The 72089-nt window shown below is 42.3% G+C and overlaps 3 protein-coding genes across 3 annotated transcripts in view; 1 reads left to right on the top strand and 2 right to left on the bottom strand.

Moving 5' to 3' along the window:
• The window catches only part of SLC7A14 (solute carrier family 7 member 14), a 55808-nt gene extending 44629 nt beyond the window's left edge, over window positions 1-11179 (top strand). The window contains exon 7 of the mRNA XM_046659803.1: window positions 10857-11179. Within this exon, the coding sequence (XP_046515759.1) occupies window positions 10857-11179 (323 nt within the window). The remainder of the gene's footprint in view (window positions 1-10856) is intronic.
• A 28337-nt stretch (window positions 11180-39516) lies between these two features.
• Window positions 39517-54088, bottom strand: CLDN11 (claudin 11). Its single transcript, XM_046659103.1, has 3 exons — window positions 53656-54088; window positions 49996-50160; window positions 39517-40774 (listed from the first exon to the last, which is right to left on the bottom strand). The coding sequence occupies exons 1-3, from the start codon at window positions 53882-53884 to the stop codon at window positions 40542-40544; spliced, it is 627 nt and encodes a 208-aa protein (XP_046515059.1). The 5' UTR covers window positions 53885-54088; the 3' UTR covers window positions 39517-40541.
• A 16321-nt stretch (window positions 54089-70409) lies between these two features.
• The window catches only part of SKIL (SKI like proto-oncogene), a 25649-nt gene continuing 23969 nt past the window's right edge, over window positions 70410-72089 (bottom strand). The window contains exon 7 of the mRNA XM_046658964.1: window positions 70410-72089. This exon is cut by the window's right edge and continues 2723 nt beyond it. The gene's annotated coding sequence lies outside the window, so the exon portion shown is untranslated.

Below are 72089 nucleotides of genomic sequence, written 5' to 3' on the forward strand. Positions count from 1 at the left end.
AGGGTTGTTTAAGTGAAGACTAATTTTAAAGTTTCTGAGTCACTATTCTTATGTTCCCTAAGCTACTTGGTAACCCTGGGGTCTCTAATTAAAAATACTGAGCCAAGGATCCTTAGGTGCCTTAAGGAGTAGAAAAGTAATGGAATGAGTAACCCCTGCCTTAAGAAGAGGGAAGACAAACACACAAGAAACAACCAGCCTGGGCATGGCAGTAGAGACTCATCGGTCAGTAGCCCATCTACTCCTTGAGGTCAAGGACATGGGTGTTCAACAGGGTGTCCTCTGTGCCGAGAACACAGCACATGCTTAAGAAACACTTCTCAATGATTATAAAGCACTCTTCAGACGAGAAAAAAGAAACTTCCAGTCAGAATAGCCAGAAAGGACTTTGAGGAGGTAGAATCTGAACTGGGCCTATAAGACTTGCATAGAGGGAAGTGGAGTAAAACAGTACTCAAAGGAAAGGGCATATGTCTTCTGGCAGATTCCTCACCTCTGAAGGCCATCCTATGCCTTTCCGTAAGCATTTGTCCCCATTTTCCACTGCTCGAAGCCTCATCCCTTGTTAGACTTTAGGGGGATTTCTTGAGAGGACCCCACTGACTCGTCCAGGTTTTAACCATTTATGTGATTTATTCACAATCTCTCTTCTCTGTTTAAACATTTTTCCACTGGAATATGTAGTTAACCAATGGAAAGATTCTACTATGGGTGAAAATGACTGAAGGGAGTAGAAATATTTCAGTCACGTGTTTTTAAATGAATGAAGGTATTGACACAAAGCCACATGGATGTATTCATTCATTCCCACACTATTAAAGCTGGAAGGGGTCTTCAGTATCTAGTACAATGTCACCCATAGTGTGGTGACCTGGACGATGGTAATATTTGGGCTGATTTTTAGAGAGTTTATGAATGAACTTTTCAAAATATTATATAGTTATTATACATTTTCAAATATACTAGAAAAAATGTACATCCATGAATCTGGTGGCTATTTTTAAACGTAAAAAGTGAGTCAAATCAAAGAAAAAAACAGTAGAACCAGTACAGGTGCCATATGATTCATAGTAATAATGAACACTCATATAGCACTTATCACCTATCAGCCATTGTTCCGAGCGCTTTACTTACATGGATTTATTTAATCCTCACAGTGGTCTCCATTTGACAGATGAGGCACTTGACTGATGTCACATAGCTAGAATACAGCAGAGCCAAAATTAGAATTCAGGTAGTATGGGTCCAGAGTCCATGATCCTAGCCACTATATGAAAATGTGCTATATAAATAACTAGAGTTTGAGAAACACTGAGCTGGTCCACCACCTCTCCACTTCTCCCTCTCTCAGTTTTACAGATGAATAAACTGAACCTCCAAGAGGCTAAATATCATGCTCAAGGTCAATAGGAATAATAGGAAATTATCCATAGAGATGTTACTATAATCTAGTATCTCCATCCTCAGATCTGGGGCTCCTACCTCCCCAGCAAGGTGCCTCTGAGCACACCTTCTTATTTGATCAGATGTTTCATGTGTAGTTTGCACTGTTAATACATAACGTCAGGACTGGCTTCACGGGCATGCAACCTGTGCGGTCACACAGGGCTCTGCAGTTGGTTTAATGCTCTGATGCTGCCTTCTTGAATTCTTAATTTTTTTTTCTTTGTTGAGGAAAATTCACTCTGAGCTAAGATCTGTGCCAATCCTCCTCTATTTTGTATGTGGGTTGCTGCCACAGTATGGCTGACGAGTGGTGTAGGTCCACACCCAGGATCTGAACTTGGAAACCCAGGCTGCCGAAGCAGAGCATGCAAACTTAACCAGCCGGCCATGGGGCCGGCCTCTTGAATTCTTAATTTTTTAACAAGAGGCTCCAGCGTTTCATTTTGCACTGGGGCCCACACATTACGCAGCCAGTCCTGTATAACATCTATGGTTTCTGGAGCACCAGAGGCATTTTGCAAAAGTGGTGAGGTGGCAGCTGCCTTGCCTTTGGAGTCAAACAGCCCCAGATTCAAATCACAGCTCTGCCACCTCCTTGTCTTGTGACTGTGGGAAGTTCACTTAAGTCCTCTGGGCCTCAGTTTACTCATCTGTAAAAATGTAGAGAATTCTCCCAGCCTTGATCTGGTTACTGTTTGGAGCTTAAATAAGAAAATATTGGGGAAAGCAGTGAGAACCGTTTCTTTCCTGCCTTTTTGTTAAAAAGATAAAATGATTCATTGTCCCCCAGACCAGCTATCACATGCCCAAAGCACAATGTGAACCTGTTCTGACTCAGGCTGCCCTCCCAGTTCTCAGGCAGAAGAAAACTCCCAGGGAGGCTTCTGTAATCTTGCTGATAGCCCAGCCTCCTCCAGAAACTGCCCCTCCTGGATATGGGAGGAGGCCACCCTGCAGCAGGCCAGACAGAGGGCACAGGAGCCCGCACTTCAACAAGCTCCCAGCGGCTGGCTGCTAACTGTTTTCTTATCACGATCTTTGAAGGCTGGGACATGAGTAAGGGTCACCTAGAACAAAAATTCTCAGCGCTGACTACACATCAGGGTCACCTGATTGTTTCTGAAACATTCTATGCCCAGGATCCCCTGGCAGAGATTTTCTGATTCAATTGGTCTGGTATGGTCAAGCACGGGACATTTTCCAAAGCTTCCCCAGGTAATTTTATTTATTTTTTATTGAGGGAACATTGGTTTATAACATTACATAAATTTCAGGTGTACATCCTCATATTTCAATTCTATGAAGACTACATCATGTTCACCACCCAGTCTAGTTGCCGTCCTTCACCACACACATGTGTCCCTTTACCCTTTTCACTCTCTTCTCTCTCTTCTTCCCCTCTGGTAACCACCAATCTATTCTCTGTGCCTATGTGTTTGTTTGTTGTTGTTGTCTTAACTTCCACATGTAAGTGAGATCATATGGTATTTGGCTTTCTCTGTCTGACTTATTTCACTTAGCATAATGCCTTCAAGGTCCATCCATGTTGTTAAAAAGGCAAGATTTCATCTTTTTTACAGCTGAGTAGTATTCCATTGCATATATACACCACATCTTCTTCCTCCATTCATCCATTGATGGGCCTGAGGTTGTTTCCAAGTCTTGGCTATTGTGAATAATGCTGCAATGAACATAGGGGCACAAATATCTTTTTGAATTAGTGTTTTCATTGTCTTTGGGTAAATACCTAGAGATGGTATAGCTGGATCATATGGTAGTTCTATTATTAAGTTTTTGAGGAATCTTCATACTGTTTTCCACAGTGGCTGCACCAGTTTGCATTCCCACCAGTAGCGTACAAGGGTTCCCTTTTCTCCGTATCGTCTCCAAAACTTATTTCTTGTCTTTTTAACAATAGCCATTCTGATGCACTTAAGGCAATATGTCATTTTAGTTTTGATTTATGTTTCCCTAATAATTAGCGACGTTGACCTCTTTTCATGTGCTTGCTGGCCATCTGTGTATCTTCTTTGGAACAATGTCTGTTCAGATCCTCTGCTCCCCTAGGTAATTTTGATGAGCAGCAGGTTTACAAAGATTTGGAACTGTGGTTCTCAAAGTGTTGTCCCAGGCCAGCAGCAGCAATACCATATGGGAACTAGTTAGAAATGCCATTTGGGACCTCAACCCAAACCTACTGAATCAGAATCTCCAAGGGCAGTTTAGGTTTTAACAATCCTTCCACGTGATTCTGACGCATGCTCAAATTTGAGAGCTACTGATCTAGAGAGAATGAGAGGATATTAGCAAGCAGGGCAGATAACTTAATTACAATAACTTGGTGTTTTTCTAAAACAAATTTTTGCGTATGTAAAATTTATCCATCCCACAACCCCAAATTGCCTTATAAAATCTCTAATGATCTTATAGGATAAATATTCCACCTCTAAACTTCTGACCTTCCATGTCAGATGTGCCTTCTTAATCTTTCTATTCATAGTGTAAATTTTCCTGGGGAGAAGAGTTGCTATATTTTTTAATGGATCTTCTTATGAAATATCAGCTACTCTTTTAAAAAGAAGATTTACACGGTTAGGCTGAGTCATAACTTGATAATCTTCTTAACCACATTTTTTTACCCATCCTTCCCTAAATGAATCTTAATTACAGCATTTTTATATCAATGTTTTGCTAAGCTTTTGGCCTTCAGAAGACATGACTCCTGGAGTAAAATGAGGCACAAGTCCCAACAAGATTGCCCAGAACTTGTTTCTTTTCTTTCAGACAAGAGAAACAACACGATTAGCAAATGTTTAATAATCCCAACAAAATGAGCACAAATTAGGCTGCATTTTCCTTTTCTCTTAGCTGGTGCAGTCTTGTAACAGCACACCTCAAGGGGCTGGGCTGAGTCTCAGAGAATACGAGGTTAGCAGAGACGAGTGAGAACACTGTCCGATGGTATTTTCCAGGGCATCTTTCAGGTCTGCTGTTCCCTGTGGGCCTTTATCATAAGTTACGCATCTGGAGATCAGCCTGTGGGCCCCCTCACCCGGGAGGCTGCCAAGTTTTTATTTGGAATTTTTTCAGTCCCTCTGAGAAAACAAATTCTTGTCTATAGATTTAGAGAAAAGACAGTGATCTGGGCCATGGACCTCATAAATCCTGTACTAAGTAAACATAAATATTCCAAAGAGAGGACACACCTTACCGTCTGTGCCTGAGCTATCATCCAGGAAATCCTATTGGAAATTGATCCAAAGCAGCCATCGTGCTGAAGGGAGGAGGAGGGAAAGAAGGAGGCCATGAATCGGGACCTGAGAGGGCACCAAGGTAAACAAATTCCTGGTGGCACGTCCGCCAAATAAGTTTGAAATTCTCCTTATAGGCAGAGGAGAAAACAATAGGCACCTTCAACAGCAAAATCATGCTCAAAAGTGCAAGAAAAATCATAAAGGCCGGGATGAGGATAGTAACAGGGCCAGTGCGATTCCAAGGAGGAGGGAGCATGGAGGTGAATTCTGCAACAGTCAAGGCTGCCCGCTGGCAGGGGTGCTGTGCTGGACAGGGGGACGCATGGGGAGCAAGGGGCAGGGTGATCCCACGGTTCTGCACCCAGTGCCAGCTGAGATGTTGGCTCTCCTTTGAGATGAAAGAATTGAAGGGAGAGAGAACCGTGGCAGAGGTGGAAGGCCCTGGAGCAGGCGCGTGCAGGCACCTGGGACAGACTGAGAGCCATAAGAGTGGGCGTTGGGCTTCTTTCCCTCAACATTACATTTGCGAGATTCATCCACGCATTGCTTGTAGTTTTAGTAAGTTCACTCTCCCTGCTGTCCAGCCTTCCACTGTGGTAAGGCACTGCAATGTGTTTGTCCAGTCTAGTGTCCATGGCCACTTAGCTTGTTTCCAGGTTGGGGCTGTTATGCATAGACCTGCTGTGAACATTCTTGTACCTAATGGACATTCTTGTGTGATGGACACATGGACACATTTCCCTTGGGTTTCTCGTGAGTTAGAAGTGAAGTAGCCGGCTTGGATTACTGGATTTTTTAAGATTCTTTAACAAGATTGCATTCTGTCTCATGGCTATTATACACTTCAAATAAAATAAGGATCCCCATCTCCATTTTGCAGATGGGAAACTGAGGCATAAAGTAATGTGACTTTATGTTAGATCAGTTGCAGGGCCAGCGAGAGAATCTCCCCCCTCCATTCCGTCCTAAACCTGCTCTTCCCGGCCCCACGTATTAAACAAACCTTATTGTTATTACAGTCGACAAGGCTTGTGGTGGTATTTAAAAAACAATCAGCAAGAGTGGGAGTTGGTAGGGATTGCGGTGGGTGGGAGCACACCTTCTCATTACCATCCAGTCTGTGTTTCTGCATTGGCAAACATCTGTTTTGGAAAGTTGATCCCAGAGTAGTAAAAATACAAAAGCCTCTGGGCATAACAAAGTGCCACAGTTATCTGCACCGGGCAGGGCTTCCTGCTGGAAAGTGAGCCCCAGGGAGAGGCAGCTCCACCCAACCTCAGGTCAGGTGGCCCACCTCCCCTGGCCTGGAGCATGGAGCTGCCTGCAGAGGACAGGAAGCTCCTGGGGACTCTAGAGACCAGGGGCCTGCTCCTCAGCCCGAGCATGTGCCCACAGGGTCAGAAATCTGCTGTTATTGTCTACCCACACATCAGCCAGTCTCTTTTCAGAGTTGAGTTTTTGTTCTAGGTTTTCTCCCATTTGATGCAGAGATGGCCCCCACACACACTCCTTTCATTTGTAGGTTTAGGGTCATTTGCTTAATTTGCACAGGATGGATCAACACAAGTAGAGTGAGTAGGTGTCTCACCAGCTGGTGCTGAGGTGCCCCAGCATCTGAAGGCAGGCTTGCCATAAACCTTACCTGGGGGGACCTGGGAGGGATGGGAGTAGCCATTGGTTTAGACTCAACAGATGTGAGTTCCAGTGCCATTTCAATCACTGATTATTGCACAGTTCTTGACTTCCCTGGGATGATGGACAAGAAAGTGCATTTTTATAAAGGGGTTTATGGTCACAAAACGTTCTATTACATAAAGAAAGCCCATTCAACTGCTGACGGCATGATTCGTCATCTTGTCTTGTCCAAACCTCTCATAGGCACGTTCTCCACCAGGGAACTTCTGTCTGGAAAAGAAGTCAAAGCTCCCCTCTGAATATGTCCCTCTGCTGCAAACAGCCTTTCATAGGACTCATTGCCATTACCTTTGACCAGGGCTGGCATTCAGCCTGTGTACCCCAGCACAGCCATGTCTGTTGTTAAAATGCTGAAACACTTAGTGCCTGCTGCTAACTAGTCGCTGCCCTCAGCGCCCCCTCCCGCCACGATCCATCAGCTAAAAGATACTTCCAGCCCAGCAGGAGTGCATGTGGACCCTGCTGCAGCACAAATCTGATTCCCTTCTGATTTTTCACACCACACCTGCCTTTCATTTATTACAGATATAAGATGTGTAAGGAACAGAAGAGCTAAATATCCAAATAGAATAAATAATATTATTTATCAGTTAACCGCCTTTTTCTTGAGGCTCGGTTCCAAATGACTTCTGGCTCATAAGGTGAAGAGTTTTTCCTCACATGTATCATAATTCACGAAAACTTTAATACTGCTGGATATCAGATGATATTAAGGAATTATTATGAGTCTTTAGATGTGATAATGATACTACGTTTTTTAAAAGAGTCTATTTTAGAGATGCATGCTAAAATACAGATGAAACATAGGAATGGAAGGGATTTGTTTCAAAATAATCTACAGAGAAGAGGGCAGGGTGCTAGGTGTCAGAGGGAGCTGGTGATGAGTGTGTGGGCTTCTTTATACAATTCTCTCCATTTGGGGGAATGTTTGAAATTCTTCAAAATAAAAAGTTGGGCAAAATTGTTTTCAATCGGTCTATACTTGTAACTATCCCTGGTAGGTGGGAGAAATAACGAATGGAAGCAACCTGGATGAGAACATGGAGAGACCCAGGAGGATTCAGAGTCCGACCACTAACCTTGTTGCTGAGGACAATCCTTCATTTTGTCCTGTGTCCCAGTTCCCTGTCTGTGAAACGCACAAAATCATAACCTCCACACACATTTCCAACAGGCTAGGAGGAGCCTAAACCAGACAACATTCGTATCACATTTTGAGCTCCTCAGAAGAGATGTGCCACATGAACGATGCATCTTTATAGGACCTCAGGACCCAGAGGTGTTGTGTGAAGCTCAGTTGAGATGATTCAGGATTCCCAGAATCCCCACAGATTTTTCAGAAACTACCTCATACTCAGTTCTCTAAGCCAACTGAAAAAGGAGCAGAAACAAAACACCCGCGTCGACACAGCAGGCTTTTAGCAGCTCTGTTTACTCCTCTGACACAAAGCCCTTGTTTGTGTGGGACAGATGGTGGTACATGTTTCTCTCCTTTCTCTCTCCCTTCCTCCCTCCCTCACTTCACTCGTTCCCCTCTGTTTCTTTGTCCTCCTCCATTTTTCCTTTTCTCCAATCCTTCTCTGCCTCATACCACTTTTTCTGAATTGACTCCAGGGCCAGTGAGGAGGATAAAGGCAGACAGACGCCAAGAATGCCTTCGCCCAAGCCAACTGTTTATTCTAGTTATCCCGTCGGGCTGCATGCACACAGTCGCTTCTTCGTTCACAGCTCTCATATCTGAAATGTATTTTTGAAGACAGAGTGACACACCTTTGAAACTGTAGGGGGCTCAGAGCAAACATTAAAAGACCCATAAATATTTATGTGGCAGATTTCCATGGATTGCTTTCCCAAAGTAATCACAGTCGACACGTTGGCACGCGCGCACACACACACGTTTCTGCTGGGCCCAGCCACTCCCAAAGAACAAATGTAGACCTAACCTCTTACTGAATGTTTACTGCAATAAGCACAGTCTATAAAGCAGCAGGGGAAGGGGGGATGTGAAGGACTGGATATGCAACAGCCTTTTCCAGATCTGTATGGAATGCTGATTCTGCCCCTCTCAGACCCAGGCAAGTGACTTGCTCTTTTCCAGCCTCTGTTTCTTCTTCTGTAAAGTGAAAGTATTCAAATACATGGATGATCTAAAGACCTTTTTCCAGCTCTAAATATCTATGATTCTGCGAGCCATCACACGAAGACTCCTGGAGAATTTCCGTAAATATCAATCTACCTCACACCCCAATGCCTGGTGGGGGCAGGGGGAGTTCTGGCAGAATAGATGTCAAACCAGGGCTTGAACAACAACCTGTGTAGCGGCAGAGGAGAGACGTTACGGGCAAGGGGAAAGGAAAAACATGGTACTAAGTTCAGTAGGGAAATAACTTGCTTATAACTAGGGTCTGAGAAGGGGAGGGGAAAGGAAAGAACTGATATAACAGATACCAAGCAGGAGCAGGCGGCAAGATCTGGCACCTGCCTGGATGGCTAGGAGAAAAGACAGCACAAAAGCAAAATTGGGCAAAAGGAGGTTGTGCCTGCTGATCCTGCTTGGTCTTCTGAAACTTATTCTCAGGTCTCAAACATGCTTTAAACAGAGGTGGTCTCCAAGAAACAGCATACTGGCCCTTTTAGAAGTGGCCTTAATTGAATACCTTGTTCCACACAAGCATAACAACTATCCCCCACGGCCACCCCCGCCCCCAGACAAGAAAGAGTAAAGATCCGTGCTCAGAAAAATGAAGTCGCCATTTGAAAAGTAACAGCTACATCTGCAAACGATTAACTCTAGGATTTATTACCAATTAGGACATAAATCTCTGCTTACTTTGGCTCCTGGAAAGTTGATTTCACTGGGGATGGGGGGAGGGGGCAGGGAGAAAGTCATTGGAGACAAGGATGAGAAATCCAAACTTAAAAAGGCACACTTCAACTTCAAAAGGGAGCAGGATTTCTCAAGCCCCAGAGTGGAACGCAGGCTGGACCTTGCAGTTCTAAACAAACAGCCCAGCAGATGCCTACCTGGCAGGAAGCCAAAGGGAGTGTGCCCCTCAGAAGAGGGTGTCAGCGGCCTGGATGGAGGTGGCATAACTGAGTGGCCCCCAGTGGCCAGGCCCTAGCATGGCCGGAGTTGGCACTGGGGTACATGTGTCAGGCTCTCTACGTTCCTGATCTCAGGGGTTCCCAGCCTTGGCTGACCATTGGACTCACCTGTGAAGTTGCCTAGGTCACACTGCAGACCAGTTAAATCAGAATCTGCACGAGTGGGGCTTGGGTATTGGGATGGTTCCAAAACTCCCCAGGTGATCCTCAGGTGCAGGCAGGGTTGAGAACCACTGTTCGTCTCATTTCATCCTCCCAGCAACCCCATCTTATAAGTATAATAACTTTCACAATTTTACAGAACAGAAAACTGAGGCACAAAGAGGCTAAGTGCCTGGTCCAGGGTTACACAGCTAACAGGGATGGAGCCAGATTTGAACCCAGATCTCACGCTTTAATCATCATGGCCTATGGCCTCCCAAGACCATGGTTCTCAGCTTTCCAGGCCCTGAGCCTTCAAGGGCTCTTCAAGGTAGAAAACGGACTCTTAAACTATTTTTATGTATTATTTCAAAAATATTCTAATAGAAATGCAACATTAGCCCATATTAATGCTACATATTGACTAGGGAAGCAAGTTTCTTTCCTTTGCTTGCAATGACTTCAAAACAAGGAGGTTACACTGGGCATTTCATGCTCAATCAGGACTTCTCATTCATTCGTTCAACCAACATTAAGTGGCAGTTTTCTGCAGAGTGTAAAACAGAACCACCCTGTGCAGATAATCACACAATAGGTGTTCCAAGGGCCATAAGAGTGACATATACTAGACACTCTAGGAGCCCACAGGAGAAAGTGGACAACTGTGAGTGGCAGTGACATATTATGCTTTTGGTGAGTGAAAATTGGCCGGGTAAATCATAGGATAATAAGTGCATGCTGCTAAGTGGCAAAATTAAAGATGGAGTCTCTAAGTGGAGGCCTGAAATAGTAAAATGTTATGAGAAGGTTGGGGATACACTGTTGCTCATCACAAATATTTAACCCAGGGTAGAAAATGCAAATTCCTGGCTGGCACCTACATAAGGATAGTGAGCTGGCTGTCAACAGGCGAGGTAGGGACTGAGGTGACCCAGGAGCCCAAATCCTGTCTACCGAGGCAACTAGTTCTCACCTCCAGCCAAAAGTTACCATATAGGAATGTGGATGCAGTGTTGTCAGCCCTTCTGACTTTTTTAGGGGGAGCTGTAAATATGGGTTGCTTAATGCAAGATCTCCTAATTTGTAAATGGCATCTAATCGACCAAAGAAAACACACCCGCGGCCAGTTCTGCTTTCATTGTTGAGAGTGGTCTCTCCGCTAGCCCCATGGATCCCAAAGCAACTGCTTATTCCCCTGTGCCTTTCCCCCCACAGGTATGCTCATTTATTTCGGGTACGGCATCTGGAACAGCACCCTGGAAATCAGCGCCCGAGAAGAGGCCCTGCACCAGAGCACGTACCAGCGCTACGACATGGACGACCCCTTCTCGGTGGAGGAGGGCTTCTCCTACGCCACAGAGGGCGAGAGCCAGGAGAACTGGGGCGGGCCGGCCGAGGACAAAGGCTTCTATTACCAACAGATGTCAGATGGGAAGGCGAACACCCGGACAAGTAGCAAAGCGAAGAGCAAAAGCAAACACAAACAGAACTCAGAGGCCCTGATCGCAAACGATGAGTTAGATTACTCTCCAGAGTAGGAGGGAACACCCAAGAAATGTGTGGAATGGTGGGGATTTATTTTCAGTAACCTGGGGGCTAGAAGGTGAAAACATTTTTGGCTCTCATTTCAAAAATCCAGCCACCCCTAAAGTCAGTCCCCAGTCATACCTGTCATTTGCTACTTTTGCTCCTTGAGATAGTTCTGTCGAAGGGTTTAACCTGGGTCCCCTAACTGGTCCCCTTGTAAAAAAAAAAAAAAAAAAATGAAACAAGAGGCTATAAGAAATTCTATCTTAGGTGCAACCGTCAGAGCTGATGGCAGCAAATGTTCCCTAGGTCTTTGCTTCGCTGATTGAATCTTTTTGCTTCTTACTCACACCCAAGAAGCAAGGAGCAAACTTTTTGGACCACCCCAAGGCTGCAGGTGGGCATGGGCACAAGGCCCGCATTTCAGCCACCCGAGACCACAAGGGCAAGCTCTGTTCTCAGCATGCCCGGCTGAGAGCAGCTCCCAGAGCCCGGAGCGGGCAGGTGGGCCTTGGCATTTCCTTGGCAAGCAATGTCTTGTCCTGAATCCCACAACACAAATTCATGGAGAAGGTCCATGCTTGTTTTTATTAAAAAGGTTCTCAGAGTCTCCAAACTATAACTTTAGGATCCAGCAAAGGTCAGGGACGCTGAGTGAGACCATCTCCCTAAAGGCTTCAGATTCACCATAAAGCAGTCATGCAGATCCAATCATAAGTTAAGAAGCACCATCAAAGCTCTACTTAAAGGGCTAGAAAAAAATAACCATCTCATATGGTGAAGGCCAGAGGGCACTGGCAGCAATGAGCTCTCTGTCATTGCTTCTCTTATACCGGACTCTAAGCTCCTGCTGATACGATGAAAGAGGGCAAAGCTGGAGCATGACTTCACAGCACTAATATGTCTCGAAGAAGCAGGCTGTTTGTTTTACAATCAGATAAAAATCTTTATAAGGAGAAGTGACCCAGCCACTGAGATCACATTGCAAATTCTATTTCAGATTTCTGAAATTATGAATTCTGTAGTCTTTTGAGATACGCAACCGCCTGATTGGTGGGTGCTGCTCGGAAGACAAAAACGGTGACGCACAGCGACCTAGGTAATTGCATTCCATGAGATCATGTTTCACTTCTGAACCTTATTCCTCTGGAGCAGCTCAATTTTAGACACGTATTTTTCCTGTTATTTCCCAAAGCGGTTTCTCTGAAGACCAGAGAAAGATCTGAAGAGTAAGTTCTGAAGCTGAGCCTTAAGAGGGACTCTTAAAGGCATTTTCTCAGAAACAACCTAAATGAGATAATTTACAACAGGGAAAAACACATGGTCCTTAAATTCTGCTCTTGAGGTACAGGATTCCCATGGCTGCCCTAAGATGTGTACGCGTGTATGTGAAGGCACAATTGGGATCAAGCTAAAATCTTGGTGAGAATTTCCTGAAAGGGAGGGAAAATAGCAGATTCCACGCTCTCTCTCTCTCCTGGATCTAGCTTTATGCCAAAAGTTTTCCAGAATATATTGACTAACATTTAGGTCTACTCTATCTTAAAGGTTGAGGCTTGTGCCATCTTGGCATGCTTTAGGATTCTGGAGAGGAGCCAAAAGTCCATTTTTTTTCACTCAACTAACGCTGATCGAGAATGTACCAGGTGCTAAGTGATGGAAATGCAAAGAAGTATAACATCTGCCCTTGGGAAGTCACAGTCCCAGGAATGAGCAGCCTGAGAGATGTCAGTAAAACAAGCGACCCCAACGGGTCCTCACAGTTGATGCACAGGCTGTAACACAGTATAAAGAAAGATCCATCGAAACTAGTTTTTAAAAAAAAAATAAGCTTTCACATAAGTTGCATCTCATACCTATAGCCAATATATGCCATTAAATTCAAATAACTACTATTTTCTAGATCTCCTTTTTCATTCCTCTATATTAATTATTTAGAACTCTGGTTTCCTGAGGTCCTTTTGTCATTTTAACATAATGCCTGGCAATGCGTGCTTTCTCTCCCCTAAACTTAGCCGTAAAGATGCTGTGCCTGGTCTGTGAAATACATCTTTGGGGATTAATTGTACACGAATTACCCGTAACTCTTGTGAACACAAAGTTTTGAACCGGTTTTACGACTCAACAAATCTGCCTAGTGTGATATAATCTGTTAAGCTTGAGATACATCCAGATAGATGAGGCGGAGCTGCCTTCATTAAAAATGTTCAAAGAGAAATATGAATGCAAAATAACAAAACCTTAATGTGAATCAAAGAGCTTTCTTTTATCAGTGAGGTTTGGGTACTGAAGTTGACAATGGTTTGGCGGGAGATGTGCAATTTCTATAGCCTGAGAAGGGGCAACACGTGCTCTGGTAAACACCATTGGTATTGATTTCATGAAGATCCTATGAACCACTCATTGCAGGAGCCATTTCTCCCAAGTAATATCTCTATATTTTCTAAGCTTTGCTCTCTTTATTTCTTTAAAGTTAGTCATTTCCCCAGCAACCTTGGTTTAAAAAAAAATAATAAGTCAACATAATGAAAAAGTTTTTTTAAGGTAAATAGACATGTTTTCCCTCGTAATTCCCAGCCTCTGTGAAACAGTCACAGATTTCACAATGTAGTTTTCAAATACCATCAATCACTAGAATGATTATATTAATGTGTCCTAGAATTTTCTTAAGGCCACATTTGTGGGACCATGTTTAATGTAAGATCACCTTATAAATAATTACAGGAGAAGTTTAGCCCCCTTGAAAGGACCCAAGGAAGAGCTACATTTTGTTGACTTCTTCTCTAGAGCAAGAGCTCTTCCAGTGAGCTTTCATCATGTGGATTTATGGTTTGGAGCCAATTACTTGATTTTTTAAAATTGCATTCTGTTTATTGGTACTCTGCTTCATTTCAAAAAGATTTGAGGTGGCTATTAAAATACACATAATACCAGAAAAAATCAAGTGAGGAGCTTGGGGCAAATAGAAATAAAGGATAAGACAAAGCTAAAAGTGTGTCTGGTGCTCAAATGCAGAATCTTGACATGCATTGCTAAATTTGCCAATGAGGGGGCAACTTGAAAAATAATGGAATTGTTGGTAGTGACAGGAAGAAGTACTCCTGAATGATAAGAACATATCTTGCCCCATGAGGGCAGAGAATTGTGATAGCATAGATCATTGGAACCCACAGATGAGCTTCAGACCTAGATTTTACCAACTACCAGTGCCTGGCATATAGTAGATGTTCAATAAATATCTGATGATTGGATGAATGAGTGAATGGAAAATGAAATATCATTTATTCAACAATTTTTTGTGGAGGGTCTAAAGTGTGCTATGGCATAAGAAATAGGGGAAATAGGATATATAACAAGAACAATAGTGAAGGTAGCAGGTGAGATCAGGGAGTTACATGCGGCAGAGGTTCAAATACGGAAAAGGCCTCCTTCCATTGAAAGATGATAGAGAATGGAGCCTTTGTGCTTGTGGAAAGGATGGAATTCTGCCAGGTAGAAATGGGGGAAAGGCTTGTCAGGTGAAGGATCAGCATGAGTAAGGTAGAGGCTGTGGCTGACGCTGTCTCCTGACTAATAATTTGTACTGTGCCTCCTTTAAGGGAAAGCAAGAAGCTAGTTTGACAGGGGCTTATGATTTATATATAGAAAGTGAGAAAGAATGCTGAGAAGGCAGGTTAGGGCTCACTCAGAGATCGGCTTGAATGTCGAGCTGAGCCGGCTGGCTCTCCTGGGGTGGGGAGGACACAAGAAAATGATGAAAGTGTGATTCAGGAAAGGGTGGACTTCAAGAGACTGGGCAGTGGCTTCATCTGCCTACGCAAGGAGCTAACCAGTCACACACGCACTCCAAGTTGATTTAACATATTAAAAGGAAAAAATATCCCTACTTAGTGCAATGTATGATTCTGCCTTTGAGTCCCGTGTCTGATTTCATTATTAACCCAGGGGAAGTATAGTCATTTAACACGCGGACAGACAACACAAACAAAGATATTTGCAGCCACACTGAAATTTTCAACGAGTTTAAACAACCAAACCTAACAACTTTTTATATCTAACTAATCTAAACACGGAAACCTCAGCTCAAAATTTTACTCGGCTTGAGTTAAAGGACACATTGAACTAGTGCAAGGAATTAAATGACAGAATTAGGTTAAGAATCCATTTCTACTCCTTAGTAACAAACTAATAGCTAATCAAATGTCTACGGAATGGTCATGATGAGCCTGGTTAAGTAAACAGGAAAAAATGTTGAATTTAATGATCCATTTTTCTCTAGAACCCATGGGTCCATCAGGATATAAATCTAGCAACTATTGAGGGGAAAAAAAAAAAAACTCCTTTAAAGAAATGTCTTTCCCCTGTTCTCCTGAAAACGGTTGATAAACTTGACCTCCTTTACATTACATTTGTTGGAAGTCTACCTACCAAGGGGCTGCCTCCTCTCTGCATTCTAAATAGAAGCTACAGGAGTTTGAGAATCAGCCTAAAAGACTGGAGGAAATTGCTGTCCCCTCTCCCACCAGGTTTTACCGGAGACCTGAGACGTCAGTGGAAGTCTGCTGAGGGTCAGCCACAGGTTTACCTAATTTAGTATCTCAGATTAGAATGTCTTTTTGGGTGGAGAAGTCAGAAATCAGGAAATGTGTCTGAAGCCAGAACTGAGGTCAGCTCACTGAGTCCAGGCGGCCGTTAACAGTCCACTGGGATTTCAGCCTTGGGGCTAGTGAGCAGTCTAGGGATGGCCTTAATTTGTCACACTGGTGGGGAAGTGGGGAGCAAAGGAAACGCACACTCCACAGTTAGCACTCTAGGGCTGCATGGCAAGCCCCCATTTCCGTGCTATTTGGAACAAGACTAGTGAAGGAGGGTGTTTCTATCCAAAATTTTCACAAAGCCTTGGTTTCTCCTGTGTGCATGTCCCTCTCTGAGGCTGAGGAGCCATTTGTCTACAGGGCCCCTTTGGAGTCCCTAGGAGAGAGAGGCGCTGGCTGGTAACCAGTGGTGGCCTGGCTGTGAAAGAACCAATATTGGTAAACAATGCACAAGTGCAGAAAAAAGCATCCCCAACCCCGAGCTCCACCGCAAGCGGGAGCCAGGCCGCTGCTTCACCAAGGAGTTCTCATTGTAATTCTGAATCGGAACGGTGATGGGCAGCAAAAAGTCCCTTTTGTGTACAGAATTGTTAGTCCTGGGTCTACTTTCATTTTCTCTAAGACTTTAGAGGACAGGCTGTTGTAATTTTTCCCCTCCTCAGGAGCAACTTCCTTTCTAAAATGCCTTCCTCTTCTTGCTTCGGCTTGAATAACACACGTCTCATTCTGAAATACCTAAGCAGTTGCTTTTTGCCAAAACTACTTCTTTAAGAAAATGTCCCTTTTTTTCTTTTTTTAGTGCTTAAATCCCAAAAGGGATTGGTGGAAGTTTCGAAGCCCATCAAAAGTGAATAGATATTCTGTATTCTGCAGTATCAACTAAAAGAGTGTTGAGACTCAGTGAACAGTATTCCACATGCACGATCTACAGAATTCATATAGGACTATCACAAGGGCAGCTGCGGGCTTGACGTCTTCTGAAAGCAGGCAGCACTAACTTCCTGCTCTGTGAGAACATTTAGTGCATTTTGGCACAATAAGGAAAGAAAATGGCTTTTATTAAGACTAGCAAACAGGAGCAGCCTGGATGTTTTCACTAGTGCTTTGTCTCTGTGCTTTTTTTTTTTTTCTAGTACACTTTCTTGACATTCACGTTGGTGACACTGGCTAAAGGGGATTGTGGGTCATGTGAATTTCCCAGGAAGCGCAGACTTTGAAGGACTGCATTCATTCTGATGTGGGGATGAGGAGACGAGACTGGTCCTTACACGTCTCTTGGCAGTTACCAATACACTTGTCTCACTCACTCATGCTCCCAAAGGCAAGACTCTACACTGGGAATCATAAACCCTCACTCTCCAAAGCAAAGACACTGTTGATGATACCATGGCGCATAAATACCTCAACTGTCTGGGCTGATAGAAGGGGCTGCGGGTTTTTAAGAGAGCGGCTATTGTCCTCATGCCATGTAGTTACACCATCTAATGACGGGACTCCACATTCTAGCTTTTCTCACTGTGGTAAAGAAACGCTACTGTTTAATTCCTATCCAAAGTTATAACCATGGCTTGTAAATTTGACTAACTTGTTTCGTTCTCGTTTGGTCCTTGAGAAGTACAACTTGCTTTTGCGGATGGTAATTTCTGGTGTCGTTCTCTGCTTTTTTTTTTTTTTTTTTGGTATGAAATTGCTGTATTTGCTGAAGTTTGTCCGTTTTGTGGTTTTTAATTCCCATTGGTGCACTGTACAATGGGATGTTGTAGTATATTATGAAGAAGAAATAATGTGCAGATATGTTATGGAGTGTGTTTTATTTTAAAATGACTGTGGTGTTGAGAATATATTGATTTATCAAGATACTAAGGGAAAATTCTAAATTTACCAAAATGTGTATATTTTAATAAATGTATAAAGCTTTATTGTGTGCCTTTAAATTTAAAAATGGGTGTATAAAGAAAGTCAGAAACAAAAGTGTCTTACAATAAAATATCCATAGTAATGGAAAGCTTTTACACAGGAGACTACCACAGGAAAAAAAAAGAAAAAGAAGCTTGCCCGTATTTTGTTAACCTTAACCAGTACCTGAAGTCTCATACTTTCTTTCCATTCTAAAATGGAGAGGAACAAGTGAATCTTGCCTTAAATGTTTCAATTGTCCTTTGTAGAAAAGCCAGATAAATGAGCTCGTTATTTTGAAACTAATTGCATTATTGTGGAAAATTTGTTTTCAGAATAAAAATATTTTAAAAATTGCAGCTAACCGACTATTAAAATTTAAATTTGAAGAAAGTCAGTGCCATCCACCTTTTAAAACTCACTTTACTTCCAATAGGAGAACTAAAAGTTCCATTTTAGTGGACTCGTGGGAGAATGTGAAGCGATTCAGTCTCCCTCTCGCCATTTTCTTCTATCTGGGCCCCCGCTCACTACGCTGCCTCCTTAACTACTGCATTCCCAGTTCCAGTGCTCAGTGACAGCCACAGCCCGCTCCAACCTCAGCACTACCAAGCATTTGACTCACTGCCCCCATTCATTTTAAGGACAAACTGGAGGACCATTACATGCCTATGGTTCCTAACCCAATTACAATAGCATTAGTAGTGGTTTAATTTATTTTACTTTTCAATGGTACAGGAAGTGATACCTGGAGAAGAGGTAGAGTCGTGTAGCAGGGTCACATATTTCCCACACTACACAAGATGCAAAGAAACCGCCATGTCTTTATTTCCTGTAACTCATGGCCCTCCCTGGCAGAGGCCCACCTGCCTGGGTAGCAGGAAAGAAAAAAAAACTGTGAATGTACTAATTTACGGAATTCCAGTTGTCTCCCTTTTAGTCTCTTTTGAGATGATTGAGTCTCCTTGGGATAAAGGCTCAGTCTGTTGGACTTCCTCCCCTCTCCCTTGCTTCTCTCCCAAATGGCATCTGGTAACAGAGCCTGTATGATCTCATAAGGAGAGGGGACGTTGGGATGCAGGTGAGAACCAAGTGCTCTGGACCCTTAACGGATGCTGCTGCAGAATGGTTCCCTGGACGGCTCCCCGGACGAGTGACCACAAAGAAGGACTGGCCTGTCTAGCCATATGGCTTCATGATCACATTCACTTGCAAAACCCACAGGTCTGGCATTTAACTCCAGTTGTGAAGTTTCTGCACGTTGACGCATCTTCGTTTGCACTCCAGGCCTTTGCTGGTCCACTGAGCCTTCAGCACTTCCACATTAGAACCCACTGCATCCCTGCCCCTCGAGACCTGGGGAACCAAGAACATCACCCCGGGCTCAAGCATCCATCCACCTCCTTCACTAATGATACACTATCATTTCCGGGCTCTGCTCGCTGTGGCGCGTAGTCAGTGACGTTCTACAGCCTGCTCGTGAGAACGATTGTTAACTTTCCATGAGTTCTAGGTGTCAGTTGCTAAACACATCCACTATTAAAACTTGACTTCTATAACCTTACAACTAATTATATTGAAAACAAAGGTAATAAGTACTTGAAACTATTTTACTATATTTAACTGTTAGGTATGCTCTTGCGGTTATTTACAGCTATTCTGTCTGTGTGAGGGAAATACTATACGATGATGTGCTACTGCACGTCTCTCCCCAACTCTAAGCTCAGTGGGTTCACAGCGGTAGCTTGCAATCAGCCATGGTGGGAGTATTTACACCATGCAAACTGGCAAATGCTACAAACTCAGGGTTGGTTGGTGTTTTCCACAGAGCTGTCTAGTAAACATTTACCAGCACACCACTGCTTATATCCTTTCCAGCTCGGTATGCCACTACTCATCCAATGCTTCAGGCATTCTCACTCCTACCACAGCCCCACCCTTGGAAGGGGAAAAGCCTGGACAGGTATTTTTTCCCTCTCTGTCCTACCTCTGTTTCTCTTCCTCTCCCCACCATGCCGCAGGACAAGCTGGGGCTGGCTTTCCACTTTTCATTCACTTTGACAGAGATTCCCCCTACACGTTAGCCGCCTTCCTGGGGACAATAAGCCTCATAAATCAGTCTCACTGATGGAAGGATTACCCATTTGCGTATTTACAAATAGAAGAGTCACAGGGTTACTTGGAACTAGAGATTACCAGCACCAAAAATAATTGAGTCAATATTCCAAAATACAACCTCATTACATGGACCTTAAAATTCAGAGGTTGTTTAATAACAAGTGTTGCCAAAGACACAGAGAAATTGGAAAACTTGTGCACTGTTAGTGGTAATGCAAAATGGTGCCACCACTGTGGAAAACAGTATGGCAACTGCCCAAAAACTTAAAAATAGAATTACCATATGATCCAACAATTCCACTTCTGGGTACATATCCAAAAGAATTAGAAGGAGGGTCTCAAAGATATTTGTTCATGGCAGCATTATTCACAATGGCTAAAACATGGAAGCACCCAAGTGTCCATCAATGGATAAATGCATAAAGGAAATGTGGTATATACATACAATGGAATATTGTTCAGTCTTAAAAAGGAAGGAGGGGCTCGCCCCATGGCGTAGTGGTTAAAGTTCAGTGCGCTCTACTTCAGCAGCCCAGGTTCACGGGTTAGGATCCCAACACAGACTTACGCCACTCATCAGCCATGCTATGGCAGCAACTCACATATAAAGTGGAGGAAGATTGGCATGGATGTTAGCTCAGGGCTAATCTTCCTCAGTTAAAAAAAAAAATGGAAGGAAATTCTGATACATGCTACAATATGGATGAATTTTTAGGACATTTTGCTAAGTGAAATAAGCCCATCAAAAAAGACACATACTATATGACTTCACTTATATGAGATACCTAGAGTAGCCAAAATCATAGAGATAGTAAGAAGAACGTGGTTGCCAGAGGCTTGGGAAAGGGACAATGGGGGTTATTGTTTCACACATGTAGAGTTTCAGTTTTGTAAAATGAAAGAGTTCAGGAGAGGATGGTGCTAATGGTTGCACAACAATATAAGTGTGCTTAGTGCTACTGAACCATACACTTAAAAACAGTTAAGATGGTAAATTTTATATTGTGTATATTTTACCACAATTTTAAAAACTGAAAAAAAATTTTAAAGTTATTCAGAGCATCAAAGCTGCTTTACCAGCATCTTATCTTAGGCCATAACTCAAAATCACTTTAAAAATTAAATACTCTATTAGAAATTTAAGAGATCCCCATATTCTAAACATTAAATTGACAGCCCTTCTTCATTTTTTTTTGACTGGCAATCAGAGTCCTTCCTCTCCTTCGCCCACATGCGTCTCTTCCCCCACCTGAGGATGGGTTCTTTCTGATCTCCCGTTGGCCTCAATCAATTCAAAACAACTCTAAGCTATGAGCTCAGAGAGAAAACCACACAACCCCATTTCTATGACCTAGAAGTCTGAATTCTCTAAGCTTTTATTACATGTATGTGTAAGCCTCATGCTTACCCATCAGAGCCTTTTAGAGTGTTTTCAGGAAGGGATGAGCTCGCTATAAGTCAATTAACTGGATGAGTAAGTACTGTGGCCGGCTTTCCTTCAGGGAAGGGAAATACAAATGATGTGTGACTCTAATTAACTTCAAACACAGCAACAGGAATACAATTTGGAACAGAATCCAAAGAGGAAATAGTCCATCCAAATTCAATTCTGGTGGCTGGAAGACTATGATTGAATTTCCTTCCCAGTGGAGACACTCCTCACAGAGTGAGGTGAGGAGGGGGAAGGGGGTTTCCTAGCAATGGGATTTCCCTGATCTTTGAAGCTCTCTGTCCAAAGCAGCCCCTTTAAGGTACTGGCAACAAGTTCAGGGTGTGGATACAATGTCCTCGACTTTCTCCCCAGCCTTACCAATCCTGTGCAAGAAAGTGGACACTGGGTAAACCAACCACAGCCAACCGGGCATGAGAAGACGTGCTGTGAGCCTTGAGGACCAGCGGAGGAAGGGCACCTCTGCCCTATCTGCCCCCTGATGCCCAAAATGCCTCCACTGGAAACAAAGTCTGCCATTCCCAATAAGAAAGAGATCCTTAAGTGCCTTCACAGTTAACTCCTCCTGGAAGAAGGAACACATTGTTTTCACTCATCCACATGGAGATATGAATGACTGATAGCAGTTCCTTCTCAGAAAGCAGGTTTTTGCAAGTCACAAGAAAGGATTAGGAGGTCCCAGGATGCCTGAGAGGGGGTTGGGGGACTCCAGGAGGGGAAAGGGACACAAAGACACACTTGGCCCCATTCCCTTTACAACCTCACACAGAGTTGGAGGTAAATACAAAGAGGGCACAAGACACCATACACCTGACCTGAAGTGATGCCTCCAGGACTACTCTGAGGGGAGAGATGGCTGGTGGCCTGCAAAGAGGCTTGAACCGTAAGAGAGAAACCCATCTTCCCACTGGGGCTCTCCATAACTGGGTTTGTCAATGCAGGCAAGCCTCTTCCCCTGTTCCCTCACTTGCAAACAAGAAGTGGATCCACGATTCCTAACTTTCCGGATCACTGCCATGGGGGCGGTGAACACATCTCTCTTGCTTCCAGCTGCACCTCAGTGCCTAGTGTAGAGCCCGGGATGCAGGAGGCATTTAATGAATATTTGCTGAAGGAATGAATGAATAGAAGTTAAGTTCTCCTTTTCATTCAGAGGCCCTCCCCCTGCTTTTGCCAAAGTGGAGAGCCATTTCAATCACTCTACGTAAATATTCGACAGATTTCGGATCCTTTGATCACTTTTAGAATTGATCCTAGAAAAATAAATAATCAGAGATATGATCAGAGGTTTACGCCAAAGGATATATCTACAACTACAGGAAAAAAATAGCAGAAAAACTGAAATCAATGTCCCAAACTGGAGTTTGTTTACATACATGATAGTGTAACTGTGGAACTCAGAATGATACAGCGTCGAAAAGTATCTTTCCAAAGAATGTTTCCTGACAGGGGAATCTTCATTAATTATGTTGAATTTTAAAAGTAGGATGCAAAGTCGGGGCTGGCCCCATGGCCGAGTGGTTAAGTTCGCGCGCTCCGCTGCAGGCGGCCCAGTGTTTCGTTGGTTCGAATCCTGGGCGCGGACATGGCACTGCTCATCAAACCACGCTGAGGCAGCGTCCCACATACCACAACTAGAAGAACCCACAACGAAGAATATACAACTATGTACCGGGGGCTTTGGGGAGAAAAAGGAAAAAATAAAATCTTAAAAAAAAAAAAAAAAAGTAGGATGCAAAGATTATTAATAGCATGTCTTTAGTCTTGAAAATAAATGTATTCTATATACGTATAGAAAAAGATTTAGAAGGACATTATGTAATGTGTTAACCATTGCTGCCTCTGAGAAGTCTGATTTGGGGTGGTTTTGTATTTTCTTTTTTATACTTTTTTTTCCAAATGTGCTTCAAAATATATTTTACTTCTATAACCTAAAGTGTAATTAATTTTTACTTCCTATGACATAAGGGCTTTTTCAGATATTTGCTGTGGCCTAAATGGCCAACCGAGAAGGCATCCTGACACCTCTCCCCAAGTAACGACACAAGTAATAGACGTTTCCTCTCAAAGCCACACCACAGACAGATTTGTCTCTCTACATGGGCACAGATAAGTTTAGGATCCTTATACTCCTTCAGCAGAAGGAGTCCATTCTCAGGTAGAGTGTATTAGCTTGGACACTTGGCTCACATACGTATTGTTAAGTATTAAATACTAGTGTCAATTCATTCCGGACGTCAAGGATATTGAAAAGACATCACTATTTTAAAGGGTAAATACACATATTTGTGTATTTAGCCATTATTATTTTGCTTAATCCTTCTACCAAGTAAAATATGTGCCAAAATACCTTCGTGCTGCCTTGGGGATGTTGCCTGTCACACAGAATATGGTCAATAATTATCTGTTAAATTAGATCGAATAGCATTTCATCCACACCTGACAAAAATGTGATTTTCAAAACGTACATATTGTTCATGATTTATAACTGAAATACATCCTTCACGAAGGTCATTCCTCTGCTTCAAATCTCCAGTGGTTCCTGCTGCCAACAGGACGAAGCCCTTCATAGCCTGCATCCCGTCCGTCTCTCCAGTCTCGTGTCCAACCCTCCCCCAGTGTCCTATGTTCTGACCCCAGAAAGCTTTCAAAGTTTCTAGGCGCACTCTCTTATCCTCTTGTGTCTTCTTGAATATCCTTCACCCCCTTGTCCACTCAGCAAACTCCCCCTCGTCCAATTTCCTCTCAAATGTATCTCCTCTCTGAATTTCTGTAATTTACCCTCCCCCCTACCCTGTCCTCCACCAACCATATGTTCCCATAGCATTCCTTTTCAATGTATATAGCATTTTACATGGTGAACAGTTATTTGTTTATATATCTGTCTCCTGCTATAGATCAGAAGCTCCCCAAAAAGATAAAAAACAGAACACATTAGAACTTTTATTTTTGTAAAATATTTTAATATATTTTAATCTAAAAATTAAGAACAAAATTAAGCCTTATACTCAATATACTAATATTATTAGCAGTATATTGTATACTAATATTACTATATAATATAATACATTGAATATAATTAATATTAGTATATTATCGTAATATACTCATTATATCATGTGTTTAATCATATTATATATTATTATTAATTCTATGCATTAATTGTAACGTATTCAATATGTTGAATGTAAGGCTTAATTTGATTTGCGTTGTATTGTGGAGCTTATTACGGATTATACTGAGCCACATACTCATCAGACCCTCCCTTTGAGGGAGGGGTGGGCATCCGGGGCTTCAAGAGCTCCTGAGGGCAGGGGTCCTCTTCCGTGAGGAGGGGTGGACAGCAACCCCTTGCCACCCTCACTGTTTCATTCAAGTTATGATATTTTGTAGATTAAAAATACCCAGTTAAGTGGATTTATGGATTGCATTATCTTTCTTTACTAACCTAACACCGCAGAAAGAGCGAGTCATTTTTAGAGATTCCTGCAAGATACAGAGGCCAGATCAGGAGTTGCCAGAGCAGGGGCTGGGGAGCAGATGAAACAGGTGAAGGGAGTCAAAAGGCACAACCTTCCAGTTACAAAATAAACAAGTCATGGAGACATGACGTCCAGCATGGTGACTACAGCTAACAGTACTGTATTGCATATTTGAAAGTTACTAAGAGAGTAGACCTTTAAAGCTCTCATCACCAGAAAAAAAGCATTGTAATTATGGTGATGGATGTTAACTAAACTGATTGTGGCGATCATTGCACAATATATGCAAACATCAAATCCTTATGTTGTACACCTGAAACTAATATAATGTTGTATGTCAATTATATTTCAATAAAAAAATTATGCAAAGAAACTGTAAAATAGCCAATGCAGCAAAAACAGTGAAGCCGAAAGTACAAAAGTTTGCCACCTACCAAGAATTTAAAAACAAAATATACGTTGTTAATCCGTAACAATTCATGAAAAAGCAATTGAAATGAAATTGCTTTTGAAAGGAAGATAGCACAATGGAGAGATCATTTTGAAAAGAGCTACTTGGACATGTATGTGATTTTATTACTGAAAATAATATGCATCAACTATAAAAACGGTCCTACTGTACGTATAGAAAATTTAAAATTTTTAAATCTGATTAAGAAATCTTACAAATGAAAAGTTTCTATGGATTTTCTTTTTTTTTTTTTTGAGGAAGATTAGCTCTGAGCTAACTACTGCCGGTCCTCCTCTTTTTGCTGAGGAAGCCTGGCCCTGAGCTAACATCGTGCCCATCTTCCTCTACTTTATATGTGGGACACCTAACACAGCATGGCGTGCCAAGTGGTGCCATGTCCGCACCTAGGATCTGAACCGGCGAACCCCGGGCCACCTAGAAGCAGAACGTGCGAACTTTCGAATGTTTGTATCTTAGTATCAAATAAGGAAGTAGGTTCAAACCCATTGCTTTCATTAAAATATTATTAGTAATATAAAAAGAAGAAAAAGCGTTTGCATCATAAATAAATAATATGGAATTAAAATATTATTTCACTTTCCCCGTTCTTTATTATTTTTGCATACATTTTGTACTGCACATATACATTAATAGAGTTGCTCATCTATAGAGATCAGTAAGTAAATGTACATGTCGAGACAGGGGAGATAGTTCATAAAAGTTTGCAGAATGAAAATCTTTTTATAAGACTTAATAGCAGAAATACAAATAGCACCCCTGAGTCCTGGGCATAGCAGGTGAAGCAAGACACAAAAAGGGAAAATAACAATTCTTAGGTAGGTCATGGTCTGTTTATTTTGTATTAATCAAAGGGAAAGAAATCCTCTCTAAAAGTTTTGGTGCCCTAGAATTTAAACTAGACCACTGAGTAAAAGATAATAATATGGAATTGTATACCCAGCTAAGAAAATGTATTAGAAAAGAAATATACATTGAAGTTTAGTGGCACTTTCTGGCAAACTCTCAAGATCTAATCATTAAATAAAAATGAATTCACTTGACCCAACAAAGGAACATTCTAGTATCTTTCCTAAAAATCACTAATTTGAATTCATGAATATGATGACATTCCACTATGTGTCCTGAAAATGCCCAGCCAGTCAGTGAAAAGAACAGAGGAAAATCAGAGGCATTTTTATCACTTATCACGATATAGCAATGTAGGCTTTGAAAATGAGATTGAAACGTTTCGTATTCTTCTCACCAATTCTGCGGAGCTTTTGTTTCCATTTAACGGATTAGAAGCTGGATGCATTTGAAGTTAATTCACCTGTTGCTGCACCTGGATCTTCAGTCGCTGCACAACATTTCCCCAATCTTCTTCAGCAAAATTTGCATCTCAAAAGCTGCTCCTTCTCAGGTGCTGAGATCGGTTTATTGACCTATGAGATGAGGTGAGAAAACGTGGTGGCAACGAAATGAATTATTGATGGAACAGGGCAACCAGCTCACAGGAGACAATCTGAGGACAGATAAAAGGGAAAAGGACTTTCACCATGGGCGGTAAACATATGGAACTGGTTAACTCCAAGTGACAGTGCTAGCAGAAGCATAAATGGGCTCAAGGAGGGTTCAGATGTGTTTGTGGAGAACAACTCTCTAGAGGGTTATTAAATGGAGACTCCAGGCTTTGGAGCTGGACTGCAAGGAGAACACCATCCCACTCCTCTCCATGAGGAAGCGCTGCCGCGAGCCCAGCCCCACACAGAGCAAGGTTCCTTTATTCTTACCATGACATCGGAAATTCCAAATCCTGATACACGGAGAGAGTCTGTGACACCCCCCTAGGTCTTGGCACTGCCCCCACTCCTCCGGCCCCGAGGGAAAGTACATGACTGAGAAATCAGAACCCTGGCTCCCTCTTTTCCATCCTGAAGCCAAATATATTTTTTTAACAAAATCAATCAAATTGCAAGTAGCCCAGGAAGACCTAGAGTACCTCTTCTACTATTTTCCAGCTTTAGGCCCAGACTGGTTAACTTCAAAAGGGCTCTCTGAAAAATCACAACATTGTTTTCCTAAGGAGGCTTTATTGAATGACTGATACTCTGAAGATTTTCCCACCCAATGATGTCTTTGCTAAAAACAAAGTGTGCTCACTCTTTTTGGCATTTGTTTGCAAACTCAGCCCACAGTCTGAACACTGTCCATCCCCCCACCTTAACAACACTGGGAATTGCTAAGAAGTGGACCGCAGTGGAGTAGACCCAGTGAAAGGCACTCTCACACGACTACTTTTTACATACAGATTGTGATCTCTGTCGTTCATCTGGACGTCAAAGGCTACGTGAGAGGTTACTGCCTTCAGTAGCTAATTCCATTTGTTTCCTGAAAATCTATTTGTGGAGTGGTGGAGAATATGAGTCTACCCTTCCTCTTTCCAGAGATACAAATATTCAATAGCCCTTATACCACAGAGAAGCTTGAGTTCCCTTTATTTTCCAACTGACTACAGATAAAGGATCCCTTCCTAAGAATATTTGTCTTGAAGACTAACAGGCCCAGAATTTAACCCTAGTCCTAAACTAACATTCTTAATTGGGAGATTATTTATGTGAAAGAATTATGCTAATTTTGAAACTGTCCTTTCATTAAAAGGCTTTCCATAGTAACTCCTCTCATTTTCTTATGGAATAAACCCCACTTGAAGGTAGAGTGGTGGTTAATACTTTGGGTGATTAATCCTTTACAGTCAGACCTGCAAGGGTTATAATCTTGGCTGTGGAACCTTAGGCAATTTACTTAACCTCCCATGCATCTGTTTCCTCATCTGTAAAATGGGTATATGATAGCCTCTAACTCATGGAATTGTTGTAAGAATTAAATGGACAAATACGTGTATGGTGCACTCTATGTTACTATTTTAAATAAAATAAAATTATTAAAAAATAAAAAAAGGTATGTTTATCTTTAATAGCCTATGAGAAAGATACTTATTTTTGACATTTTCATTCTATCATATTTTGTTACACTTGATTTAGTTTGATTTCGTAAACTCCAAGTATGCTGCAGCAGGATGTGAACTGGCCTTAGCATTGGAACACATGAGCTCAAATCTTGACACTGATACTAATTCTGTGGCCTTGCCTCAGGACTTCATATCTCTGAGCCCTGGGTTCTGCACATGGAAAAAAGGGATGATGCTCATAGCTGAATGGACTGAATGTTTCTCTGCCCAACATTCACATGCTGAAACCATAGTCCTCCAACAGGACAGCATTTGGAGGCGGGGTTTTTGGAGGTATTTGGGTTTAGATGAGGTCATGAGGGTGGAGCCCCCATGATGGAATTTGTGTCTTTATAAGAAAAAGAAAAAGGACTAGAGCTCTCGCTCGCTCTCTCTTTCCACCATTTGAGGATAAAGCAAGAAGGCACCATCTGCAAACCAGGAAGGGAGCTCTCACCAGACACTAGAGCTGCCGGCACCTTTATCTTAGACCTCTCAGCCTCCAGAACTGTGAGAAATAAATGGTTATTATTTAAGCCACTCAGTCTAGGGTATTTACTTACAGCAGTTCAAACTGACTAAGACAGATACCCTCCTCACAGGATTGTTAGAAGATAAGACATAGGCTACAAGTTTCCCTCAAAATTCATTCTCTTTTTCATACAGGCACATAGCCAGCTAGAATAAAGCCCAGGGCTGGCAACACGGACATGTGACCTGTGTAGTCTCACAGCCCTCACAGCAGAAGGACCATGAACTTGGTTTAATTCTCTGCCATTTTGAAATTCTTAATAATTTTATCATTGAACTTGTGTTTTGTAAGGGAAGTCTAATGGGACAAGGGAGCACACGTGTGAACAGAGAAAATACATGCAATACCATTCTAATAAGAAACATGTCCACCATTTCTTGCCACCCTACTTGCATAAAGCGTTCACTATGCCCCATGAGCACGGAATTCTGGTAGACCCATGATGTGGGAGCTCATCAAGATTCAAAGCAAGCCCAAGGGTAAGTGTGGGTTACGTCTATGACTGAGTGCCATGGGCTGAACGTTTGTATCCCCCCAAAATCCATATGTTGAAATCCTAATCCCCACAAGTGATGGTATTAGGAGGTGGGCCCTTTGGGAGGTACTTAGGTCACGAGGGTGGAGCTCCAGGAATGAGATTCATGCTTTTGTAAAGGAGGACCACAGAGCTCCCTCAGCGCTTCCACCGTGAGAGGACACAGCAAGAGCGCGCCAGCTACGAACCAGGAAGAAGGCCCTCACCTGAATGCGACTACGCTGCACCTTGATCTTAGACTTCCAGCATCCAGAACTATAAGAAATAAATTTCTGTTGTTTATAAGGTGCCCAGTCTGTGTTATTTTGTCATAACAGCCCAAACAGACTAAGACACTAAGTAAGCAGGTGCACTGAGAGTCCCCAGAGGCCACATTTACTATTCAAACCACAACTTGCTTCAATCTCCCAACACCCTCTACCTTTAGCTTACTGATGAGTAAGGAAGGTCTGAAATGAAAAAGTACTATCTTATCTTTCCCTTTCCTTCTACATCATCATTGTAATGCATATCAAGAAATAAAATAAAAAACAATTGAATTAGGGGCCGGCCTGGTGGCATGGTGGTTAAGTTTGTACATTCCACTTTGGCAGCCTGGGGCTCACGGGTTCAGATCCCCAGTGCAGACCTACACACTGTTCATCAAGCCATGCTGTGGTGGCATTCCACATACAAAATGGAGGAAGACTGGCACAGATGTCAGCTCAGGACCAATCTTCCTCACCAAAAAAAAGAAAGAATTAATTTTACACAATGTTTCCACTATTCTAATAAGAATTAAATACTAATACCTGTATGAGCTACCAAATACAAACTGTGGAAGTTTGGTTTTTCTGCAAAAAAGTGAAACACTCTTATACTTGCATTTAAAATAGACATTGCACAATATAAAGAAGAATGGTAAAATTTACTCCAGTAATTTAAAACTTTGTCTTTACTTAGAACAACATTAATAGCAAAAAAAAAAAAACCCACCTCTATGACAAGTCAAAAGAGAGACCATGGAAAAAGGAAAAAGCTTTATGTTTTAGTATCTTTCATAACACCTTTTTCCTGCTTTTTGTAAAAGCTCCGCATTTTTGTTTTACACTGGCACCACAAATTATGCGGCCAGCCCTAATAAAGACTGTATTTCCCAGCCTCTCTTGCAGCGAGGAATGGCGGTGTGACTTCCTGCAAGCAGATTCCTGTGGCAGCTTCCGGGATCTATCCCAGGACCTGGTGGGCGTGGGCCTCTGCCCCTTTTCTTTGATCCTTTCTCCACCTACAATGTAGATGCTGCCATCTTGGACCATGAGGTCAAGAGCCACCTTCTAGGGCTGGGGAAGCAGCGAGTTGGAAGGAGCTGGGGTCCCTGAGGGCTTTGTGAGGCGGAGCCACCATACTGGCCAAGACGGTAGTCTGCCAAACTTTTACAGTTCACGAAACAGATTTCATGAAATGTGTGATGGTGTGTCACCAAAATTAGTCACTCGATAAACGCCTAGATTTTTGTTTTTATTGTTTGTTTGTTCTTTAATCAACTATGAAAAGAAACATTATTCTTCATGCTTTTTTCTGAGCAGTTCAGCACTCTCAGACCATCTACAGTCCCCAGCGTGAGGGTCACCGCTTCAAGTCTCCACCGCGCTCTGCCAACTGTACCTGGTCACGCATTTTATGTCTGTGTGAGTGCCAGCTGATTCTGTTCTGTTTTGTTTCACTGGCACAGGAAAAGTTGAGCTCTCACACCTGGGGAGGAAGTTTTTGAATCATTCAGACAAGCCAAAGATGTACGCCTTCAACTAAATTCCAGCCCTAAGAAGAAACCAAGTGCTCCCTTGCGGGAGGTCTCAGCAGGATGTCCGGCAGAAGCCCGGAGAAGGGACTTTTCTGCCAATTCCTCCCTGTTTTGCTCATAATTAAATCAATAGACCTCAAGGAGTTTAGGGACTGGCTGACTTTCAATGCCCATCAAAAAGGGGCAGGGCTGAGGAAAGACCTAGGCAGTCTGCCTTTGTACTTCAAGTATTCTGTAAACTCTTACCTTTTTTTTTAGATTTTTTTTTTTCCTTTTTCTCTAAAACCCCCCACTACATAGTTGGTATTTTCAGTTGTGGGTCCTTCTAGTTGTGACATGTGGGATGCCGCTTCAACATGGCCTGACGAGCGGTGCCATGTCCGCGCCCAGGATTCAAACTGGCAAAACCCTGGGCTGCCCAAGCAGAGCACACGAACTTAACCACTTGGCCACTGGGCTGGCCCCTGTAAACTCTTATCTTTAATCTGTGTGATAATGTGCTTCTGCTGGTATTTTATTTTCCCCACTCAGTTGTGGGTAACTTTCCAAAGCAGATTAAAGATGGCCATGATAAGAAGCCAACAGCATCATTATTTGTGAACTGCCTGCCTACCTCACTATCTGTGAGGTATTTGAGAGCTGGGACTGTCTTTGTGCTTCCTTTTTATAGCTGGTGGCTAACACATGGCTGGCATGGCAAGCCTTGCATGCCAAGCTAAGTCATTTGCACTTTATCCTGAGAGTAAAGGGGACACATCAAAGGATGTCAAGCCAAGGAAACACATGTTGAGATTTGTGTACTGATGAAGCAGAAGGTGGACTGGAAGGAGGAGAAGGAGAAGTCATCCAGGAAGGAGATGATGCGGTCTTGAGGCAATAAGGAGACAGTGAGAATGGAGAAGAGAAAGGCACCAGGGGCAACAGCCAAGGTAGCATCAATGGGAAAGGAAGTGGTCCAGAACCCAGGTTCTGGTTTTGGCTGCGGGGAGCCCAGGAAGAGAAGCAGGGTCATCTCTGAATCCGAGCAGTAGAAGCGTCAGACGTCCTGAGTGCGCCCGAAAGCATAACCCATGCCAGTGAGGAAGGTACATTTGGGGATCAAATTTGATTTTTTTTGGTTTCTGTTTTGTTTATTTGCTTTTCAGAAAATTATTTTAATAGTTAGAAAACTTTTTTTACAGAATCAGTATAAAATAGCACTCGATTTCTCCATAATTATCAGAATTATTCATATTTGGGGTCTTGGCTAAGTGGGACTGAAACCAACAAAAGGTCTTGGACTGTTGGCTCAGAAACCATCCTAGGAAGCCTGCCTCCTTGATGTCTGCCACGCTTAGCTCTTAGGAGGTGACCGGGTCCTTTAAAAAAACGAAAGTATCTCTTTATTAATTCTTTGGAGATTTGACGTGAATTTGGCAGTGTTCATTACACACCTTCCAGCTCTTGTCATTTACCACTTCTTCAACATTCAGTTCTGACTGCATCAGTTCCAACTTTGTCTGTTCTTTTCAAAGTTGCTTTAATAATGTTAAATCGTCCAAATTCTTTTCTCGGAGGATTTTTACTACTGATGAGGTCTGAGCTATACGGTTTTTTATGACTCTACTCCTACTTGCACGAGCTGCCATCAAAGACTCATAAAGTTGTTTACAGGTTTCACTGGCGTGAATTTCCCTGCAAGTGAATTTGTTGGAACTGTAGTGTTTAATTCACATACTATTCTCTCCTCAATCATCCTCATCACCTTGAGTAATTCCTGGAACTTGGCGAACTCACAGTTCACAACCACTGTGAAATGGGTGCCGCCATATTGGACTGGGAATCAGCTTTGAATCAATGTCCTAAACAAGTCCAGAAGTACTTATTTGTGAGGTACTCCCCAGCAGGCTGTCAGAGAGTGCCCATCCTCTGCCCCACCTCCCTCCTTCTTGAGGCCTGGGCAGCTACCAGATTTTGAGACTTCCTACTTGGATCTGCTCTGCCATATTCAGACTTAACTGCTCTGAGAATCATTTCCTGCCCTTCTGTTACTCTTCTATCCACATTTCCCAGGCTACCTTGACCTCTGGCTGCCTTCCGGCTAGTTCAGCCAAAGGGAGGCACTGACAGAACACTGGAAGGTAGGAGGAGGGGAGAAACCAGGGTATTTCTCCCTCTTTTGCTCTGCTTTGGGTGGCTTCCTCAGCAGGGGCTGAGTATCCTCCATGATTCCAGATCCCACAGGACAGCCCCTCCCTCTTTGGTCTCAGCCCTCAGCAGGCAGCCCCACCATAGTCCCAGTTCCCACCAATTGACCCCAGTTTCTGAGTTCTAGACACATGGCTTTCTTCCATTGCCTCTCTATTGCCTGATGTTGGCTTCTTGCTATTGCCAAACTCTGGGTTACTTCATCATCCTGTTTGGCTTTTCAGCTCTTCCAGTAACTGCAACCAATTCCCTGTATTAAATTCTCTCTGCTTGCAGTCCCAAGGTGGTTTCAGTTTTCCTGAATCCTGTCTTAGCAGCTAGTATATGGTGGGAGGTCGGGGGACACCGGTGGTGGAGGTGAGGAGCGTGTCTATGGGTTTCAGTTAGGATAAACATTAGTGATGAAACCTCAGCCTTCTGCTCTGCATAAATTTACCATAAGCAGCAACCCAAGAATGAAACTGCCTCAGGCTAGAGGTCTAAACCAAATGGTCAAAGGGGACCTCTATTAGAGAGGACTTTTTTGATTAAAAGTGACAGTGGCCCAGCTCAGACTACTTTTGACCAAAAACAATGGCGCTGGCTCCAAGGTCACCTAGAACCTGAGACCTGAATGTTGTTGGGCTTCCTGCTCTCCGTATCTTATTTCTGCTGTTCCTTTCCCTTCCTACAGATAAGCTTCTTCACAAGGTTGACGGACACCACGGATACTGGAAGCTCTCCTAACTGAAGAAGAAAGGTCTCCTCTCAGTTTCAGTTTGAAAAATGCCAGGAGAGAACTTTATTGGCCTGGTTTGGATCATACATCCATCTTCTGGACTTTTCATTGTGGCAAGAGAGGAGGGTCAGGGTCCCATTCAGACCCAGCAGCTAGTGAAAGAGAAAGTGCGATGCCCCTGAGGAAGAGGAGAAAACTGATGAGGACACTGTGGGAGCCACGTCTATAACTAGAGTCTCCTCCTAGTAGAATTCTTTTGACTGTAATTGACAGAACTCTATAAGGAAAAGTAAAGGGGTGAGTGAGGATATCGGTTTGTGTAACCATTTGTGAAGCTGGCCTCTGAAACGATGGAACCAGGCCCCCATATACCAGAAAGCCCTTTCTCTGTTCTTTTGTCTCTACGTCCCTCTGCATTTGGCCTCTTTTTCCCAGACTCACTTTTTCCACGAGGCTGGAACCACAGCTGCCAAGAGCTTCCAGGCTCACATCTTCCCAGTTTTGTTATCAGAGAGGAATGTGCTCTGACTTGCAGCTCCAATAAAGGATGGGCTCTGCCTTGTCCAGTTTGGATGAACTGCCAGCCACCTGGGCCAGTCCCTGTCCTCTCAGGGCAGTGAGCTACCACGATTGGCCCAGCCCGAGTTGGATGCTCACCCCAAGACAGGGAGGACGGGTCATGGAAGACAAGGAAGGCTCTCTTTCTGCTGGAGGGCTAGTTCAAAGAAGCAGCAGTTCCCCCACCACAGCCCCATCATTTTATAGAGTTCTGGGGAATAGGAAATAACTCTCTAGAAATATGGTCTTGGGCAAATCTCCTGACCTTTCTGGCTGCTAGTTTCTGCGTCTGATCAGATAATCTTTCTGTAATGGTCTCTTCCAGTACCCACATTCATTGAACTTTTTTCAATGATTCTCAAACTTTAGCGTGCATGAGAATCACCTGGGGAGCAATTTAAAATGCAGATTCCCAGGCTCTGCCCCCAGACACTGTCTCCATGGGTCTGGGGTTGGACCCACAAATCTCCATTTCACTGAATGAGTCTTGTCCTGGTGATCCCCATAGCATACTTTAGAAGTAATGAGTGGAATGGCTTGAGATTCTTGCTTAGACAGTTTGTGACTGAGGCAAATCTGAGCCGTGCTATGGTTTGGGAAAGGCCGAGGAGAGGGAGGAAGGGTTTGGCATAACCCAGAACTGAAGGGAAGGGCAGCACCCCCAGGTCAGCCTGTGGGCTGGAGTATACAAGTGACATCTACTAATTGTATGCTAGGAAGTTTCTGCTGTGTTCATGGAGACCAAGAATAACCAAGAGAAGGCCCCTGGCTGCCCTGTAGTATAAATGCTCTCATCTCCAACAGTCCTGGGCCTTCTCACGCCTCTAGAAGCTCTCCTTTACACGCATTTTTCCTGACCCTTTGTTGAAATCTAAATAAACAAGACCAGGCAGCAAGAGAACCCAGGCAAATTTCCTTCCTTGCATAACTATAGGATTAACAATGTCTAGAATGCTTTGGAAAAGGGCAAGTGATTTTTTTACCCTGCTTTCTTTTTGTCTCCATAGACGACACTTAGTAGATTATGATGGGAGCAAATAAAATAAAGAACAATGATGTGGCTAACAACACCCCAGAGCTTCCCATTCCTAACCAGGGCTCTGGAATGAGAGCGCCCCCAGCACGAGGTCTCCTGAAGAGAAACGCTCCTGTTTCCTGTGGACCAGGGTCAACTGAAGCAGAAATGCAATGTAGGGCAGGCTGAACTCCAGACCCCAGCCTCCCCTACTCACATCTTTTCTCCTATCCTAAATACTTTTGGAATTTTTTCATTGACAGTTTATTACGAGTATTTTCTTATATAATTCTATATCAACATAACTGAAGTTTTAAATATTCCAAATAATCTTCAAAGAATAACACATTAAATAGATATACTGCATTCTATTGCAAGAGCTCGAGGAAGGTAGGCACCCCCTCCCAAAAAAATAAACTGTTCTTAAAACCATCTCTGGACTATGTGATCCAGCAATTCCTTTCTAGGAATTTATCCTAAAGCGGTCATCATGTGTATGGGCAAAGATTTTCCTGTGAGGATGGTCATGGTAAAATTACTTAGAAGAAATTAGAAAGGAGCCAAGATGTTCTTGGGAACTCATTGAATAAATTATGGGACTTCCAAATGATGGAATATTCTGCAGATATTAAAAATCTTGTTATAGAAAAACACTTAGTGATATAAGAAAATGTTCTCTACATATTAAGCTTTTCTAAAGAGCAGGTTACAAAACTATATGTAAAGTATGTTAGAGGTTTTGTTTTACAATAAAATGATGAAAAATAGATACAAAAGAAATTAGCCTAATGATGAAATGATGGATTTTTTTTTATTTTCTTATTCGCATTTTCTGCAGTGTTCAAGTTTCCTCTAATGAGTATATATTACTCCAGGTGCGAGCCTAGACCAACGGCATCAGCATTCCCTGAGGGCTGGTTAGAAACACGGAATCCCAGGCCCCGCCCAGACCAGCGGACTCAGAATCTGCATTTTAACAAGATCCCCAGGTGATCTGTACACACATTACAGTTTGAAAAGCAAGCTGTGTATAACTCAACATAAAAAAAAAACCATTTGAAATAAAGACAGTCTCAGACGGTGACAATTGGGTGCTCTTTGCTATTTGGAACGTAATTTTGATGTAAAGTGTAAGCAATTCTTACCTTCCACAGTCCTCTAGAAATGCCTTAACATTTCCACGTTTTTCATTTCAACAATGGGGCACGGAGCAGTGACAAGTCCCTCTGTCTCCACTCCCTCCCCCGGCCACAGGGCCACAAAGCCCAAGCTCTGAGATTCTGCGTGAGGTAGAGAAATATAGATTCCTCAAGAGCTGCTATTCAAGCCATAAGCAGCATGTGCCAATGCTCCACCCACAATTCTGCTTCAGTCTCCATTAAGCTGCACATCTGGCTGTCACACAGTCTTTTGTGGGGACATCTCAATGGCAGCACTGATGCTGCCTCTCCCTGGGGCCAGCCCTACAGTGGCCTCCCTGTCCTCTCGGCATGTGATGTCATGAGCATGAATGTCCTGCCAAACATTTAAGATGCTGCAGTTGACATTGTGTACATTGTATAGAAAAACACTGACACGCGGATTGGAAATTTTAAAAACACACACACACAGGGCAAGATACAACCAGACCTTGTACTATTGTTATCCCAAAACATCAATGCAGCGCAAATAAGTAACTTGTGTTCTTTAAGGACACAATCTTCTCTTTTTTGTTACTCTCGGTATAACTAGCATCCTTAGATTTGGAGATTTCCTTGAAACATTCTTTGTGTAATTTGGTTTCTATCAAATTCTTGGAAAGCATGAGCTGAACTGGCTCATTTCAAACCAAAGGTCCCTGCATGTGAGATCTTCACACTAGGCCGAAGAGTGGGGGAAGCGAGAGGTGCCTCTCAAAGTCATCTCATCTCTGAGGACCGTCAAAGAGCGATGAGGGAGGGAATTAGCTGCTCTACAGAAAGGCGTGAGAAAGAGGCCCTTCCTCTCACTGTTTCTCAAAGTGTAGGCGGGGATCACCTCATCAGAATCACTGGGGGGTGCACAATAAAAAGGCAGATTCTTGGGTACCAACCCAGAGCCGGTCTCTGCGGGTGAAGAGAGAGAATCTGCACTTTACATGACTCCCTAGTAGTGATTCTTAAATTAGAGGGCAAGGGCTTCAGAGCTGGAGAGCTTTAAATCCAATTTTAGTTCTATATAGTACCTATCTGATGCCAACAAATAACCTCCACTCTCCACACCTCGTCGTCCTCGTCTATAGACAGGGACTGTAAGGAGGATGAAAGTTCCTGGCACAAGCAGATCTCAAGAGCATGAATTCCCTTCTCCCTGTTATTCAGGTAGAGCTCTTGGGGTCTGCCATTGTCTTCCGGGTGACAAGTATGGTCACTGTATCTGCCAGGCTCTAATAGAGCTCTAATGAGAGCAGCGAAAACCAAGACGGAAGCCCTCTGAATGGTTACTGAGGCTGACCTGCTGTCCTATAGCTGTCTTTCTAATCCAATAGCCACTAGCCCTATGCTGCCCTCGGGCACTTAAAGTGTGGCTAGTATGAACTGAGGTGTGCTGCAAGTGTCAAATACACACTGGAATCCAAAGACTCGATACAAAAAGAAGGATGTAAAATACCCCATTAATAATTGATTACATATTGAAATGATAATATTTTGGATGTACTGGATTAAATAGAATATATTAAAATTAATTTTGTTTATTTTTAGCTTTCTTAACGTGGTTTCTAGAAAGTTTTAAATTACATACGTGGCCCCTACTGTATTTCTACTGGACAGAGCTGTTCTAGAGGGACAGCCACGCCGCCCTCCTTCCCTCACACTACGGAGAAACCTAACACCAAAGTTATGACCGGCAAAATGGAAGTCCCCAATTAGGCAGGCAGCGGTCAGCTAGGAGAGACTTGGGGTGTCTCTTCTCTTGATGCAGGGGACAGAGGGGATCAAGTAGCACACCCTCTTACATGAGAAAGCAAGCAGCAGCCTCAGGGAAGGAGGCAGGCGAGCGGGCACTTACATACACAAGAGGAGAGGAGAACGACGTGACACTTCTGATTCCAGCTGGCGGTTGTCAAGAGAGGAGACATGCGGACTCAGTTTTACTTGTCCGCCCTCCCTCTGAATGCCTTTTGCTCCATTCATGTTCACACCTGTCACGCCGTGACAAGTTTTATGAGGAAGGAAGGGTCCTCCAATATCATCACATGACTTGTGTCCTTACACATATGTATCATAACTAAGCAAATATTTTGATCAACGTGAAGATTCTGCCTAAGTCATTTAGAAATAGTTTCCACCAGGTTATAATCTCCTAGTATACATAAATATCTACAAAAACGACTGGCCCAAATGGATGTTTCCAAAGAGGAAATGTTTGCCGGTGATTATACTATCAGCTAGTAAAATCAGTATTTTTGGAAAAATACCGCCAAAATAGATTGTAATCTGTTTTTTTAGAGCAGGTTCATAACTTGACAGAGTTTCTGGAATAGAAAACAAACAAAAATCAACTCAATGTGTCTGTCCTTGTTCAAAATTTTCAAACACCTACATGCAGATGTTTGAAAGAAATGTATTTAGATATTATGACCTAAAGATCCAATACAACGGGTTTGTTTTATCCTTCCCTTTATACCTAGCCACTTCCTTTACTGAGTGTTCAGAGGAGATAAGGGAGTTTTTATATATCTGGTCATATATAAATGGGCAGCAATCTGAAACCAAGCGTCAAGCATTGCTGCCCATTTATGTATGACTCAAAGATGCCATACTGTTACTCCACTGAAGAAACCTAGAGAGCATCTAGGTTACACTTTTATGACTACACATTATCATCATGATATTCTGTAGTGAATAAAATATCACTTCTTAATTATTCAGCACAGTGCAGAATGACCTGTTCTTGAATCACTGATCAGGATCCCTAGAAATTACTAGTAGAGATTAACGAAAATTTTTTAAATCAATAGAAAATACCTCTGGATACAACAGAATATGAAAGGCCAGTTTTGCAGACAGCAGGTTATTTTATTGCACAGATTTCACTTAAAGAACAAAAGGCACCATCAATGTTTGGAGGGTTTGGGGTCTCAGATACTGATAGACCATCAGTGTTTACACCCGTAAAGCCAAATTCAACAGTACAATTTATGTTGAACAATATCACTTCAAGATGGCTAACAGAATGGAAAGAGAGAGAAAGGGGGAAAAGCCTTAAAAATGTGTTAAGTTGAAGCACATGCAAGTGTAGGATTAAAAACTACATCACACAAACCTGCAAATCAAAAATGTTTTGTGGAATGTCAGAGTTATACTCACTTATATTGTTATTTACCATATAATTAAAGTTTATTTGGTTCATTTCCTTCATACTGATGAATTGAGAATTTCAGGAAAACCATGGTTATAAAAATGACCAATCTTGAAAAAGTATGTACAGATAAATTTAAAATCAGAAACTAAAAAATATCCCCACCCTTTGCCCTCAACCTACAAAAGGGAAACTTTCCCATGGAGACAAAGTTCCCCAATTCCCCTCCCTCCCCCACCCTATGTGCCCAGTTCTATCTGTTTCTATCGCTCATAACTAAATGACCTTGGAGCTGAAGAGGAGAGAAGGGAATAGAGAGGCATCTTTATGAGGCTCCCATTGTCATCTGTAACAGTCTGAAAAGTGTCTTTTATTTCTCTCCCCCACACCTAACTCAGCAATATTTGCAAGATATTTAAAATTTAAAGAGAGAAAAACAAGAAAACAAACAATATATACTTTAGTGGGGAAAAAAAAAGAATGTCCAAGAAAAGAGGTAACAGGGGGCAGAACCATGAGAAAAATGTGTGGGCATTATCTGAGCTGAAGATTTCTTTTAAGGCAACAAAAAAGGTGGTGTTAAGACTACAAAATGCCAGACCGATGCTTTTTGAGACCTTTGACTTCGGAGCCTGGCAGAGGAGTGGACATCCCCCTCCCTGGGGCGAGCAAACCTGGGGCCACGGGCCCAGCATCGACAGCACCTCTGTGGGCAGGCCAACAGCTCTCTCATACATGGGCACTCTTGGCGTGAGTCGGGGAGCTGGAGCCCGAAGAGTAGTAGAAACGGTTTTCACCAAACGCCTGGGCATCTCCGGCACAGCAGACGATGACACAGCCCCCCACGAGGCACAGCACAGAACCGATCCAGCCTGCGTACAGGGAGTAGCCAAAGCTCACGATGGTGGTCTCACGGTGGGCACACACAGGGAACCAGATGGTGGCGACCATGGCACAGAGAGCTGGGGAGACATGGAGAGGGCTGTGAGTGGGCATACCCATCACACACCACGTGCAGCAGGCAGGCTCCCCTTCGCTCCACATACACACACCTCTGGCTTCCAACCAACTCCAAAAAACTCTGATACACACAGCTCTGCCCCCTCAGCAATCTGAACCCGAAGGGTTGCATCTATAGAATAAGCTGACCAAAAGTTTATGTCAAACTGCTGCGTCCTTATTTTTTCGACAGGTGGCAGGGACAGAAGAACTCCGATGTAAGAACCTAGAAATAAATAATTTAAGTCCAAAAATATTTATTTGTATTTACTTATATATCTTGACTTTACATACTATTGTTATAATTCTATTATTACACTTACCTACTTGTATTATAACTATCTCTTTCTATGCCTGTTTCCCAAGTTCTGAGTTCCTTGAAGACAAGTGCCACATCTGCCTTATGTTTGCAAAGTCAGTGATTGGCTCGGTACCAAGCACATGATATTTGCTCAATGTATAGTAGTTGAACGACTGAATGACATGAGCTATTCAGAAATGAGAAGCCAGATGGTGCCCACTTCAATCTTCCTCTCTATTTTTTCAATTTGGTCAATTCACATTACAAAGACCTGACGAAGCTATGAAAATTCTCTTGCTGCCGCGACTATTGCTAGACATAAGGGGAGCATCAGCTAAGAGTTTGAGTTTGTGTTATGCTGTTCACAATCACAAAATCTCAACACACAAATCAACAGTTCTTGGAGTAAAAGAATTTACACACTCAAGGATCTTATAGTGATGATATTTGCTGTGATGGGTCACAATGGCAGAACTTTATGGTCTGGTACTGACCAGTCTAACTTTCAGATTTGATTGGGATTTTAAAGACGAGATAAGAAACAGCCTCTGCATCAGTTACTTCTTCCCCTCCTCCTAAGCAAAGCAACAAAGCAAGGGCAGGCGGAAGCCTACATGGTATTAAAACGGCTTTGGAACCTCCAGACCAGCTCTGTGAAATAGGGTAGCCACAGCGACACGGCCTATTGAATGTTTCTCACGAGGCTAGTGAGACTGAAAAACCGAATCTGAATTTTAATTAATTTAAATTGAAATGGCTACATGTGGCTAGCGGCTCCCATACTGAACAACTCTGCTCTAAACAAAGTAACTCCGTATCTTCCTTTGGTGTCTTCTGATTTCTCACAGCTGCAAGCGGGACAGAAATTTTAGTTAAAGCTTTCAGTTGGCATAGCACTTGAAGGAGGACAGACGTTAAAAAAAAAATGAGTTTTCTAATCATCAGCCATAACGGCCTCAATAAATTCAAGACAGGGCATTGCAAGGAGTCTGCTGTCTGTTTCCTGGGGTGCCCCTGGCCCTTTCAACTCAGCAAGCTTTTTCTGATTTCTACGCATACTGAATGATTTTCTAACTTCCCTCTGTGCCCACAGAGAGGAAATATAAGTTTTCTTTACTGAGTTCTAAACTGAGGAAAAGATTTAAGACTTACCCATTTTGAAAGACCTTTTAAACGATCTCATTGTATTTGCATAACTTGTAACACAGGCTTTTGTTAACAACAGACTAAGCCCACCCCCACAAGCTGGGGAGAAACACACATAAATAGAAATGATTCTTATCCTAAAAAAGTACAGGTTCCAAGTGGAAGTCAGAGGGAAGAAAGTGAATTTGGGAGCTCTGAATTGCCCAAATAGGCTTTCTAAAAGCCTAAATTCACCCCATTAATTGTGAACTATTCACACAATTAAGGAGTTTATATACATTATCTAAGAAGCTAAAATCCAAATGTTAAGGGCTTCATTTTTCTTAAAGAGTCAGCACAATCTATATTCTATATATAGATTCTATATTCTATATAGAATATATATTCTTCTATATATATTCTTCTATAATATTTTTCTATGAGATACGATGAGGAGATATATCTTCCTTCTGTGAATAGAATGTTCAAGAAGATCAGTGTTAACCAGAACTTCCCTTTCCAGCCCAGGAAAACCTTAGATGTAGGGACAAGTCTTTTTCTTTCTCTTCCCCTGGCCGCGGATTCCAAACCCGGCTCTCTCGGAGAACCACCTGGTATTGTCATAGTCATACTGTCTGCGGTGCACAGAGAAAAACTTTTTCTTTATCAGGATGAGGGACAGAAATCTCTTCTAGAGTATTTCAGCCAGAGACAACTACTGTAAATTTTCCATATCAATACACAGTCCAGCTACGCACTCCTAGCCCCAAAAGTGGGCATTCGCTCTGCTATGGGCAAAAACAGCAACCTAGCAAGGGCTTCCAAACACACAGTCTTGTTTAGAGGAAAAGAGTGGGAGAGAAAAGGAGAATTCCGTAGGAAAAAAGGATTTGCTTCCCTTGGGGCCAGCCTGGTGACACAGTGGTTAAGTTCACTCACTCCACTTCAGCAGCCCAGGGTTTGCCGGTTCGGATCCCGGACTCAGACCTATACACCGCTCATCAAGCCGTGCTGTGGCAGGCATCCCACATATAAAGAAGAGGAAGATGGGCCAATCCTCCTCAGCAAAAAGAGGAGGATTGGTGGCAGAATGCTAGCTCAGGGTTAATCTTCCTCAGGAGAAAAAAAAAGATTTGCTCCCCAAACAACTGATTTGGTTCAATTCAACCAATCTTTCCTATAAACAATTAACCGGTCTCAGAACATCTCATGGTTCAAATTAAGTTTTATATTTTCAATTACGCTGTATTTATACAGACAACACATACATGCACACACACAAAAGCATTCCTCACATTTCATGTAAACCTAACTTTACTTTCAGATCGGGTTTAGATTTTAGCGACTAAGATAAGAAATTGCCCCTAATTTCATTTAATTCTTCCCCTCTTCCTAAGCAAAGCAATAAAGGAGGTTATCATCACATAAGGAAAGAATCAGGCTCAATATTCCAAAAGTAATCATCAGTCTCGATTTTGAGAGTTTTAGAGATTTTCTTAGATTTTATTCCAATATAATTCACCAGAAAAAAGAAAAATCAGAAAAATGTCTAAATCTTGAAATAATGAACCTACAGGATTGGATGAGTGAATGGGTGGATGGATGGACAGACGGATGAATGGATGACAGATGGTCTCATTTCAATTCTGCTCTCCACTTCACACACACCAAAACTGACTTCCAAAATCATGAACCCTTCATGTGAGTTCAATACACTTAAAGTTACAAACTCACGATTTACCTCATTAAAGATTTCCTTGTTTTTATAATCCATTCAAAACAAGGCAAATGAGCACCAGCAAGCTCTTACTTCCTAGTAGATAAATGAACTCCGGGTGGAATTCCTGTGGCTCTCAGAGGCGAACCATGTCAAAACTACCAAAAGCGGACAGAGCGCCACGCAACACAAAAGGAAATGAGGGCTTCACCGGGAACAGTGACCGTCAATTGAACCCACAGAGAAGAATGTTTAGAAACTAAAAAAGGAGAATTTATTCAATTTCAGTAATGGTTTGAGGGGAAAAAAGGATATGCTGTAACCAATAAACTTAAAAGTGCAAGTCAAATCATTATTTAACTTAAAAATGTGAAATATTAATAGAATTGGCAATAATTTGGGGCTTTTTTAAAGACACAGAAGGCCTGCTGGATTTTTTTCTATTTGCAGATACACTACACACACACAAAACACATTCAAAAAAGAGTTTGTAATGGTTCTCTCCATTATTTGGGGAAAATATAGAAAACACTTTTCCAAGAAAGTCACAGTTACCTGTAAGGTAAAGAAAATTGAAGAAAAATAAAGGGAATTTTCACTGCTTTTCTTTTTATGTCATCAGAATTTATTTTTAAATTAAGGCTCTCAGAAGAAGACAGGAATTTTAACGCTCAGATTTTTCAATCTGTTTCTCCTCTTCCACCTTCAGAAGATGAATAGTAGGGAGAAGGGAATCTGCCATTTGGGGGGAGCAGAAAGTGGAAATTGGGGACATTCTTTAGCTGAAGAAAACAAAAGAAGAAGGAGGAGAGAAGAGGAGAAGAAAGCTTCGCTGTGCAGACACAGATCCATCTGGGCTCATAAAGAGACACCCAAGAAAATTCCTTGCTTCACAGAATAAAACTGTTTGCCTCTTTTGATAACTTTCAAATGATCTAATACGACGTGTTGTTTAGTTGATAGAATGCACCCTACTTAAAAGTTAAGAACAATCTTGATGTAACCAAACACAGAAAATATTCGGAAAGACAATTTCAGAGCAATGAGATGCAGGCGTAGCTGTTAATTTCTTTAGGGATTAGATGACATATGGTAATACATGGAGTGAAATAAATGTGACGAAGTTCAATAAAATTGGTACAAGTGCGTTTGCCTGTGGAGGTAACAACTCAGAGATAGAGAGAAAGACAGACCGAGAGATAAAGAGGCCCAAAAAGACAGAAGAGTACCAGACTCTGACAGTCCTTTCTTCCTCCAATGAACACCTCTGTTTTCGGGCTTTGTCAGTTTCAGTACTAAGCATGGAAAGAACTTCTAAAAGCATCATTTCTAGCACACAGCAATATTTTCATTAAAATCACTTAAATTACTCCGATATATATTAGTAATACTGGAAAAAATCTGCCTTGCTATTATAACCAAGATTTGCATCAGAAAAGATCTGGGGACTGGAAGAAAAGGAGAAGCGTGTAGATGAAGCAGACCGGCCATGAGTTGGTCATTACAGACAATGAGCTTGGGTTGATGGGGGTTCATCATACTTTCTACTTTAGCGTATTTTTTAAATTTTTCGCAATAAAAAGTTTTTTTAAATCCCCCTCCATTTAACATTTTCCAGTGCAATGACCACCGTCTACTGCAATCAATGCTATTATGACACACGATCTAATCAGCAATTCACTTTGAGCTTTTCACAAAGGAGCCAGTTAACTCAAGGCAACAAGCAACGAGATTTCTAACAGGCAGCTGGTTGGAGTCATATTTATTTGTGGTTTCCTTATAATGGAAAACTAGAAAAATTTTTGTTTTTCTTTTTTCATTTGTCATTCTCTAAGTTTTCACTTAAGAAAACATTGCTGCCAAGGACATACTTCTGTTACACAATGACTTTTATGAAGATCTAATATTTAAACAATCATCAAGTCAATGGAATATCTGAGTGTATTATTTTCCTGGCTTGCTTTCAACATTTTTTCCCTTATTTCTATTCCACACATCATTATCTTTTTTTTTCCTATAACCTTTTTTGAAAGCTAGTCTTATGGCCATTTGTTAATTTTTTTTTTTTTAAATCACAGAATTTACAGACAGCAGAGACTTCATAAAGCAGTTAATCCCTCCAGTTTTATTGAGAAGGTCATTTAAGCCACAATAATACTAAGATGCCACAGCCTTTCCACTGCCCATATGAAATTTAATTTAGATTAGGGACTTGTGCGTATAAAGCTAATGACTTTGGAAGAAGACTTTTTCTAACTATTCTCTTAAGGCCCCGGGATTAAGGGCATCTCTGTTGATTCCACACACAAGGATTCCCCTCCCCATAGGACGCCTGACTCTGTGTACAGGATGAGCTCAATCTGTCCCACATTTGCACACGTCCTTCATTTTACTGTAATTTCATTATTAACCTGTAAGTTCCAAGCTAAAACAACTTTTTTCCAATACAAATAGGATTCCTGGGGCCACATTTTTAAAAAGAGAGAGAAGATGAAAAAATTTCACTTAGGAAGGAAAACACATTTCCTTTCTTTCCATTCCTTACCCCATCTCCCCAAGAAACACCCAAATCAAATACTTTCTAACTTCTAGAGAGGTGAGAATTAAACTGAATCAGAACTAACTTGACCATTTTCAGTTGGGTAGTTTAATATGGCTTTTTATAAGGGAATAGGCAAAAAACTCCCACTACTGATTCCTACACTCTGGTTTCTACAAAGTGAACAAAAGAAATATTTCTGTTATACCAAGATGCAACCTAGTGTTTCCAGGAACACCTCATTGTCTCTCCTTACCAGCTGTGTGTGTGAAGACTACCCTGCAGAAATTAGGATCAGAAGAATGCCGAGCTGCCCTCTGGGTTAGCTCTGTGGCTCCTCTGACCAACAGCAATAATAATAGCAATCATTTATTGAGCACTTAGTTGTTGAGCCAGACATCACGCTGAATAACCTGCATACATCATTTCACTATTCTTATCAGCTTCGGAAGTAGGCATTATTGCCCCCATTTTACATAAAGGCTCAGAGACATTAACTGCCCCAGTTCACATGGGTAGAAAGTGGTAGATCTGAGATTCAGTACAGTTGGTCTGACTCCAAATGATAAGATAAAGCAACTCAGGGCACAGGCACCTCCTGCCTTGGCAGGGGCTCTTGAAAAGCCACAAACAGATTAGATTCGCTTCAGATCCATCCCAGATCTGAGGAGCCTGCTGCTCCTTGAGCTACTCATCTGGCTTAAGAAGCCAGCAGCATCAGGCTCCCCTTTCTTCCCCCACAGCAGGAACCAAATCCTCACGCCATTAAACTTACGCCACTGAGAAGATAAAGCTGTACAACAGACATAATTTTATTAAGCTTTCAGAAAAACAATTAAAGCTTTTCAGGGTTAGGAAGAGCTGATTTTAATTAATAGCGCTTACAGTCTCCATACCAAGATTAGCTTCGACAGTGTTTCCAGTTCCCAGGCCCCGAGACCCCAGTGTGGCCTGGTCCCCCTTGGTCAGCGACCACATCTCAGCTGGAGCACCATCGGTGACCCCTAGGACCCAGCACAAGCCCAGCACTGGCTTCTCCCAGGACAGCGACAGAAGCCAACCCAGAGGGACACAAAGGGAGCCTTCACTCTCTCTTGCTCCTCCCACCCCGGCCAAGAGGGGAAACAAGGCACAGGGGCTCGGTGGGGAGAAGACAGAGGAGACCAGCAGGTGCCACACTTGAGACAATGAGCTTTACATTTCCAGAGCCAGCTCGTTCCAGTCAAAACAACATCCAACCCAAAGGCCAGTGGTGGCCCACCAAGAAATCAATCCGGACAGGAGGAATCAAAGAGGAGCAGGTAACACTGGAAATGCCCAGCTACCAGAGGTCGAGGAGCACTGCCCTCGTCCCATCCCAGGCTGAGCAGCCAGAAAAGCACAGCCTTCCTGGGGGGTCCTCAATGCCCCCTCCATCCTTTCACTGCAGGCAGTAGACAGGGGCTGAGGAACTCACACCACACACTTTCCTCTCTGATCTGTCTACCTCCACCAGCCCACTTGAAAGAGACAAAGAAAAACTTTATTGAATTCAGCCAGGAAGTTTCAAACAAGTGGTTGACACGTTTTTAAATAACCCTGTTATTCAACAACGATTTATTTGTTTTTAGGGGGTTTTTTCAGACTTATTTGCCTGTATGTACGTTGCTTTTATATCTATTTTCCACAGCATTTGGGTTTGGTTTTGCTTGTTTCTAACGTATCCTCTTACTTGTGGATATTCTGTGACTCTCATACGAAAGGCCAGAATTTCTAAAGATGATGATCTAAAACAGACCCATCCTATGGCTTTGGCATCCTCAAAGCCAAAGAGAGCCTTCCAGGGCTTCTGTAAGAATGTGAGGACAGTAACAAGCAAGGGCAAATATCTCAGATGGGAAGGGTTTCACCTGGATTCCGCAAACCAGTTTCCTCGTGCAGCTTTGGTGACCCGTTGGAAAGAGAATTCAGATACAGGGATCTGAATGCCAAAAAGCACCCCCAGAGGGGACTGTGTGAGTTAGATGCAGGGCACGATGCCGCCTGTGTGCTCCATGTGGCACTCCCACACACATTCTTTGTGGCTGGAACCAAAATGGTCACGCCCAGATTCTTTTCTGGAAATTACAGTGGTCTTCTGGTCTTTTCACTCCTGTTGCCACACACACACAGATGCACACACACACTCTCTCACACACACACACACACAAGCCCCTCCTCTGACTTCTGGGTGGCTTCACAAGCCCCTGAAAACCTCCATCCCTTTGCAATTTCATGAAATGGTGCCCCTACCTCTCATGTCCCCTCACCTCACGAGTGTCAGTGTGGGTGACCATGACTCAGTGGCCCTGAGCCAGACAGAACCCTGACCCCTCACCCTTACCCCTTGAGCACATGTCTGAAACGTGTCTGGGGATGGGAATTCCTTGGCCCAGGAGAGCTTGACTTTCTTTCTAAGCCACATGCAGACCACCATCTCCGCACTAATGTATTAGTACACTTTGCCACAAGAGCTGCTGTTCTCAAAACTCACATCTTCTCTTAGAATTTAGAAGGTGCTGACGGAATTAGCATTCAAGAAAAAAAAGAAATGAAGTCACTGAAGAGTACAGAGCTAGAAGGAGCCTCCCTAGGTTATTAAGTCAGGCCCTCTGTGTGTATGAAATCAGGAAACCTGAACGCACACATGCCATTTGCTTGGCCTGGACTGTCCCTCTCTCCCATCCATGACCTGACCACCTTCTCTTCGATTCTCAAAACTCATCGCTGGGGTCCTCTGCTCTGGAAAACTCCTCCAGTCTGGCTTAGGTGCCTTCCTATGTGTGCGCACAGCCCGTGTACCTTTTTTGGATGAGCACACAGCACACTCTATCGAGATGTCCCAGTACACTCAAAGCAGAGGCCACCTGTTCTTCCCCAGTATCCCCAATGCCTCCCAGTGCCTGGCACTCAGCAGGTGCTCAGTGAATGCTTACTGAATAAAAGCTTGCGTCATCACTGAGTGATCTCGCGCTCTCAACATCTTACTTTTCTCTTGCCCTCCTCTTTCTCTAGTCTTAATTTATACATTAAATGAAGTTCTCAATCCTGCCTGCACGTAAGAGTCACTTGGGAATCTTTCAAAAAAAATCTTTGCCCAGCCTGATACCCAGAAATTCTGACTCAGTTGACCTGTGGTGGGACCCGGGCACAGGAGTTTTCAAGAACAAATCCCATCGGGAAGCCTGCGTGGAGAGCCACTGTGTAACTCTCTTCTGTCCTGGTTTCTCTCTTAGGTGTCCTCAAAATCCATTCTTTCTTTTTGTTTTTTAACTTATTTTTATATTCAGTGACCCCCACAGATATTACCTATCCCTCTATATAAACTGCCCATGAAACATGAGGGATACACATGGGGGTCTATTCTGCCACAGATTCACTCGGCTTCCTGTCACATGCCTCTTGAACTCGAGGAAGCAGTGGCAAGATCTGAGACTCATCATGTTCACTCTGAGTTGGGGCGCTGTATGGGAAGCTGTCTTACCCAGCAGAATGAGCATCACGCCAGCCAGCTGGGCCCGCCGGTACTTGGCCACACCAGGCTCGTGGCCCATTCGGATGCAGGGGAGAACTGTCAGCAGCAGGAGAATGGCCGGCAGACCGAGGACCGAGGCTGCAATCATCAGGGCTCGGCAAGCCTGCACATAGCCTGGCAACGAGAGAGCAGACGGGGTGGGTTAGGCCATGGTCCCCTTGGATCCTGAACCCCGCCCCACGGGAATTCAGCACCATCTACCTTCCTCCTTCGTGCCCCATTCCAGGACTTAGAGTGTGTTCAATGTTGTTCAAGATCGTTTCACACGTTCAACCTTTAAAGCAACTCAGTGACAAAAGAGAGAGGTGGAGGGCTGGAGACGCTGAATGAGGGAGTCCTGGTTTAGACCACTGGGCAAGCCTCCAGGATGAAAGGGCCAAGGGCCCATTACAGTATTACACCACCTTGTGAGAGATCCAGATTCTCAGATCTTCCAAGAAGCCCTCTGTGACGGGCTGAGTTGGGTCCAGCCTGCTGTTGATACGCTCTACCTGTGTGACCTCGGGCAAGTTACTGAACTGCTGTGTCTTGACACTTTCCTCATCTATAGAGTAAAAATAATAATAGTACCTACATCTCTCTAACAGAATTCAATGACGATGAAATCAGGTAATTCACGCAGTGCTTAGAACACTGCCTAGCACATGCTAAGTACTCCAAAAAGGTCGGCTATTGTTCCTGGTGGTGTTACTCTGTGTATGAAGTACTTTTATCTCTGGGTGTACTTGGTAATTTTGTCCCTAACCATGTGCTTGTCATTCACATTGTGTATAAATAGTGTGTGGCCCTAACTGGGACTCAGGTTTCTTCTCTTGATAACTCGCCAAAGGCTGCTGTGCTCATGAATCCTGCCCCCCATAGATGGTCAGGCTCCATCTCCTGCCTCACCCACGGCGCCCTGGGCATGCTTCCACAGTGGTCCACTATTGCTTTAAAGGCATCTCTCCATCCCCAGGGATTCTTGGAGGGCAGACACCTGCCTCGGTCTTCATGGAGCTAACACAGTGCCCACAACACATGATGTAAACATACGATTATGAATGAAGGAATAAGCAAGTTGAAGAATAAGAGTGGAGCAAACTACCTGAACTTTATACTGCCAAATAAAATGCGACGGAACGACTTTGCTAAGAAACAGATCACAATATTTGCCATATTTATGTAAAACAAATCCGACAAGACACAGGGAGAATATGACAGGCTTAAACGTATTGTTTCTCATTAAAACATTCTCCCTCCTCCAAAAAAAAACGGGCGGTTGTATTTATTGCTCTCCCCTTTTTGCTCAGAGGGAAGTAGAGCTAGTGGCCTGGAGGAGGCAGAGTTAATGGCAAAGCCAAAAATGAGCCCCAACTTCTGCCTCACACACCAGGACCATCCTACCAAATCTGGCCAGCCCTTTCTGTGCACCAGGACCCAGCTGCAGCGCTGCCTCTTAGCAAGGTATGTTCCGCCAGGATTCACACTCCACAAGGGCACTCTTCCAACCACTGCCCATCTCAGCTTCTTCAGAGTTAAAGGTAATCAGTCAGTCAGGTATCTATTGACCTGAAGACCCCCAGAGAGGAGCCACAGGACGTCTGAGGCAGGACAGCGCGCCACAGCTCTATGCCCCTGTGGCTTGTAGGAGAGCCAGGGCGGACACAAAGAAGACAGTCAACTAGCAACCGAGCTTCTGAAATTCATGGCACAGGCTGTCCACGTGTTGGGTGCCAAGGCCATGTGTGAAAATGAAAAGATGAAGACTGAACAATGTCCCTGTCTCCAGCCGAAGTGTGAGGGAGGGGGACAGCAGGAAGCAGCAGGCCCTCCCTAAAATGTACTCCATCTGTGGGATGGTCTATGTTCTCTGAAAATAAACCACTTGGCACTGAAAGCTCAGTAAATTTACTTTCAGGGGAAGGAAGCAGAGAGTCATATTATGCTTCCCTCAAAGATTCCTACTAAATACCGTGCCCAGCTTTTAATAAAAAATTACAGTTAGCATTTGCGGAGCATCTACTACATCAAAGGAGGATTACATCTCTCATCTCATTTACTCCCCAAAACAACTCTGAAAGATAGGTGGTTTGATTTTAATTGTAAAAGAAGACAGCTGGGGTTCACTGAGGTTCATAACCTGTCCCAACGACCCAGATCGGGAGTACTGGATGCGAGTCTGACCCAGGTCTACACACGCCAGCACTGACGGCAGGTGGGTCCAGATCTGGGTTCCCCCCTCTGTCATTCTGAAAGTCCAAAGTGGAGAAAAGGAGCGTGAACGGCAGGACTGGCCCACCTTGTGTGCACCTGCCGTGTGCCGGTGGCAACGCCAGGTCCAGGCAATGATGCAGAGAGAGTAGGACGCCATCTACATCTCCGAGGAATTTAAAATGTGCTGGGAGAACCTGACTCACAAACAATGAACAAAAAATCGAAATGTGCCCTGATGGGGATAAGAGTCAAACACCAGGAGAGCGAGGAGAAAAGGGGGACTGATTCCCACTACAAGGCCTGGGAAATAGGAGGCACTCCGGGGGGGCGGCTTAAAGGGGGAGCAGAGTCTCTGGGAAGCGAAAGGCTCATCCGAAAGGCTCATCCGGGACTAGGCACCAAGCCACAGGCTGGCGCTCAGCAGAGTCAGGCCGCTTGTTAAGGAAACCAGGACAGACCTTTAAACGCGCACCATCCTCAAAAGCTAGCGGGACAGACGGCAATCGCGTTCAGGCCAGGGATGCGAGAAACCCTCACGGCAGGACGGAGATTCCGAACAGAAAACCCGAAGGGGCGCCCACGACCTCGCCAATCACCCACCTGGCTCAAGGTTTAAATCTGAACCGAAACTGTGTTCCAGCACTTTTCAACGGGGCAGCAAGCGAAGATGGGGCCCTCGCCTGGCGTCGGGGGAGGTGGAGGCTAAGCGATTCTTCCCTCCGCTCCCCACTCCGGGGCCCAGCTGGAGAGTCGGCCCTCCGAGGGGCGCCCGCTCTTCCCCATCCCACTGAGCGGTGCGGAGGAGGCAGGGGGGATCATGCAGGCCCGCGGACGGACGCCCCCACTGCGGCGACAAGGGGTGGGGGAAATAAGATGGGCCCCGGCACCTGCGGGAACCGACCTGGCGGAGCTCGGAGGGCCCTAACTTGGCCAGGACGCCTCCCGTCCCAGGAGGACGGGGACACAGCCTGCACCTGTTCAGAGCACTTGCGTTTCTCTCTGTCCTCCTCGCCTTTGCTGGGGGGAGGCTGGGGCCAGGAGAGTGAAGTACTTCTGATCAACCTATGGCCAGAGCATGGGGCAGGTGGGGCGACGTAATTAACATGGTCTGAGTTCCAACTACATGTCTATGAGTTGGTTCATTAACTTCTCAGGGTGACTCGGCCAGTGGCCGCCACTGTGATCCCAAATTCCAGATAAGAAACTGAGGCTGAAAGAGGGCTGCCTAATTCCTCTAGGTGGGACTGAAGGTGTCAAAAATGTGCCCAAAGGTTTTCAAGCCCCAAAATGTTTCTGTGGACGCCGTCTAATGTCTCCCCCACCCCCCTTCCTCCCCCCACCCCCCCACCCCCGCCCCCAAGTCTGCCCTGAGGATAAGGGTTTAAGAGCAGCCACTTGCGAGGCGGGGGTTCTTACCCGGCAAGATGAGGATGTCCACCAGGGGTTTGCAGTGGTACAGCCCCGTGGCCATGACGCAGTCGGCCCACAGCCCCTTGGAGCCCAGTTCGTCCAGCTTGCGGCAGGTGGGGATGGTGTAGCCGCAGGTCACCACCCAGTCATTGGTGGACGTGGTGACGATGATGCCGATCCAACCCACGAAGCTCGTGACGAAGCCCACTATCTGCAGGCACGTAGCCACCATCATAGCGACCGCCGCGTCCCCGAGCCTCGCCCCTCACTGGCTGCGCCCGCGCCCCGGGCTGGACTGAGCCTGCCCCGGTCCTCCCTCTCCCGCGCTCGAGAGCCGCTGGCCGGCGACAGCCCGACGCAGGATGCTCGAAGCGGAGACAGGCCACGAGAGGCTGCGAGCGCAGCTCCGACGGCACGACGGGCGCACGGCGGGGACAGCGGCGCGGCTGGGCAGCGCGCCCCCGCCCCCCGCTTTAAACCCCGTAGCCCCCGCCGGCGAGCGCCAATCGGCGACGGCCCGGGGTCGAGCCGGCCAATCGCAGGGCGGGGTCCGGGGTTAGGGAGGGGAGCGATCCCGAGGCCGGCCGGCCCCGTCCCGCGGCCGGTGCTGGAAGTGAAATGATTCGGTCCAGTCCAAGAAATGGAGAGCGACGAGAGGGCCCGCGTCAGGCGCGGGTCTGTTTTGCTGCGAATTCTCTCTCTCCTTGCTGCGCCTCTCTCATCTCTGTCTCTGGTCTTCGCTTCGCTCCATCCCACCCTCAACTTCTCCCCAGGCGCTCCTTCTTCCAGCTGAAAGCGAAGAGCTTGGTTCTTCCGAGGGGACTGGGTTCCTCCCCGGCCCAGTGTTGTAACTGATGAGCCGGGAATTGCCCTCAGGAATAATCGAAGCATTCAGCATACCGCAGTTACCGGGAGAAAGAAAGCGATGCTCTCCCGTGGTCAAAAATCATCAGGGGCTGCCATGGCCATCATAGTGCTGACAACGACAGCAACTCACATTTATCCAGCTGTGTCATGGACTGGTGCATGCATTTGTATTTATGTATTATCTCACTTAATTCTCACAGCAACCCTTTGTGGTAGGAACAATTGTTTACACAGAAAAGTGTGAAGAAGCAGCATGAGAGAAGTTAAGTTGCCCAAGTTCACACCGCTAGGAAGGGGTAGACTCCCTGGGCCGTCTCACCTCCCCTCCCCCCATCTCCAACCATTCCTGGGAACCTGTGCTGATTATCACTTTCTGAAAGTTCCTTAAGGGTTCAAATGTCCCGTTTTTGACACATTAAATGCTAGGCTGACAGCTCCAGGTCACTGTAAATAAGTGAATGTCTGTGCTCCCCTGAGAATGCTGCCTGGCCCACAGTGAGCACTGACAAGTGTCAGCTGTCATCACTATCAACAGCTTCAGGCCACCTTCTCTCCTTACCTTCAAATAAGACCCATTATATGCACCTTTATTATCATGTAGAAGAAGTCGCCCTTGGGCTCCATTTACATTAAAGGCTTTTAATTCTCTTTGACACATTTGGCTTACCTTATTTTATGCCTCTATGGACGACCAGGAGATGGAAAGATGCAAAGGGTTTCAGCAAGCACAAAGCCTCCTATTCGACACTCTCAATCTGAGATACAGATCACAAGTCATGGGTACTATGCTTCCCCATGTCTGTGCTGGGCGTCAGGGCAAATCACCAAGTCTTCTAGGGAAGAGCGGCTTCAAGAAGTCCCCAAAGCAATCAAGCGCACAAACAGAAAGGGCTCTGTGTAGACGACAGTGTCAAATAAAAGAACCACAATAATCACCCAGGAGAGCACAGTGGTTAAGAACGAGGGTCAGGCTGCCTGGCTTCACATCCTGGCTCAGCCACCTACCAGATTGAGACCAAGTTACTTCACCCCCCTGGGCCTCAGCTTTCTCATTTGCAAAACGGAGATGAAAATAGTGCCTAAACCTCAGAGGTTTCTTGATTATGTGAGTTAGTACACATATGGAGCTTGAAGACAATGTATGGTACAAAGTAAGTGCTCAATAAACCCAGGCTGCTATTATTATGGTGATTCAGAACTCTTGCCTCGGCCCTCTTACGTGTTCTCCCTGCATCCATACAAGTTAGATTTGTGGAAAGCACTGTATAGGATGTGTGCCCCTTTTTGGAGTGAGCCATTGTGTTTGGAGGCATTTCATCACTAGGATCTATTGACCTGGATGTTTTCAGGTATTTCCTCATAACATAAAAAAGAGAGAGAGAGAGAGCTTTTAAGTATGATATAAAATATAAAAACCAAGCAACATCAATTCATTGAAAAAGCAGTTATGAAATCTGCACTGATATGACTCCATTAGCATTTGACATTCTAAGGATGAAAACTCAACCCCTCAGAAGTCAGCAATGCCCAGATCACCCACAAGTCACGCACACAGAGGTATTGTAAAGCTGGATTTCAGGACTCAGGCACTAAATGGTAGAAAGAGTTGTCGAGTTGTTCGGATCTTGGAATGGAACCTCCTGAGTTCATATTCCAACTTGATCACTTAGGTTGTCTCTCAACTCATGTGACCCTCAGGTTCTTCATCTATAAAGTGAGAATAGCAGATGCTCCCCCCAACCCCACCCAGGGTTTTTGTGAGGGCTAAGGGTGATCATTTACACAAAGTGCACAGCACAGTGCCCGGCACGGATGGGCACTCATAAATGTTAGCTACTGTTAGTATTATTTGTAGGCAATATAGATCAGTTGGAAATATGAGTTGCCTTTGATAGAGACTAAAGCTAAAATAACTAGGTTATTATTATCATTATCTGTTAATGGGAGAGAAATCCTAAGATGAATGTGTAAAGAATTGCAACGCAGATGTACAAAAGGCCACCCGAGGGAGGCCAGCAAAGTGTAACCTGTTTGAATGAATTAGCTGTAAATAGAGTGTGTCCTTTGGAAAGGAAGTTGGGCAGCCATGAAGCACAGGGAATTGGGAGCCAAGAGGCACAGAGAGGCCACGAGCGTCCTCTGCTATCCACAGGAGATGGTGTGGTGGCGCACAGACTCCAAGGATGGGGCCCCTGGACAGTGGAGAGGCCCCTCAAGCTGTCTCAGCTGAGGGACTTGCTCTGAAGTCGCCCACGCTCCCAGCTGTGGCTCTCCTGCCCAGCCCTCCTTGTGATAAGAACCTGACTTCCCACGTAGCGTAACTTGATAAACTGACGTGCCAGGTCTACCACGTGCCAGGTACTCCTTGCGTTGTGAGAGTCAGTCTCTCAGGGTCCAGTCACCCCAGAGAAGTGTCAACAGGGGGGCCCCAGACCTCCCAAAGGCCTTTCTCTCAGAAAACTTTGCCGTGTCATCTCTTCACAGTTCTACAGGACATAAAAGAACTAGTAAGGTATAGCTGAAGTCTGATTTCAGGCTTTTGACCCTAAGTCCAATATTCTTTCCATTATGAAAAATGTAAAAGTTTTTCCTATGGCTTGAGCATAAGTTCCTTAAGCTTATTCTTATTAGAAGATATTTAAAAGGGAGGACTAGAGAGCCAGTCAATGCCCTAAATGCTAGATGTGTACTGAACAAAAGAAACGACCTGGTTAACTGTTCTTCTGCCATTTACACCTAAAAATATTCAATAACTAGCCTGTGATTCAGTTAGAGCGCTAATGCCCATCGCAGTGGCAAGTGCGTCTGCTGACCAGCGGCAAAAGCCCACGTTGAAAGCAAACCTTGAGCCAAAGGAGTGGGCTCGCAGCGACTACTAGTGGTTGTCTTTTGTCATTGCACTGCTGTGTAAGGGGCCCGTGGCTTCTAGAGAAACGTGGTTGACCGCAGCTTCCCACGTTCCAAATGTGTTCGTTAGACCCGGGTGGAATGTACGTGTCTCTGTGAAAGCTTTCCTCACATATTAAAAAGGATGCATATCTTTAGAAAACTGAAGATGAAATCATAGGACATATATGAAATTACTTAGGTGAGATTTTTTCATTCAAAAAAAAGCACTTTTAATAAGACCTCTTTTTAAAGGGTCAGTTCCTCTGGTGGATTTTAATGTTTGGTAATACAAAAATTCTATATACACACACATTTTTAGAAATATTGTGGTACGAATTCATAGTGTAAACAAATGTATCAAACATAGACTTAAAAAAAGGAAATGCCCTGTGAGTTTTGGGGTTTTGTGCATTTTGTTGACCACTGAAATCTGCGTGTGGCACAATGCCTGGCACATATAAAGGCACTTAGGTTAATGTTTTATCAGGGCACTAATCCCATTCCTTAGGGCTCCACCCTCATGACCTAATCACCTCCCAAAGGCCTCACCTCCAACACTGCCGCATTGGAGATTAGGTTTCAACATATGAATCTGGGGGGACAGGAATATTGAGTTCACAGCAGATGGGAGTCTGAAGAGCCGGTGCAGAAGCGACCAGGAGTGGGGTTAGAACAGGTCCAGGGAGCGGGCAAGAGGCAGAGTGACGGCTCTGTGGCCTCTGCACCCACCTGCTGTCCTTGGTAGAGTGGAGCCTTCTCCAACAGAAGGGATGTGTGCCTCAAGCAGGAAAATCTCTGGTTACCAAGAGATGCTGGCCTCCGTTAGGGCGTCTGGGTCAAGAGCGCTTTCACTCCCATGCAGAATTTCCACCTCAGCCGCTGGGGAAAAGTTGCCTTTTCAGAGTTCCATTTCTTGACCTTCATGGTGCAATTAAAATACCATTCCTTCAGAAGCCATTTTATTCCAAATTTCCCCTCCTTCCAGTTGGAGATAAAGCAAAATAATGAAAAACCTCTATCTAGAATGTTAGATTTGAGTCCTTTCCGGGGTGTTTTCTCTCTTCTGCCTTCAAACAGCCAATTCCATTTATCTACTTCTCCGCCAGGAGTTTCAGAATATGTTGGATGATATCATGTCTAATTCACCCTGTGAGATCCTACTTCCTGAAGAGCAGTAAAAGTCCTTATTTTTAGTTCAAACTGGAGACCATATTTTCTAAAAACATAATAGTATTAAAGTATATAAGTTCTGAAAGGAAAAACAAGAAAATTGACTACAAAGCCACACTATTAAATTCTCTTAGAAATTAAGAACAGGTGTTTCCATTTTGCTATCTAGGACTTCAAAATACAATTTGTCACATTTTAAGTGCTTTACTGAAAATGAATGAGTCATAAAGTGATCAAAACTATCATATGTCCTCTTGTTATTTATTCTATATAATATTAACATCATATAAAAGCATAAATTATATTCTCAACACTATACTCTTCCATAAAAAAAAAATGGCTAGAAGAGAACCTATGTCTCGTTCATACCAATTGTTTTCTTTGTTTTTTTTTTTTGCTTCTTACACAAGTAAGACTCTTCTTTATGAAATCGTCCTGAAGGGGAACATTCCTGGACACCAGGACCCAAGGGAGACCATTGGAGCAGGAGGGGAAGGGCACTGGGCTGGAACCCTGGCTCCATCACTTGCTAGTTGTGTGGCCTAGGGCAAGTTATTTAACTTTTTATTAAATAACTCTGTTTAGTAACTACTATTTTATTTCCTGCTAGTAAAATGACATTAAAAATAGTAATTATTTCATAATAGCCATGAGAATTAATGCATCACCATATGTAAAATGCTTGGAGGAGGGCCTAACACATAGTAAGTACTCAGCAAATATTAGCTTTTATACCAAAAATAGTTGCTCAGGTGGTTATAAACCTATTTGAAACCAACATGACCTTAACCTTCAGGTTACATAGCAGTGAAATTCAAAACATTGCATAACCTAGTAGCAGATGAACAAGAATTTGAAAGGAAAGCAAACAGCATCTCTTCCACAACTACAGAATGAGGCCTTTTTAACAGCGAAGATATTTCCAGTCACTTCCCTGTTTTTGCCATTAAGATTTAGCCACTAGATACTATTCCTTTTAATTCCATTGATAATAATATTTTTGCAGAAATGAGCTTGGCCACTGGAGGGCTCTCACAGACTCTCATTAATGCTGTCTGAAAGTGATTCCATAAAAATAACTAACATAAGGAATGAACATCACAAAATATCAATAACACAACTGATACACCCCTCTTTGAAAGTAATTCAGCAATGTATAGCAAAGGATTTAAAATATGTATATTCTTTGATCTAGCTTCTAAAATTCTAAGAAAATTATTATGAAAGCTTCCAATTAAGTTTTTTCAATTTACATTTCAATTAAATGTTCAATTAAGTAGATGTTATGTTATAAAACATGTTTCAAAATGCAAATTGCTAAATTTCTTTTAAAAATATCTGTATAGCTAGAGACTGGTTTTTAAATATATAAAAATATATTTGGAAAATATACACTGAAATGTTGACAAGCAGTTCCTTTGGTTAGTGAGATTGAGGGTTTTGTCTCTCTTTTGTTCTTTAGGCATTTTCCAATTTTCCATAATGAACATGAGTTGATTTTATATGAGAAAAAATTTTTAATTTTTTAATTTAAAATATTTTCAACATTTTTAAATATTCATTATTATAAGGGTCTATAAAGAGCACTCATGTCCCTAAACACTATGTGAGTAGCCTGACGATTATGTTGCTACCTCACTGGCAGTCCTCTTCACCTTCAGAACATAGTTCAGAGCCTTCACAAGATCACACAGACCTTTTATGACACAACCCTCTCAGCAACCCCTCCACTCCTCTGTGCAGCCCCCTACCCCAAGGAATGTCCACACCCGTCATAATGAACTCCTTAGGGGTTCTTCATAGAAGAACAGCACACTCTCTCATCCCCTATGATTTATACCTGCCCTTCATCTTGCAGGAAATGACCTCCTCCACCCAGCTACTTCCCAGGCACCCAAAATTAATTAGCCCAAGAACCTCCTATAACAGGATTTTCCTGCTTCTTCCTATGAAATTCTGAAGAGTTCCCACAGCATCTTGTGCATGTTTTAATCAAAATATAAATTACCCATATGATACTGTTTAGTTTCGAATTTAACTATGTGAATTGTTTTCTCACAAAGTATAATACTGCATTCATTCCTAGCTTCCAACATAACCTTGTGCAGATCCTTCTGTCTAGAATGCTCCCCAACACAGCCACAGCTCCCCCCTCCCCTCAACTCACATCTCTCAAAGTTCTGTTCCGGTGTCATTTGGAACAGAAACATTCCTCACTCTCCAGGTTGAGCTAGGTGTAGTCATCATGTTCCCCTAGCCATCTGTATAGAACTTAGCCACACTGCTTTGAAATTATCTGTTCAGCTGCCTAGGAGTTCCTCAAAGGCAGAAGTGGTGCCTGACTCATTCCAGTAAGTAATCTAGCAGAGTGTCAGTGTCAGGCCAGAGCAAACAGTAAGCGTTATTATCTGAGCTAAACACCTTCCCTTAAAGATTTCCAAACTACAGTTCTAGCTTTAATGTGTGTAGTTTCAACCGAGACCATTTTGGAGGAAAATTCTGGTCCTATCCTGTGGTAAGCAACCTCTAAGAGGACCCCTGGTGATCCCCACCTCCTGGTATTCACACTCTTGTGTAGTACCCTCCCACATTGCTCCAGGGTGGGTCTGTATGAACAATAGCCTATGACAGAAGCAATGGTATATCACTGGCAAGATCAGGTTATAAAAAGACTATGGCAAAATAGCAGAGTGGTTAGCAAAATGATGAACTAGGAAGCTCCAAGCTCTCATTCTCCCACAGAAACATATAAAAGAAAAAAAGGAGAAACTTTGTCGGTGCTCTGGAAAATAGTCAAAGGTTTCTAGCACCCAAGCAAACACCTCATCAAGAAAAAGCCATCTTCAAAATGATAGAAAAGTTTGGGGGCATTTTATTCACTTTTTTCTTCCCATCCCCAGGGCAGCGGCAGTCTTGATCTTGAAGGAGCAGCAGCCCATTTTCCCAGTTTCCTCCCTTGAAGAAGAAGGAGCAGAGCAGACCTTATTCGAAAATCATTGTGTCCATCTGTTCTGACCTGTCTGGGGATACTCGAACTACTGACATTGTATCTCATCTTCAATTTACCTAACTTGGAATGTAAGTGGAAAAAGTGGTGGGCACTGCTTGTAAAAGATGCGAGTTGGAGTACAGACTCACAGATGCCTGAGACAAGAGATTATGGGTGGAAACAATCAAGAGACTGTCTAAGGACTAGAGGAGAAGCTAGGATGAGATTATTTGGGAAATTAAGACATTCCAAAGCACCTGTGTATGTGGGGGAATTTAGAAATTCACACACATGTCCAGGCAAGATTCATGCCCAGAAAAGACCTGAGATGGCCTTAAGCTTTCACTTTGGGCTGATTCCTAGGATCACTGCCAGCATAAGTGTTGAAGGTAGGCCCCAACACAGAGCCAAGCTGAAAACACTGGAAGAGGAGGTCAGATTTTTTGTTATTTTCCTGCTTCTCTTTTTTGATTTTTTTGAGTTTTTGTGCGTGTTGTCTTGTTTTGTTTGTTTAGCTCCTGGCATCAAGGAAATCTTTCAAAACATTGAGCCAAAGGAACAGACACTTCAGTGACACACAATAAGGAATAGTCCTTGCAAAATAGTGGGGAAAAGTCTTAAAACAAATGGACTACCACAGCCTTCAACAATTAAAGGAAAAAAACCAGCAAACCCTAGGGAAGAGGAAAAATTTTATTTCCAGAGTTACCACATTGTAATTGTCAAATGCTCAAATTTCAACAACAAAAACAAATTACAAGGCACACAAAGAAACAGGAAAATATAACCTATTCAAAGGAACAAACAAATTGACAGAAATTATCCTTGAAAAACCCCAGACTTTGGACTTGCTAGACAAAGACTCAAAAAAACTATGCTAAATATTCCCAAAAAGCTAAAGGAAAATCTGGACAAAGAACTATCAAAAATCAGGAACAATTTATGAACAAATTAGAAAAGCAATAAAGAGATAGAAATTATAAAAATAAACCAAACATAAATTCTGAAGCATCATGGGAGTTCTAGAAGGAGAAGAGAGAAAGAGATAGAAAGATTATTTCAAGAAATAATGGCTGAAAATTTTGTAAATTTGAAATACATGAACCTATAAGCTCAATGAACTGCATATAGGATAAATTCAAAGAGATGCACGCCAAGAGACATTATAATCAAATTGTTGAAAGACAAAGGGAGAATTTTAAAAGCAGCAAAAGAAAAGTGATGCATCAGATATAAGGGATCCTCAAGGATGATCAGCAGACTGCTCAGCAGAAACCTCGAAGACTAGGAGTCAGTGGAATGATGTATTTAAAGTGCTGGAAGAAAAAATCTTTCAACTAAGAAATTTATATCCAGCAAAACTGTCTTCCAAAATGAGGGAGAAATTAAGACATTTCTAGATGAACAAAACTGAGGTAGTTCATTACCACTAGATCTGCCCTACAAGAAATGTTAAAGGGAATCTTTCAGAGTGAAACAAAAGGACACTAGACAGTAACTTGAAGCTGTAAGAAGAAATAAAAATGTCTAGTAAAGGTGAATACATGGGCAAATATAAAAGCCAGTATTATTGTAATTTTGGTTGGCAACTACATTTTTTATTTTCTATGTGACTTAAAAGACAACTGCATTAAAAAATTATAGACCTATGTTATTAAGCACACAAGGTATAGAGATATAATTTGTCAACTCAATAACGTAAAGGGGGTGATAGGAACAGAGGTTTTTGTATGCAAATGAAAGTAAGTTGGTATCAATTCAAATTAGATTGTTTTAAGTTTACTATGCTAAATGTAAGCCTCATGGTAACCACAATTTTTTTTTTTTTAGGAAGATTAGCCCTGAGCTAACATCTGCCACTAATCCTTCCCTTTTTGCTGAGGAAGACTGGCCTTGAGCTAACATCCATGCCCATCTTCCTCTACTTTGTATGTGGGACGCCTGCCACAGCATGGCTTGACAAGCAGTGCATAGGTCTGCACCCAGGATCTGAACCGGTGAACCCCAAGCTGCTGAAGTGGAATGTGAGAACTTAACAGCTGCACCACCGGGCCAGCCCTTAACCAAAAATATTTATAGAATAACACACAAAAGAAAATGAGAAGCTGGGCTGGCCCAGTGGCACAGCAGTTAAGTTTGCATGTTCCACTTCTCAGTGGCCCCGAGTTCGCTGGTTTGGATCCTGGGTGCGGACATGGCACCACTAGGCAAAAGCCATGCTGTGGTAGGCATCCCACATATAAAGTAGAGGAAGATGGGCATGGATGTTAGTTCAGGGCCAGTCTTCCTCAGCAAAAAGAGGAGGATTGGCAGTAGTTAGCTCAGGGCTAATTTTCCTAAAAAAAAAAAAACAAAAAGAAAGAAAGAAAATGAGAAAGGAATCAAAATAGTTCATTACAAAAAAATTCAACTAAACACAATATAAGGCAATAATGGAGGAAATAAAGGACAAAAAAATAAGACATACAGAAAACAGCAAAATGGCAATACTAAAGCCTTCTTTATCAGTAATTACTCTAAACGTAAATGGATTAAACTCTCCAATCAAAAGACTGAGATTGGCAGAATGGATTTTAAAATAGATCCAACTATATGCTGTGTAAAAGACATTCACTTTAAGTCTAAAGACACAAACAGGTAGAAAGTGAAATGATGGAAAAAGATGTTCCATGATAATAGTAACCAAAAGAGAGTTGGGGTAACTATGCTAATATCAGACAAAACAGAATTTAAGTCAAAAGCTGTTGCAAGAGCCAAAGAAAGATATTATATATTGATAAAAGGGTCAATTCATCAAGATGATATAAGAATTATAAACATACATGCACCAAACAACAGAGGCCAAAATATCAGAAGTAAACATTCACAGAATTGAAGGGAGAAATAGTTCTACAATAATAGTTGGAAAATTTAATACCCCACTTTCAATAATGGATAAAACATAAGACAAAATCAGTAAGGAAATAAAAGGTTTGAACAACACAATAAACCAATTAGACCTAATAGACATGTACAGAAGATAATAGCACAATACATTCTTCTCAAGTGTACATGGGAATTCTTCATGTTAGGCCACAAAACAAGTCTTAATAAATTTTAAAAGAATGAAATTATACAAAGTATCTTTTTCAGTCACAATGAAATTAAACTGGAAATTACTAACAGAAGAAAAATGGGAGAACTCACAAACATGGAAATTAAACAACTCAATCTTAAATAACCAATGAGTCAACAAAGAAATCACAAGAAAAATTAGAAACTATCTTGAGACAAATGAAAATGAAAACACATCACAACATATCAAAACTTCTGGGATGCAGCAAGAGCAGTGCTGAGATGGAAATTTATAGCTGTAAAAGCGTTCATTGAAAAAGAAGAAAGATCTCAAATAAATAACCCAACCATAAACCTTGAGGAACTAGAAAAAGAAGAGCAAACTAAACTCAAAGCTAAAGAAATAATATACAATGGAAATGAATAAAATACAGAACGAGAAAATCAATAAAATCAAATCTTGGTTCTTTGAAAAGATCAACAAAATTGATAAACTTTTAGATAGACTGATTAAGGGAAAAAAAGAGACAAATTCCTAAAATCAGAAATGAAAATAGAAACATTTCTACCTATTCTACAGAAATAAAAAAGATTTTAAGAGAATACTATGAACAGTTGTATGCCATCAAATTAGATAACTTAGATGAAATGGACAAATTCTTAGAAACATACAATCCACCAAAAGTGACTCATGAAGAAATAGAAAATCTGAATAAACCTATAACTAGTAAGGAGGTTAAATCAGTGATCAAAAACCTCCTAAGAAAGGAAAGCGCAGGATCAGATGGCTTCACTGGTGAGTTGTGCCAAACATTGAAAGAATTAACACCAGTCCTTCTCAAGCTGTTCCAAAAAATCACTTTCTAACTCATTCTACAAGGCCAGGATTACCCTTATACCAAGAACAAAGATACTACAAAAAAAAAAAAACCCTACAACAAACATTCCTTATCAATATTAATGCAAAAATCCTCAACAAAATCCTAGCAAACCTACTTCAGCATATTATACAACATATAAATGTATCAAATTAACATGCTGCACACAATGTTTAAATTTACACAGTGTTTGGGGCCAGCCCCATGGCCAAGTGGTTAAGATCACACACTCTGCTCCAGCCGCCCAGGGTTTTGCTTGTTCAAATCCTTGGTGCAGACATGGCACCGCTCGTCCAGCCATGCTGAGGCGGCACCCCACATGCCACAACTAGAGGGACCCACAACTAAAAATACACAACTATGTACCGGGGGGCTTTGGGAGAAAAAGGAAAAATAAAATCTTTTAAAAAAACCTTTGTTAAATTTACACAGTGTTTTATGTCAAATATATTTCAAATAAATAAATATAAAACAGAATATTAAAAGGATTATACACCATGAGCAAGTAGGATTTCATCTTGGAATGCAAGATGGTTCAACTTATGAAAACCAAGCAGTATAATACATCATAGTAATAGAATGAAGGAAAAAGCCACGTGGTCATCTCAATTGATGCAGGAGAAGCATTTGACAAAATTTAACATCCTTTCATAATAAAAACACTCAATAAACTAGGTATAGAAGGGAACTTCTTCAGTATGATAAATAGGTCATATATGAAAAATCCACAGCTAACATCCTCCTCAATGGTGAAAGACTAAAAGCTTTCCCTCTAAGATCAAGAACAAAATAAGGATGCCTGCTTTCACCACTTCTATTCAACATAGTATTGGAGATTCTAGCTAGAGCAATTAGGCAAGAAAAAGAAATAAAAAACATCCACATTGAGGGGCCGGCCTGGTGGCACAGTGGTTAAGTTCGCACGCTCCACATTGGTGGCCTAGGATTTGCAGGTTTGGATCCTGGGTGCAGACCTATGTACCACTCGCTAAGCCAAGCTGTGGCTGTGTCCCACATACAAAATAGAGGAAGACTGGCATGGATGTTAGCTCAACAACAACCTTCCTCAAGCAAAAAGAGGAAGATTGGCCACAGATGTTAGCTCAGGGCCAATCTTCCTCACCAAAAAAAAATCCAAATTGGAAAGGAAGAAGTAAAATTATCTCTGTTAGTAGATGATGTGATCTTACATGTAGAAAACCCTAAAGATTCCACATACACACAAAGAAAACCTGTTAGAGCTAGTAAATGAATTCAGCAAAGTTCCAGGATATAAAATCAGCATGCAAAAATCAATTGCATTTTCTACACACTAGCAATGAACAATCCTAAATGGATATTAAGGAAACAATTCTATTTACAATGCATCAAAAAGAACAAAATACTTAAGAATAAATTTAACCAAGGAGGAGAAAGACACGTACATTGAAAACTACAAAACATTGCTGAAAGAAATTAAAGAAGATATAAATAAATGGAAAAAAAGCTCATGTTTATAGATCAGAAAACCTAATATTGTTTAAGATAACAATACTATCCAAAGTGATCCACAGATTCAGTGCAATCCCTATCAAAATTCTAACTGTATTTTTTGTAAAAATAGAAAAACCCATCCTTGGAGAAATCTCTGTTGGGATCTTTTGCCCATTTTTTAATTGGGTTGTTGGTTTTTTTGTTGTTGAGCTGTATGAGTTCTTTGTATATTTTGGATATTAACCCCTGATCTGATATATGGTTTGCAAATATCTTCTCCCAATTGTTAGGTTGTCTTTTCATTTTGTTGATGGTTTCCTGTGCTGTGCAGACGCTTTTTAGAACATATATGGATGGCCAACAAGCATATGAAAAGATGCTCAACATCATTAGCTATCAGGAAATGCAAATCAAAACTACAATGAGGTATCATCTCACTCCAGTCAGAATGGCTATAATTAACAAGACAGGAAACAACAAATGTTGGAGAGGATGTGGAGAGAAGGGAACCCTTGTGCACTACTGGTTGGTGTGCAATCTGATGCAGCCACTATGGAAAGCAGTATGGAGTATCCTCAGAAAATTAAGAATAGATCTACTGTATGACCCAGCTATCCCACTGCTGGGTAGTTACCCAAAGAACTTGAAGATGCAAAGCCATAAAGATACCTGCACCCCTATGTTCATTGTAGCTTTATACACAATAGCCAAGACTTGGAAGCAACCTAGGTGCCCATCAAGGGACGAATGGATAAAGAAGATGTGGTATTTATACACAATGGAATACTACTCAGCCATAAGAAATTATGAAATCTGGCCATTTGTGACAACATGGATGGATCTTGAGGGTATTACGCTAAGTGAAATAAGTCAGAGGGAGAAAGTCAAATACCGTATGTTCTCACTCATAAGCAGAAGATAAAAACAATGACACACACATAGCAACGGAGAATGGATTGATGGTTACCATGGGGGAAGGGTGGGGAGGGCCAAAAGGGGTGATTAGGCTCACATGTGAGGGGATGGACTATAAGTTTTTGGGTGGTGAACATGATGTAATCTACACAGAATTTGAAATATATTATGATGTACATCCAAAAGCTATATAATGTTACAACCCAATGTTACTGCAATTAAAAATAAATAAATAAAATTGAAAAAAAGAAAAAGAGAAAAAAAAAAGAAAAACCCATCCTAAAATTCTTATGGAATCTCAAGGGATCCCAAATAGCCAAAACAATCTTGAAAAAGAACAAATTTGGAAGACTCACACTTCCTCAAAACTTACTACAAAGCTACAGTAACGAAAACCATGTAGTATTGACGTAAGGACAGATATATAAACCAATGGAACAAATGAGAGCACCCAGAAATAAACTCTGACATACATAGTCAATGATTTTCATCAAAGGTGTCAAAACCATTCAACAAGGACAGTTTTCAACAAGTGATGCTGGGAATTGGATCCCATATGCAAAAGAATGAAACTGGACCCTTACCTTACCTCATATACAAAATTAACTCAAAATGGATCAAAGACCTAAATGTAAGAGCTAAAAATATCAAACTCTTGCAAGAAAACATATAGGAAAAGCTTCATGACACTGAATTTGGCAATGATTTCTGGAACATGACACCAAAAGCACAGACAACAGAAAAAATAAACTGAACTTCAAAATTTAAAACTTTTGTGCATCAAAGGACACTATTAAAATTGAAAAAACAACCCACAAAATGGGAGAAAGTATTTGCAAACCATGTATCTGATAAGGGATTAATATCCAGAATATATAAAGGACTCCTAGAACTCAACAACAAAAACCAAACAATCCAATTCAAAAACGGTCAAAGAACTTGAATAGATATTTCTCCAAAGAAGATATACAAATTGCAAATAAGCACATGAAAAGATGCTCAATATCATTAGTCACTAGGGAAATGCAAATCAAATCACAAATAACACTTTATATCCATTAGGATGGCTATTATCAATAAAATAGAAAATAAGTGTTGGTGAGGATATTTAAAATTGGAACCTTTGTGTATTCCTGGTGAGAATGTAAAATGATGCAGCTGCTGTGAAAAAGTTTGGTCGTTCCTCAAAAAGTTAAATATAGAATTACCCTAAGATTCGCTAATTCCACTTCGGGGTGAAAAAAGAATTAAAAGCGGAGACTTAAATTCTTGTAAACCAATGTTTACAGCACCATTATTCACAATAGTTAAAATGTGGAAACAACCCAAATGTCATCAACAGATGAATGGATGAAACAGAATGTGGCATACATATATACAATGGAGTATTATTCAGCCATAAAAAGGAATGAAATTCTGATATATGCTACAACATAGATGTACATTGAGAACATAATGCTAAGTGAAAGAAGTCAGATACAAAAAAAGTAGTATTTTATGATTTCACTTATACAAGTTACCTAGAATAGCAAATTCAGAGTCAGTAGCATACAGGATATCAAGGGCTGGTAGGGAGGGGGAATAGGGAGATATTGTCTAATAGGTAGAGTATCTGTTTAGGATAATGAAAAAAGTTCTGGACATCGTGGTGACAGTTACACAACATTGCAAATGTACTTAATGACACTGAATTATACACTTAAATATGGTTAAAACAGTAAATTTTATGTATATTTTGTCACAAAAAAATTAAAATTTCAAGGATATGGTAACCAGACTTTAAGATGGCCCCATGAGCCCTGCTTCCTGGTATTCATACCCTTGCATAATTCCCTCCAACTGAGTATGGGCTGGACTTAGTGACTCATTTCTAATGAACAGGATAAGGTAAGACTATGTGACTATGAATCTAGGTCATAAAAGAAATTGTGGCATCACTTTCTCTCCGTTGGATCACTCATTTGAGGGAAGCCATCCACCATGTTGTGGAGAGCTATGTGGACAGGTCGAGAGAGTGAGGAACTGAGTGCCTACCAACAGCCACGTTAGTGAGCTTGGAAGCAGATCCTCCAGCCATCAAGCTCTCAGATGGCTTCAGCCCCCAGGTAACATCATAACTACACCCTTAGAGGAGCTCCTGAGCCATCACACTCAGCTAATCTGCTCCTGGATTTCTGACTCTCAGATACTGTGTGAGTTATCTGTTGTTTTAAGCTTCTAAATTTTAGAGTAACTTGTTATGCAGTAATAGATAACTAATACCAGAGGTAAGGGTACAGGGTAAGGGAAAGATGATAAAGAGTCCAAGTACCATGAAAGAGAATAATCACAAAATGCCAGTATGTTCACCACCTGAAATATGGCATACAATCTCACATTTTAAAATTTTTAAAAAAGGTTTCTCAAGTTAATCACTTAGTGTGTAATGAATAATAGACTTTAAAGGAACAAAAGGAGAAAATAATCTTAAGGGACAAGAAAGTTGAGCTCACACAGGACACTAAGATGGCTTGAATCAATTTCATTGGCATTAAAAGTTTTTATTTGGAATTTAATCCACAATCTATACAAGTTATTTACAAGGCATGAAAATGGAAAACAGCACAAAATACAATTGAGGTATAAGCTAAGAGCACAGTATGTCATGTTTCAATAAATATAATTCAAAATTTGTAAACTAAGTGACCAAATAGATGAGTCTTGTTTTATAGTAAAACCATATAAAATATTTATTTCACGTGAGGTAGAGGACAGTTCTGTGTGTCATGTAATGCAACCAACCACAGCAATTTTAACCATAAAACTGTACATCATTGGCAAAATTTTAAATTGAATTATGGTCAATGTAGTCAAAAATTTCAAGAGTTGCAGAATAGATACTTCATCTACTGCCTTCAGAGATTAGAAATTCAGAAATAATTTAGGACTACTGTGTTGGCTTAAAATTATCAGGATAAACAAATATTTCTAACAGGATGGTTAAAAGCAAGTCTATTTTATTTCTTCCAAACTAAATTTCCCAAAAGTTGACCTATATTTAGCAATTCTTTTAGTAGGACTTTTTTGCTAGAACTACCTTAAGTACGCTGTGCTTTATTTTCAAGTGAGGTATCTATATGGAAGGAAATCTCTTATAAATTTCTTTTACATTCAACTAAATACACTATTTTGTTTTCTGGGCTTAATTTTAAATTTCAGTTTTTACATTTGATAGCTTTGTAATTTAAAACCAGTAGCACTATATAAGACATTTAATTCTATTACTAAAGAAACAGGCTCCAAATTGCATTATGTAGTTTAGAAGCCATTTAAAATGGAAAGATTTTACAAAAAAAGACTGTCCTTTTAAACAAGATGCAATATAGAATACCTATACAAATTTCTTCCAATAATGGAAATGCTGAAGTATCCTATACTAGAAAAAAAATTTAAGCTGTTTATTCAACCCCACAATGTGTAATACAGCAGTAATGTGTCCCTTATTGCTGACAGCTTCAATAAAAACTATTAACAAGTAGTTCCAAGCACAGAAATAGATGTACAGTATGAGCACAATTTTTCATTATATTAATTTTTAATGTCCTGTCGTGCATATTAAATGCATAAGAGCAAACAAAAATGTGGATTCTTCCCTAAGCAATCAAAACATAAGTCATTGAGAACAAAATTTTAGAAGCTGATCAAAAACCTTCAGCACCAGCTTTACAATTAATTTTAGGGAAATACCTTGAGCATGTTTCCTATTACTGGAGTTTCCTTATCACTTTACTTTCCTTCAAACAGAAGCCATTGATGTGCAAATAAATTGTTCCATCAAGACGTCTAAAATATATGGATAACCTGCAAATATCATTGTACTCAGTCTATTTCATCTACTTTAGTAACTGGTTTTTAATTCAATTATGTACAAATGATTTTCTCTCTCAACTGGTAATATATTAAATATGTTATAAAAGTAGTTCAAGAAGCATAAAACATCCTAACTCTCATGGACACAGGAATTCAAGCAAAAAAAATATGCTTTACAAAACTAAAGCACAAGCCAAACTTACGCTGTTGGTCACGTCCCTTCATAGTGTTACAAGTTGCATCTGTGAAATCAGGGTGGTTTAGAGCTTCCCCAATGACAGCAGGTTTTACATTTACTACCTTGATACATTTGGTACCTTTTTCTCATAAAGTTTAGAGTACAGAAACCATCATCA

This window comes from Equus quagga, chromosome 4 (genome assembly GCF_021613505.1).
Source record: "Equus quagga isolate Etosha38 chromosome 4, UCLA_HA_Equagga_1.0, whole genome shotgun sequence".
In the NCBI taxonomy this organism is placed as follows: Eukaryota; Metazoa; Chordata; class Mammalia; order Perissodactyla; family Equidae; genus Equus; species Equus quagga.

Coding starts and splice junctions, on each gene's coding strand:
- CLDN11 (XM_046659103.1), bottom strand. CDS start 53,884: ATGATGGTGGCTACGTGCCTGCAGATAGTGGGCTTCGTCACGAGCTTC. Junction 50,161..53,655: donor GGACATCCTCATCTTGCCGG/GTAAGAACCCCC, acceptor TCTCGTTGCCAG/GCTATGTGCAGGCTTGCCGA. Junction 40,775..49,995: donor CGTGATGCTCATTCTGCTGG/GTAAGACAGCTT, acceptor ATGTCTCCCCAG/CTCTCTGTGCCATGGTCGCC.